The sequence below is a fragment of the Apium graveolens genome, chromosome 3 (assembly GCF_009905375.1).
Source record: "Apium graveolens cultivar Ventura chromosome 3, ASM990537v1, whole genome shotgun sequence".
Lineage (NCBI taxonomy): Eukaryota > Viridiplantae > Streptophyta > Magnoliopsida > Apiales > Apiaceae > Apium > Apium graveolens.
Genome location: NC_133649.1, coordinates 222,589,232 through 222,661,320, shown reverse-complemented (window position 1 = coordinate 222,661,320; position 72,089 = coordinate 222,589,232). Strand labels below are relative to the sequence as shown.

The window sequence follows — 72,089 nt, the reverse complement described above, 5'->3', positions numbered from 1 at the left end:
CTTTCCCCTTATGAATTTCATGTATGCAATCTTTATGATTCCTTTCACCATAAGAGCACATAGCTTCATCATCTCTTCATCGGGGTCCATCTCAGATAGACTTTCAGTTTCTGAATCCTCATCACTATCAGGACTTAATGACTCAGTATCAGACTTTGTGATGAGTGCCTTTCCTTTTCCTTTCTTTAAGACAACCACTTTAGGGGATTCCTCCTCAGCCTTAAGAGCAATTGTCCTTGACTTTCTCCCATGCCTCTTGCTTCTTTGATCCATCTCAAGTTCATGAGTCTTGAGCATACCATAAATTTCATCAAGAGTAGTTTCATCAAGAGCATAGTTGTCTCTTATAGTTGTGGCCTTCAAATTCCAACTTTCAGGAAGAGCTAAAAGGAATTTGAGATTAGTATCTTCAAGATCATATTCCCTATCCACCAATGACAGATCATTCAAGAGTTTGACAAATCTATCGTATAAACCAGTCAATGACTCATCAGGTTTTGAGTCAAAGTGCTCATACTCTTGAGTGAGTATAGTCATCCTGTTCTTCTTAATTGAATCAGTTCCCTGACATCTTGTCTCCAAGGCATCCCATATTTCTTTTGCAGTCTTGCAGTTAATTACCCTGTTTGACATGATATTATCAATGGCACTGTGCAACAAATGTCTTACCTTTGCATCCTTTGCAATAGATGAGATATCTTCAGCTGTATATTCATTTTTCTCCTTTGGTACAGTCTATGCTGGCTGATCTGCAACTATAACAGAGAGCTTGGTTGGCTTGTGTGGTCCTTCATTAATTCTGTCTAGGTATTTTGGATCTGTAGCTTCCAGAAACATGGACATCCTCACCTTCCATATGGGATACTCAGAAGGTTTCAGTATGGAACCCTAATTGTCTCATATCGATTATGGATTTGAGTCTTTGGAGTTTATTCAGTTTTGGTGGGCTTGGTTGGAGTTTGTACTTCTTTAGACATTATTGTTTTTGGATCTTTATTGTATGTGTGTTAACAGATTGCTCTAATACCACTTGGTAGGACACACACACTGTAGAAGGGGGTTGAATACAGTGTTTACTATAATCAAATCGAATATAAGAACTCAAGTAACAGAAAACAGATTTTATTTAACACAATAAACTCTGTTACAAAGAACTGTCCTCTCTCAGTGATGAACAAATTATCACGATAACTGCTAGGGTTACAATAATTAATTAACTCGATTATGATAACACATATAGTGTAAACCCTATGCTTGTGTTTATATACAACACAGTTACAAGATAATCTCCTAATTGATATCGAATACAATTCTGCTTCCTAATTTATATCAATCAGTTATCTTTTCTTCCAAGTATTCTATTCCTTATAGAATTCTTCTCCATGCATATTTCTTCTTATGTTTGTCTTGATCTTCTTTCCTTTCAATCAGCCGCCTTCCTTATCTAAACGTCTCCTTAAGTCATGATATTATCTCCTGATAAATATCTCCTGATTATTTAAGTTCTAACAACTTAAGTTCTGATATCTTAAGTCTTTACTTCAGTATAAGTACTGATTTCCAGTTAAGTACTGATTTATTCTGTTAAGTAAGATCTGAAAACTAAACACAAATCATATTAGACATGATATCATAAATATATCTAATAGGATTATATTAGGTCAAAGACTGCTAGTCCTCCTTATATAAGGTTGGAACCATTTTCCCTAGCCTAGAGACAAATTTGTTAAGGGTATTAAAGTGGAGAAAATGGTCAGTCAAAGATAAGAATTAGCCTGATAAGGTTGCAGCTGTTGTTATCTCTGATTATAATAATATCTCTAATCCATCTGGACCCAAACTAATAAGTTGGGTACCAAGAACTGTTAATCCATTTGTGAGTGCAGGACATAACAGGTCAATTGATTCTTATATATTCTTGATAATTCATACTCAAGGCATATGATCAAAGAAAGAGCCTCACAATCAAATGTGATTGACAAAAGCTATTCCGTCAATAATCTTTGGAGATGACAGCAAAGGTTTTCATCTCGGGATAAGCTATACAGAAAAAGGAATATCATCATGGACTCAACAATTGCTATCACTGATAACAACTAATCATTGGAGTCACTGATAACAGTTGAAGCATCTTTCTTGCCGGAGAATCAAGGCACAAATCCTCTTATTAGACAGTTCTGCATCAAAGGACAAAATGTCAATTTAAAAATAGATTAGTGTCTCATCTGAAGCAGGAAGGTTGAGAAGCTTGCTCTTCTTAGAGTAAGGAAAAGAAATGCTCGTGGCTAGAATGGAAACTCTGAAAAGGTGAAGTTAATGGTTTCTACTGTAAAGCTTCATCTGACAAAAGTTTAGCTATGGCATTAGAAGCTCTCACCCTTGAACATCAACTCAAGGAACCCTTTGGTGAAAAGGGGTTAGTGAGAGGACTGCCTCATCTGAAATTCAGAAGATGATAAATGTGAGGCATGTCAGAAAGAGGAGTCAAAGAGAACATCACATCAAAGCAAAGATATACCTTAGTGATGGTGGTTGACTACTCTTATTAAACAAAGTTGTTGTTCATGTATTTTCAAGACAAGACATCACAGATGGTGATTAATCGTATCAGAAGATCAAGCTGGAAGCAACTGTAAAAGAAATGATCTTGTGGACAGATAATGGGACTGAATTTAAGAAGCAGTCTTGATTAATATATGTAACATCAGCAATATTATGAGACATATTCAGCACTAGAAACTCCGTCTCAGAATGGAGTTGTTCAAAGGGAGAACTGGAACTTGATTAAAGCTACAAGGGAAATATCAAGCTAATCAAGACTTTCTAAATACCAAAGGGCTGGAGCAGTCAAAACAGTTTGCAACAAGTAAGATCAAGCCTGGATCAAGGTGTATACATGAAGACCACTAATAAGTCAATGGTTAACAGAAGCAAACACTAGATAACCTGAAAGTGTTTGGAGAGAATGTTCTACGGAAGAAAATGATGAAATGTTTTCAGTTATTTGAAGATCTTGGCATTTGCAGCTAAATATGTGAGGATATTCTTCATGGCTACTCAATGGAGTCTATAACCTACAGGGCATTTGTGGTTGATCAACAGAAGGTGATAGACAGTCTAAGTGCACAGTTCAACAACTCCATGCTCCAAGCTGTTAAAGGAGAAATTAATGGTATTGATGATTCATATCCAAGCAATGGAATGGCAGTGTATAACATAACTCATTATTTCAATGAAGTCAGTCAGCAAGGGTAAGGATTTTCAGGAAATCTCAGCAACAGCTTAGGGGGTAAAAGAAGGATCAACTAGTCGGACACAATACCACATTGAAAATCAGAGGACACTAAAGAACATATCTGCTGAGACAAAGGGTTTGATGTCAATATTATTCCCAGAGTCTAGTTCTTAAATGATCCAGATGGTGGAGTAATGATTAGCAGGGCTACTGAGTATGAATAATTAATTCTCTGGTTTTCCATCTGAAGAAGAAACTAAGAACATTACAGAAGCTCTGATAGATCCGGAATGGTTGGGTGATTGCAAAGCAAAATGAACTCAATCAGTCAGCAAGCAGATTACAGGGAAGCTGGTATCCAAACCAAATGACAATATTGTAATTGGTACAAGGATAACCAGAAGTCAAACTGGATGACAATGGAATTATTTCGAGGGACAAGGCCATACTAGATGCTAGGTTATTATCTAAAAGCAGTATCTGACAAAAAGCACCAGTGATGAGACTTGAGGCTATTACGACATATCTGGCACATGTTGTACATTCTACCTGGAATTGGACTCTGGTAAGTGTGAACAAGTGTACTCCTGGTTGGTGAGTCAAAGGAAGTAGTCAATGATGCACAACAGTTTATGGACTTTGTAGTTGCAGATCTATTGGACTCTGTATATCTCTTCTTCATAATCTCACTTCAGGTTGGTATGAACTAGTATATTACTCAAGAAATCGTCAAGGACATGGTATGGCACTCTAATTGAAGTTACAATTAAATGTTAATTAGTAGAGTAGTCATATTAATAACTCTCTTTATCACTAGGCACAAACATATTAAGTTATATGTGCTATGATATAATGATAATGTTTTATATTGGTCTACTAACAAAGACTTGTGCAATATTATTTACTAAGTAATTGCAGAGTAAGTATGGAGGAGAATGTTGGACAAGTTGTAATTCTTTTTGGAATCACTTCAAGCAAGCCATTAGAATATTTCTTTTAGAAGCTCAAGCAAGCCAAAAGAATATTTCTTTTGGGAGTACAAGTAAACCAAAAGATGATGGCAATACAAGTAAGTATAAGGATCTTTTGAAGATGTAAAATTTTGGATGATTCTGAACATGCCAAGACTACTTACCAACAGAAACCACTAAAGCTTGATCAATACAACTCAGGTATAATGATAATCTATAGAGGTATGACAAACTCAATCTTTTACTCAAATGCAAATATACAACATGTAATGTTCTCAAGATGCCAAAGTGCAAGGTTCCAAGTGGATCTTAGAGAATCCAATCTTATAGCTATTAACAAGATTATTAGATATCTTAAGGGACTATCAACTCTTTGAGTAAAGCACCCTAAAGATATTATACTTAACATGTTTGGCTATATAGATACAGACTATGCAGGTTGTAAGAAAGACAGGAGAAGCATCTCTGAAGCTGTCAACCTAAGTGATAGGAGAAGCATCTCAACTTCATGGAAGAGGATTGATTTCCTGTTATGATGAATAACAACTTCAAATCCAACAACTCTGTAGAATACTCTATGACAAGGCACCTTCACACCAGGTATCATTTATTTTGAGAGCATGTCTTTTAGTCAAAGAGTCACTTGCAAAAACACTTATTAAATGACTTGTTAAAATTAATCTTTCAAGCCTGATTAGTAAGTGTGGGATATCATTCATTGCATATTAGTTAGAAATCCCATATGTAAGGAATTCTTCATATAAGTTCACAAGTATTAAATTTTCAATATTTAAAGGACTTGTGAATTTATCAGTAATCCAGTACCTCGTACTTAGTGCTACTATCTTGATTATCATGATTACAATGTCATATACATTTGTGGTAGTTAAGTATTATATCATTAAGTTTGAATACTATTTTAATTGATTTAAATTATGACTGTAGACAATTTCATTCTATATCAGTCTCATAATTTTAATTATATTAAAATAATATGCAGCATAGTTATTTGTATCATGTACGAATAATTATGATACTTTTATTATTAGTGATATTATTTAGAATTTTTGTTCTAAGCAATCAATGCTTATTTCTAAAATCACTGATATTGAAAGTTAAAGTATTCTCTAAGTTATGTGTATAAAACTCTCAGTATTTTATATACTTAAAAAGTATTTCTAAAATTACTAATTATCCAGAGAGTGATTGCCATGTATTTAAGTCATATATCCTATTGGTGATTATTCAAGGATAATTATAAATATTTTAGTGCTAGTGTCTACCTCATAGATATTTAGTTTATATTTATTTAATATTTATTTTAGGTTATTTAGATTATGGAATTTGAAGCAATTCAATGATTTAATTTGCTCCATAATTCAAACTAACTTAAAATAAATAAGCAGCATGATTGATTATAACTAAATTTGTCATCAATTGATATCTAGTATATTGATTGTAACTTATGTGTTATAAGTTAATTGTGAGATTTTGGTTTTAGTGAATTTAACAATGTTTACATCTCAAGAATTCACTGAAATTAGAATATGATTGTAGCATGATTAGTTGTATGCTAATTTTTGACTTATGTCAGTTAAGAGCTCAACTATGAACTAATTGTGAAGTATTAGTATTTGTGACATTACTTAGAACTCCTCTAAGTAATAAATGCTTATCCTCAGTCACTTATACTAATATAAAAAGTGTAAAAAAATTCTTAAGTACAACTATGGTTAAAATTTTTGATTGCTTTATTAGAAGTAACCATATGTTGTCAAGTTAGAATAATTTTTATACTTATTTGCAAATTCCTAAGCACTTTAATAATAGATGCAATACTCAATGGATCAAAGTATATGGAACTTAGGATATTTTTCTAAGATTGCAAACAAGTCAATGTTGGTTAATGTTGCTTTATTTATCGAACCAATATTGTTTGAGATACTACAGTTGTTAGGACTTAACAATTGTATGATATATGAAATTGAATGATGATGTCTTTTTGATAGATAATTGGTATTTAATTCATTGATATCTTATTTTAATATTTAAAATAGGATACAACATAATTATTAGTATCTAAAGTACTTGACAAGTATCAGACAATGATATATTGTTAATATTTTGTTGTAGATAATTGTGAGATTTTAAGTTTTAGTGAATTTATATGAGTTGCTATATCTGAAAGATTCACTTTAATTTGAAATTAGCAGCATAGTCAATCTTATTAAGGATATTTATCAATAAACAATTTTGTTGATTATAATCTTATAAAGATAGATTATGGAGCTTTTGACGTGAATGAGAATTGCTTAGACTTTACCCTAAGTGATCAATGCTTTTATAAAAACTCATTCATATTGAAAGACAAAATCTTTCTTTCTCTTCTTAATACTGCTAGATCATGAGTCTGTGCCTTTTTCATATTAAAAGACATGATTATTTATCTTTATGCATAAAAACAGACTTGTGCTCTCGAATAGTTTTAATAGTTAAATCAAACTTCTTTCTACATTGGTGATTGCTTATTTCATTAAAATCTTTTGAAATCACTATTGTACATCATTTCTCTCAAAAGATTAAATGCATGACTTTCATTCATTATAGATCTTAAATGTATTTTATATCTACATTACAATATGTTCTGTGATACAGGTTCAGCCTCCAATGGCCTTCTTTCATTTGATAGTCATGAGGTTGAAAACCCACAACTTCTATCCTAGACTGTGAAGACAAACACAGAAACAGAACCAACCAATACTCTCTTACCACTAAAATGAAGTATGAATGAGCGTGAGGGAGAAAGTGCCTTAGTGCACCACATAAGAAAGGTTTTGAAGTCAACCCAGCAGCTCCGTCTCCTACAAAGTTGTGAAATATCAAAACTGAGACAACTGCTAGCCCCCACACATCTACTCAAAAAGATGTACTGGCTGAAAAGGTACAAAAACAGTTACTAAATTCATCTTCTCAACAGGGTGCGTCTATTAAAATTCACATGTCGGCCAGGTTATCCGATGTAGTGTCACCACCTCAAACATAAACAATTCCTGATGCATAAGGATAGGTTACACACACAAAGGAAGAGTTGACGGAAATAAGAGTTTTGACAATTTTAAGGCCAGATTCAATTGTTCAAGGTTCTCTAATGGACCAATTGCCTTTACAGGCATTAAGAGAGGATACAGATCCAATAGCCATATGTCAGTGGTCATTGTCTACCTCCCAAGGCTTAAATCCCCTGGATGCATCTGCGGATAGTGGATCTGACATAGGTGCAGATCGGCAACTTGTTGACAATGATTCAGATATTACCTGATGAGTCACAAGGAAATGTCTTCACAGATATTAGAAGGGAACTTTGATCTTTATGCTAAATTCTTTGGATCATTGTTTACCTTCCCAGAGTCCAAATCTGGAACCCTAAAAGGGAAACTAGCAACTTGTAGATTATGACTCAGATTCATTTGACGAGTCTAACAAGGATGAGGATTTGCGAACTCCCATTGCACCACCTGTGACCTCCTTAAGGATGGCTAAGGTGATTTTCCTTGTAGATACAGCTGGATTTTGGAGCTATGAGAGGAGTGATACATTTGTGAGAATGGGTGTAAAAACGAGTGGATAGAAGAGTGAAACACTTGTGAGGTACACGAAACAGAATCACACACTCACAGTGAGGATGAAAGAGAAACACCATATCCCCTTCCCTATCCCTAAACATGGTTCTTGATACTTCGGGTCTCGAATCTGTTTATGATTGGAACCTAACTCTTAGGGACCTAATATTTACAGATTGGATTAGAATACTTCGGGACCTAACAAGTTGGGAGCTACAATTGGTAACAATTGGTGATCTCACATTTGGGAGGTATAAGGAGTTGGGAAGATTGGTGAACATGATGATCAACAGGGAAGTCATTCTTGCAGCATTTAACGGGACATGGTTGATCAAACTCTGACTTGTTATTTCTTTTCCAACCAAGTAAAATATGAGAACTCCTTCAGACAATGGCATATATTCCTTCTCTAAGGGGGAGATAAAAGCTTATATAATAGTTTGGAGGATTCCTCAACTAAGGGGGAGAAGTAGCAGGGAGGAGGAAAAAGGTAAAGCACATGTACACTACACCACACCATTGTTGTTTGTAACTACGGATCTTATTGTACGGGAGAGGTGGTAAACACAAAGTGATTTCCTAGTGATCAGAAGAAGTGATTTGGTTCATCATTATTCTTCATAAGAGGAGAAGATGTTTTCCAAAAGGGGAGTACCATTAGTTCTTATCTACGGATCCTATTGTACGGGAGAGGTGGTAAACGAAGGTGATCTCCTTTAAGCAGTTTATTCTCATAGGGGGAGAAGCAAGAGAGATATGCGCTTCTCAACAGGAAATATGGTTGTATAAAAGAAGCTGCTGATGATTATATCAAGACTGAGAAGTATTATCTGGCAGAGATTTAAAGAACCAAGAAAATGAAAATAAAACTACTTGAAGATCAGTTCAGTGCTAGCGGGAACACACATCTTTTATTTCAGTTACTCAAGAAATCTTAAAATACAGTATTTGATCCAGAAAACTAGTAGCATTATTTACAAGTCCTGGTTCTTTACTTTTTCTAGGTGTTAGTTGAGTTATCCTCTCTGTTTAATTTGTTTGTTAGGTTTAACAATCAAATAGAGGGAGATTGTTGGTGAGACTGCGTAGCTATATGAACAGTTACGTGATAACTCAACACAATTACAACACTAGAATAAGACAAGTTAATAATACTACATCTACACAAGAAATTAGAAAGAATGAAGACAAGGCAAATACAAAGAATTACAAAATTGGAAGAAGGCCTGAAGTCTGTCTACAGGTCACTGAAAGAAGTTCATTAATATGATCATGCCTCAGTGAAGAACAAAGGTTAAAGACTTTCAGGGTTTCAGAAATATTGAAGATTCAGTATACAAGTCCTACCGGAAGATTTCAGTGTATTGGCATTGATTGAAGATAGACAGTGTATGAAGCATAGGAATCTGAAGAATTGAATACAGGGTATAGACAGAGGTTAAAGAAGACGTTGTCTAAATTACCATAAAGGATTTAAGTGAAAGTACAGTTGTTTATTGACAGTCAGTGTCTGAAGCGATAAAGTTGTGGCAAGCTTAACAATGTAATCATGGCTATAATACGAAGACCTGAATCGGGGTTAGTCGTCTGTGAACCAGACCAGTTGCACTAGGTGTCAACAGCTCGTGAAAGAAATCTGGGTATTATTTATAGAAGGATTGTTAAGTTGAGGAACGTACTTGGATTGAACGTTTATCAGTTAAAGTGCGAGAAGAGGTGTGTGGGGTATACAGCTAAACTGCACAAGGGACTGTCGAAGTTCAAAGTATAATTGTTATATTAAATAAATTTATTTAATGGACTTTAATATAATTTATTTAATAAACTTAAAATGATTTATTTTATAAACTATAAATAAGTTAATTTTATAAATCTAAGTTAGTTTATTTATTTAAGTTATATTTAAGTTTATTTTATAAATTAATTTAGTTACAATTTAAACTTAAAAAGAAAAGAAAAAGAAAAAGAAAGAAAAGAAAAAGAAAATACAAAAAGAAAATAAAAAGGAAAAAGGAAAAAAGGAAAAACAAAAAGAAAACAAAAACAAAAGAAAAACAAAAACAAAAGAAAGAAAAAGAAAATAAAAGGAAAAAGAAAATAAAAGGAAGTGGAATAAAGAAACGTACAAGTTAGTTTGGTTGTTTTGGTGTGTAGTTGTCTCCACACAAATGTAAATAAATAAACTGAAATATATGTCCTAGGCATCGCTACAGACTGTTTACTCTTGGTCGCAATAGAAAAAATCAAGACAAGTATACTGTACTTCACAGGAGTCGCCATAGAGTATGAAGAGAGCAAGTCAAATATTCTAAGTGTACAAGGATTACACCCTGGTCGCCACAAAAACCTCAGCCACATATTTTATTGTACGTTCAGTTTATTTGTGTGGTTAAAATTGAGCCACACATTTGATTTGAATATAAAGACTACACACAGCAACAGATCAGATTCAAGCTATACGAATTATTTTATGTTCATCTTCTCTCCCAAGTGTGGTGAAAAATAGCAGCAAAGATTTTCAGAGAAGTTAAAGCTTTTTGTATATTCATTTAACTTCTCACCGGAGTAACATTATAATGCCCGATTTAATTCTTGTATATTCTTAGGGGCATTATAATCGTTACCCGGTAATTAAATCCTTAGACAAACAAATGCTAAATTATTGTTTAGGATTTGATTTGTAAATCTTTGTAGAAGCTAGGAACTTTTTTGTTCTTAGATTGTAGCTGGTTAATTTATTTACCGGAGTGTAGCAATACCACTCGAGGATTTTTATATGAATATATACTTCCCCGAATATCTTGTATTCCTCGTTTAATATTCTCAAACATTATCCACCTCAAGAACATGGAACCACTAATCGAGCACCAAATCTATATCCGCTAAAGATTCGAAAGAATTTTTAATTTATTGATTATCGTATTCAACCCCTCTTCTACGATAATTTGGGACCTAACACTCACGGATGAATGCAGTGATGTGCTGCAACAGAAGTTGCCTCCGAAGCTTAAAGATCCTGGAAGCTTCACTATTCCTTGCACCATTGGAAAAGTGTCATTTGACAAATGCTTATGTGACTTGGGAGCTAGCATCAATATGATGCCTTTTTCAATCTTTAAGAAGTTGGACTTACCGGATCCAAAGCCTACTTATATGACTTTACAGTTGGCCGATCGTTCTATTACTTATCCATGAGGCATTATTGAGGATGTTTTGGTCAAGGTGGATAAACTCATCTTTCCTGCTGATTTTGTAATTCTTGATTTCGAGGGGGATAAGAAGATTCCCATAATCTTGGGAAGACCTTTCTTGGCGACTGGCCGAACGTTGATTGATGTGCAGAAGGGTGAGCTTACCATAAGAGTGATGGAACAAGATGTAACTTTTAATGTGTTCAATGCTATGAAGTTCCCTATGGAAAATGAGGAGTGCTTAAAGGTGAAGTTGGTCAATTTAGTGGTTACTTTAGAACTTGATCAATTGCTAAGGTCTGATGCCTTAGAAAAGGCCTTGTTGGGGAATTCTGATAGCAAAGATGTTGAAGGTGATGAGCAGTTACAATATCTGAATGCTTCTCCCTGGAAGAAGAAGATGGATATGCCTTTTGAATCTCCTAGAATGGAGGAGCTGAACAAATCTCCTAAGCGCCTCAAGCCATCTATTGAGGAAGCTCTTACACTTGAGCTTAAACCATTACCTGAACACTTAAGGTATGCTTTTTTAGGTGATGCATTTACTTTGCCTGTAATTATTACATCTGACCTTTCAGGTAGTGATGAGGAAAAACTGTTAAGAATTTTGAGAGAGTTCAAATCGACAATTGGATGGACGATAGCAGATATTAAGGGAATCAGCCCTTCTGATTGTATGCATAAAATTCTGCTAGAGGAAGGTAGCAAGCCTACTGTTGAGCAACAAAGAAGGTTCAATCCTATCATGAAGGAAGTTGTGAAGAAGGAAATTCTTAAGTGGCTGGATGCAGGGATCATCTATCCCATTTCTGACAGTTCTTAGGTGAGTCCAGTTCAGTGTGTACCAAAGAAAGGAGGTATCACAGTTGTTGCTAATAAGAAGAATGAGCTCATTCCTACTCGAACAGTCACGGGGTGGAGAGTTTGCATGGATTATAGGAAGCTGAACAAGGCCACGAGAAAAGATCACTTCCCTCTGCCGTTTATTGATCAGATGCTTGACAGATTGGCTGGGCATGAGTACTACTATCTTCTGGATGGTTATTCGGTCTATAATCAGATTTGCATTGCCCCAGAAGATCAGGAAAATTCTATTTTCACTTGTCCATTTGGAACTTTCACCTTTAGAAGGGTTTCTTCTGGTTTATGTGGGGCACCGGCCATATTTCAGAGATGTATGATGGCTATCTTCTCTGACATGATTGGTCAGAATGTGGAGGTGTTTATGAATGATTTCTCTATTTTTGGCGATTCATTTTATAAGTACTTGCAGAATCTTGGCGATGTTCTTAAAAGGTGTATTGAGACCAACTTGGTTCTCAACTGGGAGAAATGTCACTTTATGGTGCAACATGGCATTATTCTTGGGCACAAGGTCTCTAGTAAGGGTCTTGAGGTGGAAAAAGCCAAAGTGGGGGTCATCGAAAATCTTCTTCCACCAATTTCTGTTAAGGGAGTTCACAGTTTTCTTGGTCATGCGAGCTTCTACAGGCAGTTCATCAAGGACTTCTCAAAATTTCTAAACCTTTGTGCAATCTTCTGGAGAAGGATGTCCTGTTCAAGTTTGATGACGAGTGCATAGCTGCTTTTGAGTTCTTGAAGAAGAGTTTAATCACGGCACCTGTCATGACTGCACCTGATTGGAATGAACCTTTTGAGATGATGTGCGATGCAAGTGACTATGTAGTTGGAGCAGTTCTTGGGCAGAGAAAGAACAACATATATCATGTGGTCTACTATGCTAGTAAGACCCTAAATGATGCTCAACTGAATTATACTACTACTGAGAAATAACTTCTGGCTATTGTCTACAGTTTTGAGAAGTTTCGATCTTATCTACTTGGGATGAAGGTGACATTTTTCACTGATCACGCTGCAATTCGATATCTCATGTCGAAGAAGGACTCCAAGCCTAGATTGATTAGATGGGTTCTTTTGCTTCAAGAATTTGAGTTGGAGATCAAGGACGTAAAAGGTATTGAGAATCAAGTCATTGATCATCTCTCCCGTTTGGAAGATCCAAGTTCAACTTCACTGGATAAGACATTGATAAATCAGTCATTTCCCGATGAGCAGCTGTTTGGAGTGCAAGGGGAAGAACCATGGTTTTCAGACATTGTGAACTATATTATGAGTAATATCATGCCACCCGACTTATCGTACGCTCAAAGGAAAAAGTTTCTTCATAAAGTAAAGTGGTACATGTGGGATGAACCATATCTATTTAGGCAAGGAGCTGACCAAATTATCAGGAGATGTATTCCGTACAACGAAGTGGGGGGATCTTGCGAGACTGTCATTCAACTATTTATGGAGGCCACTACGGTGGAGAGAATACAACAGCTCGAGTCCTTCAAGAGGGATTCTTCTGGCCTACATTATTTAAGGATGCGCGTCAATTTTTTTTGAAGTGTAATCGATGCCAGCGTGTGGGTAATATGTCCAAGAGGGATGAGATGCCTCTTAATGTGCTTCTCGAGGTGGAAGTCTTCGATGTTTGGGGAATCGACTTCATGGGGCCGTTTGTCTCATCTTGCAATAATCAGTATATCTTGTTGGCGGTTGATTATGTGTCGAAATGGGTTGACATCAAGGCTTTGCCGACAAATGATGCGAAGGTGGTGCTTAATTTTCTTCATTAGCAGATATTCACAAGATTTGGGACTCCAAGAGTCATAATCAGTGATGAGGGATCGCATTTTTGCAATCGCAAATTCAGTGCCATGATGCAAAGCTATAATGTGAATCATCGCATTGCTATAGCCTACCATCCGTAGACTAATGGTCAAGAAGAGGTGTCTAACAGGGAGATCAAGCGTATTCTAGAGAAAGTTGTGTGTCCATCAAGGAAAGATTGGTCTTTGAAGTTTGATGAAGCTGTTTGGGCATATAGAACAACATAGAAGACTCCATTGGGAATGTCGCTGTTTCAGTTGGTGTATGGTAATGGGTGTCATTTGCTTGTAGAGCTCGATCATAAAGCGTATTGGGCTTTGAAGAAGTTGAACCTTGATTTAGATGCAGCTGGTAAGAAGAGAATGCTTCAATTGAATGAACTCGGCGAATTTCGGCTTCAAGCGTATAAAAAAAACAAAATGTACAAGGAGAAGGTCAAGAGGTGGCATGATAGGGGTCTAGTGCTCAAGTCATTTATGCCTGGACAACAAGTTTTATTGTTTAACTCTCGTCTCCGTCTTTTCCCTGGTAAATTGAAGTCGAGATGGTCAAGGCCCTTCATAATTAAAACTGTGTTTCCGCATGGAGCTATGGAGATTTTTGAGAATGATCCAGGCCAAGCATTTAAGGTAAATGGTCAGAGGTTGAAGCACTACTATGGGGATATGGCAAACCGTGAGGTGGTTAGTGTCGTTTTATTGTCTACTTGATCTCGAGATTATACGTCAAGCTAACGACGTAAACCAAGCTCTTCTTGGGAGGTAACCCAAGTATGTTGTACATTAGTAGATAGAGGAAGCAGAAAGAAAAGGGAAAACACAAAAAAATCAGAAAAACAAAAAATCCAGGGCCAACTTCAGTAGCACGGCGCGCCCGCGCTGATCTAGCGCATGGTCGCGCTGAAATTCCAGAAACTGGGTGCGCCCGCGCTGATCTAGCATGCGGCCGCGCTGAGTCCCTGATTCAGAAAAAATTCTAAGTCGATTTTTGAAGAAAAAATCGGGGTTTTTAATACAAAATCAATTCCACCCGATTTTTACTCTTCCACATCCCAAATTTTCCTCTCCAAATCAAACCCATTATTCCCATAGTCAATTCTCACTCCTTTTCCATATCTAATTCTCTCCCAGTCTCCTATATATACATACACTTATACACAAACTTCTCCATCACTTCTCAAAACTCTCAAACACACAATCTCTCTTACAAACTTCTATTCTCTAAATCTCTTTCGATCTCAATGGCACCAAAAAGATAACAAACTCAAGTAAGCAGCAGCACCACCGATTCTTCGAGTGCAGGTGGTGTGAGGCCTATACTTTTGACTCCCGGGGTTGAGGCGGAGTATGTGAGGCTGCTTTCGAAGCCTATAGCCAAGGAGCGTGATTTTCTGCCATCGGGGAAAGATGGTAAGTTGTTGGAGATGATCTTGGAGATGGGCTGGGTGGTTTTCTACGAGACACCCGCTACTGTGCCCATGAGTGTAGTGCGTGAGTTTTATGCTAATGCTAAGGTGGATAAGAACGGGTTCACTATGATAAGGGGGATGACGGTGGATTACAGTGCTGAGGCGATTCGAAGGGTAATTGAGCAACCAGAGAAGAAGGAGGAGCAGGAGAACTGGAACGAGAAGACTCCGGAGAAGTTTAGCTTGGATTTGATTGTTGCTACCCTATGCGTGCTTGAGATGCATTGGAAGTTCAGGAAGGGAACGAACAAGTATACCACTTTTCCTGCCTCGTGCATGAACAGGTTTGCACGTGCATGGAATTTTTTTATTTGTGCTAATATCATGCCATCTTCTCATATATATAAGATTACTGTGGAGCGTGCATGGTTGTTGTGGGGTATTCTGCAGGGGGATTATATGGATCTTGGGATGGTGATCCATCAGGGTATCCTGAGGTTCTTGCGAGGGAGTACTACGGGTTCGATACCCTATGTGTCCCTTGTGACGAAGTTGTGCGTGGTGGTTGGTGTTCGTTGACCCGCACATGAGCAGCTACAGCTCCCCAATACTCCGATTGATAGTTCGATGCTATTAAACATGAAAGAGTGGTAAGGTGGGAAACCCGATCCTAAGGGGCTTGGTTATTCTTATGACCATCTTCCAGGTAGAAGGCCAGCGGATCAGACTTATGCTGGTGAGACTTCATAGGCTCGTCGATCAGTATGGAGAGCTCCGTTAGGAGAGGAGGTTGGTCCTTCGGGATCACAACAGCAGCAGGAGGAAGCACAGGGTAGTTCTGGTTTGAGTATGACCCAGTACAGACGTCTAGCTAGAAGATGGATGTGATGCATAACATCCATAGCAGGTTTGCACATGACCTCACCCATGCATTGGGGACTGCTTTCAGAGCCACAGGCCAGTATTCAGTGAGGACTCGGTGTATCCACATCCAGACACTCCTGACACTCCACCCCTTGAGAGTGATGATCCTGGTTTTGATTAGGTATGCCTGATTCCTTGCTATTACCTTCATTGAGGACAGTAAATATTTTAAGTTTGGGGGTAGTAGTTAAGGAGAATGTGTTTTGTGTGAGTCGCATGTAGTTTGTATATTCATGCTAGTTTAGTTCATATAGTTGCATGTTTACCATGTAGTAGTTTTTTTATTTATTTTATTTTTTATAGTTTTTATGATAGTTTGTTCATATAGTTTCATGCATTTGCATAATAACATGATCCCGTAGATGATTTTACTAATTGATTGGTGATATTGATGCTAGTGTAGTGATGTCGTATTTAGTGATGTTAAGTCTTATCGAGTTAATTTGCATGACTAGAGATAATTGTATTTCACTAAGTCTTATAGGTTGCTTGAGTGCTAGATCATGGTCATGGTTTATTTGTTGTCGAGGTTTAATCGCTTGTTTATATTTAGAATTTAGGATATTCTCTTAATGATAAAATAACATGGATATTTAAAAATTGGAGAAAATTGGATTTCATTGCTAGTTGTTGTGGCTAAGTGTCATATGGCTAGTAGCCAGCTCATTTTATATGAGTAGTCTAGGGTTGAACGAGATGGAGCGAAACGCACTCGTTCATAAATTTGTGAAAAAAAAGAAGAATAAATATGTGTTTATGCATAATTGATCACGAGTGGGCTCTTTAATACTCGAGTTATTAAGTTCTTAGGGGACTTTGTGCCTAGTGACCTAAGGCTTTTTATAGTCTGGGATTCACTAACCTAACGCTCGCTACATGGGTATTATTTTATAAGTCTTTTGTGGACCTCACTCATTGCACGATCAAATAAGTATATTTGTGTTGTTTTTGTGTTGTGAATAAAAGCGTGAATCCATGTAAACCTCCGATATAAGAATTGTAGTGTTATAAGTTATTTTGAGTCTAGTTTTTATTCTATTTATAACCTTACGATTGCTTTGCTGAGTAGTGAGCCATGATTATTGATCTAGTTGCGATAGTATATCTGTAAGTATTTGCATACATGCACGTTTCTGGCTTGTAAGTTGGTTTGTGGGGTTTAATTTATCTTTGTACGAATAACTGCATTTGTTGAGATGTTGCTTGTTGATTGGCTTAGTTATTCTATGGGGATCGCTGCATTCATATAGTTTGAATTCATGCATTTTTATTTCTTGTTCTTTGAGTCTGTTTATGCTTGAGGACAAGCATTAATTCAAGTTTGGGGGTATGTTGAGTGGCATTTATGACACTTTATTACACTCCGTAAAGCTTTGGATTGATGTTTTGCATTCAAGTTGTTAATGTTTTTAACGTATTTTGTAGTGTTTTTGCATTTCAGGTAACCAGGTGAATTAGCATGGTTTTAGTGCTAATTTGGTGTTAGGCTGGTGTCTAGAATAAAAGCTCATGAAAAGACCAGCTCAAATCAGCAAGAAAAGAAACAGTCAGCATTTTTTCCAGAGAGACGGCGCGCCCGCGCTGTGATAGCGTGCCCGCGCTGTGATAGCGCGCGGCCGCGCCAGGAGTCCAGAGATGCAGCGCGCCCGCGCTGGTCAAGCGCGCGCCCGCGCCAGGTCGAATTCATAAAATCCCGTTTTTCCTCATGAAATTTTGATCCAGAAGACTTCTACTTTGCGTGGGCTGCTATATAAACATAACTTATGCTCATTTTTCATAAGAGACGTACCAGAGCTTAAGGAGAAGGCGTAAGAAGACCGTAGAGCACAAAATCAACCAAGGCGAAGAAGATCTAGTTTTATCTTGTGATTCTTTGTTCCAAGTTATAACTTTGGATGCTAGTTTTCTTATCCGTGAACCTTTACTTTTGTTTTGTACTTGGTTTTATTATTTGTTATAAAGACTACGTTTATTATACCATGCTTTCATTGGAACCCGCGTTGATGATGAGTCCGATCATGGGCTAATCGTTATCGTGGGTTTCTAACGAATTTATTTATGGATTTCTTTATTTAATTTATTTCGATACCTTAGTGTGTGGTGATTGTATGATAACCTCATTTTGGTTGTGCTTATTCGTCTTATGAGCGTCTCGAACTTATAAGATAGTGTGTTAATCTTTAATGAAGCGAAAGTGAATTTAAGGGTTTAGAACTTGCCATGCTAGCATAGGTTCATGTATTCGTTATGCATGATTCGTAGGTAATTTTAACCATCTTACTTGCCCTATGTAATCACGATAGATAACTTGCGCATTAAACCGTTATATTTTCAATCCTTATAGACATATAAGGACTAAGCATAATTGGTGTCTATTCAACTTCTATCTCTTTTTTGGATGCTTGGTAGTAGGGTATTCGTACAACGAAAGTTGGCATTTATCAGTTTCGTGTTATCTGATTAGTGTCATCACCATTACATGCTAAGGTTAAGAACAAAAAGCCTATTGAATGAAGTATGTAATGAAGTTAGAATCCCATGTTTGTGTCATATATTAATCAATTCTCTTTAATCTCTTAGTTTATGATCTTTAGTATAATCTCTTAGTTAATCTTAGTATAAACAACCATAAATTGTTACTCGTCTTAGCATTGGATAATAACCATACTAGTGTTGCATAAATACATTGATTGAAATTAACCTAAACCTATCCATGTGGGAACGAACTAGAATTTATTCTATATTACTTGCGATCATGTATACTTGCGTGAAAATTAGCGTGTTATAGCCCTAACAACTGCCTAAAGGTCTATGTAATTGATCAAAAGAAAATCATGGAGACCATAAATGTGACTTTTGATTATGACAAGTGTCCAGGCTTGGAATGCCTTGATGAAAATGAAGCTGAAGCCCTTGCATTTGAAAATCTCAACATTGGAAGTGATTCTGATGAAGACGCTAAAGTCATTGTACAACAAATGGTGAATGAAGATACTACTGAACAGGAAAATCATGGAAATAGAAGCTCATCTCAAACACCTGAATTTGATAGCACAAACTCAGAGGGAGAAAGAGAAGAAGGATCTACTAGTCATATCAATAATGAAGTAAATATTGAAGGCACCAGTCAACGAACTCACACCAGAAAATGGGATAGGAGTCATAATAAAAATGCAATAATTGGTGATCTCAATGCTGGTGTAAGGACTAGAAGTTCAACTGCTAATGAGTGCCTACATGCATGCTTTTTGTCTCAATTAAAGCCTAAGAAAACTGAAGAAGCTCTAATGGATCCTGATTGGATATCTGCCATGCAAGAAGAGCTTAATCAGTTTGAAAGGAATAAAGTTTGGGAGTTAGTTCCTGCACCAAAGAACAAAAGTGTAATTGGAACCAAATGGGTGTTAAGGAACAAGAAGGATGAAAATGGTATAGTTACCAGAAATAAAGCAAGGTTGGTTGTAAAAGGCTACTCACAGGAAGGAGGAATTGATTATGATAAACCTTTTGCTCCGATTGCAAGACTTGAAGCAATAAGGATTTTCTAGCATTTGATGCACATTCAAACTTCTAAGTGTATCAATTGGATGTCAAAAGTGCCTTCCCAAATGGTGAGTTAGAAGAAGAAGTTTATGTGCAACAACCACCTGGCTTTAAAGATCCAGAATTTCCAGATTTTGTGTACAACCTACTCAAGGCTCTATATGGACTAAAGCAGGAACCTAGAGCTTGGTATGACACACTGACATATTTTCTACTTAAACATGGTTTCACTAGAGGAACAATATACAAGACACTCTTCTACAAGCTGCATGGTGGTGATATGATCCTAGTTCAGATTTATGTGGATGATATCATCTTTGGTTCTACTAATGAGAAACTCTGTCAAAGATTCTCCAAGCTTATGCAAAGTGAATATAAAATGAGTATGATGGGGGAATTAAGTTACTTTCTTGGACTTCAAGTCATTCAAAGAAGTGATGGAATCTTCATCAGCCGAACTAAGTATGTTAAAGATTTATTGAAAAAAATTGGCATGGTTGATTGTTCACCTGCATCTACACATATGTCTACAGCAACAAAGTTGGATGAAGATAAAAAGGGCAAGAGTATAGATATTTCAAGCTATAGAGGGATGATTGGATCATTACTTTACTTGACTGCAAGTAGACCAGACTTCATGTTTGCAACATGTCTGTGTGCAAGATTTCAAGCCAATCCAAAAGAATCACATTTGATGGTTGTGAAGAGGATTTTCAGATACCTGAAAGGGACTCCAAACTTGAGATTATGGTATCCTAAGTGAACTGGTTTTGAAGCTGTTGGATACATAGATGCAGATTTTGCTGGATACTGGGTTGACAGAAAGAGTACTAGTGGAAGCTGTTAGTTTCTTGGACAAAGACTTGTATGCTGGTATAGCAAGAAACAACAATCTGTGTCAACTTCTATAGCTGAAGCTGAATACATAGCTGTTGGAAGTTATTGTGCTCAAGTGCTTTGGATTAGAAATCAGCTAATGGATTATGGCCTAGTGTTACACAAAATTTCAATCATGTGTGACAATATTAGTGCTATATATATTGTGGCTAATCTAGTTAATCACTCTAGGACAAAGCACATTGATGTAAGGTACCATTTTATTAGAGAACATGCTGCAAATGGTACCATTGAGCTCATTTTTGTTCCAACAGAAAAACAATTAGCTGACATTTTAACTAAACCTTTTGATGAAGCAACTTTCACTAGACTTGTAGGTGAAATTGGAATGCTTAATTTTTTATCCTAAGGCAAGAACTCAGCTAATGTGTTGCAGCTGATTAATTTCTAGTAAATAAAAAGTAATTTGATTTTATTAGAAATTAACTGAAATATGAATTATAAATATTTCAAAAATCTCTGCATATTTATTTTTCAAAATTCAAAATTCAGCTTGGAATTTTTCAAATTCTAAAAAAACTGTCTAATTGTTGATTTACATTTTCAATATGTAAAGTTAACACAGGGCATAATTAAAGTGATCAAAAGTATATAGAGAACCGAGTTCTCGATAAATCTAACTGACTTATCGACAAGTCATTTTAAGACTTCTTGAGTGAGTTCTTGATAAGAAAATTTACTGACTTCTCGAGTGACTTCTTGATAAGCTTTATTATGACTTATCAATAAGTCATTGTAGAGTTCTCTATAAGTGATTAACTCACAGAGTTCTCTACAAGTATCATTTTAGACTTATAAATAACTCAAAAACTGAAATAATTTAATTCAATAAATTATTTTGATTTATTCAAATAAAAATTGGAAACAATTTAGTCCATTTTGGACAAACTCGATATTTATTTGACATCTCGATAAGTTAATTTTTAGTTCTCTAAAAGAGTAAATTAAAATGACTTCTCGATATGTAATTCACCTTCAAAATGACTTCTCGATAAGTATACTCCAAACGTATATTTTTGACTTCTTGATAAGTCATCTGCTTTTACTATAAATACCTAGAAATCTCGATACACATATACTTACGCCTTCGAGAACTTTAAGTGACCTAGCTTTTTTCAATTCCAAACCGATTTCTCTCTCGTTTCAAACCTTTTCTCACTAATTTTTCTTACCCATTCAATCTTACTCAACAACAATGGCCCTGAACAATGTTAGAGCTGTAATCCCAGAGAATGGAACCAACTATATTGCTTTCACTGATGTTAACCAAGCCCCTGACAGTTTCAAGGGGTTTGTGAAATTTTTGTCTGAATCATATCTTGCAGGTGCTCTAACAGCTAACCCAGTCCTATACTTGGATGTTCTGTATGAATTTTGGACAACAGCAGTGGTGAGAACTGTTATGCTTGACAACTCTGTGTCCTTGGTGGTGACATGCTCAATTGGAGGCCAACAGATAGAGTTCAATGAGCAAAATGTTAATGAAGCTTTGGGTCTTCCAACTGCAAATCTAGTGGAGGTGCCAACCCAAAATGATCTAGCTGAGTTCATGGACTTTATCAACTATGGTGTGTTAGATATATGTGATAATGTCATGTGTAATATGATTTATATTTAGTTTTCAGATCTTACCTAACAGGACAAATCAGTACTTAACTAGAAATCAGTACTTATACTGAAGTCAGGACTTAAGATATCAGAACTCAAGTTATCAGAACTTAAGTTATCAAAAGAAATTTATCAGGAGATAATATCAGGACTTAAGATGACCTTCAGATAAGGCAGGTGGCTGATTGAAAGGAAAGAAGATCGAGACTAAGACAGAAAGAAATATGCATGAAGAAAGAATTCTATGAAGAATAGAATACTTGGAAGAAAAGATAACTAGTTGATATATTTTAGGAAGCAGAATTATATTTCATATAAATTAGAACATTATCTTGTAATAATGTAGTATATAAACACGGACATAGGATTTACACTATAAGTGTTATCATTATCGAAGTTATTATTCTTTGTAACCCTAGCAGCTCTCATGATAATTTGTTCATCACTGAGAGAGGACAGTTCCATATTGTAACAGAGTTTATTGTGTTGAATAAAATTTGTTTTCTGTTACTTGAGTTCTTATATTCGATTTGATTGTAGTAAACACTGTATTCAACCCCCTTCTACAGTGTGTGTGACCTAACAAGTGGTATCAGAGCAGATCTGTTAACATACATACAGTTTAAGATCCAAAAATAATCATGTATGAAGAAGAAACTCCAACCAAGCCCACCAAAACTGAAAAACCCCCCAAAAACCATAACCCATAGTCGATATGAGACTATAAGAGTTCCCATGTTGAAACCTTCTGAGTATTCCATATGGAAAGTGAAGATGGCTATGTTTCTGGAAGCTACAGATCCAGAATATCTCGACAGGATTAATGAAGGACCACATATGCCAACCAAACTCTCTGTGGAAGTTGCAGGTCAGCCAGCAAAGTCTGTACCAAAGGAGAAAAGTGATTACACTGCTGAAGATATCTCATCGATTGTGAAGGATGCAAAGGTAAGACACTTACTGCATAGTGCCATTGATAATGTCATGTCAAACAGGGTAATTCAATGCAAGACTGCAAAAGAGATATGGGATGCTTTGGAAACAAGGTGTCAGGGAACTTATTCAATCAAGAAGAACAGGAAGACTATACTCACTCAAGAGTATGAGCACTTTGACTCAAAGCCTGATGAGTCATTAACTGATTTGTATGACAGATTTGTCAAGCTCTTGAATGATTTGTCACTAGTTGACAAAGAGTATGATATTGAAGATTCAAATCTTAAATTCCTGTTAGCTCTTCCTGAAAGATGGGATTTGAAGGCCACAATAATAAGAGACAACTATAATCTTGATGAAACAACTCTTGATGAAATTTATGGGATGCTCAAGACTCATGAACTTGAGATGGAACAAAGAAGCAAGAGGAATGGAAGAAAGTCAAGGACAGTTGCTTTTGTGGCTGAGGAGGAAAGTCCCAAAGTTGCTGCCTCAAAGAAAGGCAAGGGAAAGGCTCTCATCACAAAGTCTGATACTGAGTCATCAAGTTCTGATAGTGATGATGACGGATGATGACTCAGAAACTGAAAGTATACCTGAGATGGACCCTGATGAGGAGATGATGAAGCTGTGTACTTTTATGGTGAAAGGAATCACAAAGATTGCATAAAGAAAATTCAGGAGAGGAAAGAAGTTTTCTAGGAAAGGTGCAAGTTCTGATAAGAAAGGTTTCATAAAATCTGAAGGCAAAGGAGGAAAGTCTGACAAGGAGATTACTCAAATGTTAAATGCTACAACTGTGGTGAGAAAGGCCATATATCTCCTAATTGCAGAAAAGGGAAAAGTGATAAAGGCAAGGCTCTTGTCACAAAGAAGAAAAGCTAGTCAAATGCTTCAGATTCTGAGGATGAGGAAAACTATGCCTTGATGGCAAATGCTGATAGCAGTTCTGATACTGCTAACTTAAAGGTACCTCAAACTACGTATGCCTTTCATACTGATGATATTACTGAGTTAAGAAGATATCTTAAGACCATGTTCATTAGTTATAAAGATCAAACTTTAACATGTGAAAGATTAACTTCTGAAAATCTTGCTTATAAAAAGAGAAATGATTATTTAGAAAAAGAGTTAGTCATGTTCCATTAAACTCAGAAAGATAGAGATGATGCCTTTTATGTTAGGGATGAAGTGCTAAAAATGAATGAATCTCTAAAAACTGAGTTAGAAAAGGAAAGAGAAATTATCAGGACTTGGACTAACTCTGGTAGAACAACTCAGGATATTCTTAGCAGTGGAAACTGGAGAGAGGGCTTAGGTTATGGAGATGATAAGAACAGTAAGGGAACTGTAGAAACTGAGCCTATAGTTGTTAAACAAAAACCAAAGATAAATCTTGTTAAGTTTGTAACTGCAAAGACTGATATTGAGAAATCAGAAGTTAAGGAGAAATTAACTTTGACAAACATAAATAGGATAAGCCAACTGAAGTTAACATAGGCTTAATGACGAAGAAGCAGCTTAAACATAAGCTGAAAGGTGTTAAGAATGTAAACAAGGTAAAGCCACCTAGGAAAAATAAGAATGGAAAGGAAGGTGTGAACAAAAGTAACAATTATAAGCTTGTTCCTAATGCTCCTAGAAAAACATGTCATAACTGTGGAAACTCTAACCATCTGGCTTCTTTTTGCAGGAATAATAAGAACATTGTTGAAGATCAGATGACCTGGAGAGATTTGTGGGCGGTTAAGAGATGATTTATACAGTCATTTATTATGGGAATAATGTCAGGGATCTGTTTTATTAATTCCAGATTTGGTGCTAATCTGATTTCTAGTTTGTTGGGATTCTTGTCTGTCCAGAATAATCCTATATATTCTGAGACTCCTCTTGTATATGATAAGCAAGGATAATACAATAAAATTGTTTAGCAAGCTTCTCTTCTGTGCCATTGTTTCTTTCATGGTAACAGAGCAAGGATATTGTTGAAAGAAAAATACACCATGGCAGGCTATAGACAGGCCCTTACCGGATCAAGCAAGGACGGAAAGGAGGAAGCTGTTGTGGAATCATCTCAAGTACCTAAACTTGCTATTAATCCCATTGATAACTCTACCCTTCCCCTTCAGATTACTCCCTTCAAACTAAATGGGAAAAATTATCTTCAATGGTCAAGATCTGTTCAAATGGTTATACGGGGAAGAGGAAAAATTGGGTTTCTTGATGGTTCGCTAAAGAAACCAAGTTCAACTGATCCTTCGTACAATATGTGGGACACTCAAAATGCTTTGGTGATGTCTTGGCTCATCAACTCCATGGAGGAACAAATCGGGTCACTATATTTGGTCCACTCCACAGCCAAGGTCATTTGGGATAAGGTGAAAGTTGCATACTCTGATTTGGATAATTCAGCACAGTTGTGTGAATTAAGAGATAAAGCCAGAGATCTCAAACAAGGAAGTATGGACGTCACAGAGTACTACACAACTCTTACCAAGTTATGGCAGGAGCTGGATATATTTGAGCCAAATGACTGGTGCAGTGATTGTGTAGGCAAATATGCAGAACTTGTAGGAAAGACCCGTACTTTTGACTTTCTAGCTGGATTGAACAAGGATCTAGATGAGGTCCGCGGGAGAATGATAGGAATGTGGCCACTGCCTCAAATTGAAGAAGTCTTCGCTGAAGTTCGAAGGGAGGAAAGTAGGCGGAAAATTATGCTTGGTGATCCTAAATCTACTATTCAATCAGAGGCTTCTGCACTTGTCTCTAAGAGTTATGATCCGATGCGAAAATCCGAATTCCCGAATGAACCAAGGCATCCTAAAAGAGGAAATCTTTGGTGTGACTACTGTAAAAAAACTAGTCACACTAAAGAAAATTGCTAGAAATTGAATGGAAAACCTCCAAATCAGAATTATCGTGAACATCAAAGGCAGCATGGGCACTTTCAGAAGGATACTCGTGCCTATCAAACCAATGTTGAACGAGCTGAACAAAAACCTGGTGAAAATTTAGGCGGCGCCTCAATAAGGAGCAACTTGAGCGCCTTTATAAGCTTGTCTCTCCTGATAATATAACCGGTACTTCTTTAGTAGCCCAACAAGGTAATTTTCTTTCTCCTGATACTTTCATTGCACATGAAGGACATTTGCATTCAGCTCTAAGTTGTGCACAAGATAAATTAAGATCTTGGATTATAGATTCTGGTGCCTCAGATCATATGACAGGTTGTGCTCAATTATTATCCTCATATATTCCGAATCATGGGAATACTAAAGTAAGAATTGTTGATGGGTCATTGTCTCCGATTGATGGAATTGGAACTGTTAAAATTAACTCAACCCTTGTTCTCAAGACTGTATTATATGTTCCAAATCTATCAAGTAATCTATTGTCTGTAAGCAAAATTTCAGAGGATTGTAATTGTAAAGTCATTTTCTTACAGAATTGTTGTGAATTTCAGGACTTGAGTTCGGGGAAGAGGATTGGCAATGCTAGTGAACATGAGGGGTTGTATTACTTTGACATGGGCAACGACGAGAATAAACAAGTTCATAATGTTAGTTGGGAACCTTTGTCAAGGCAAAATCAAGTAATGTTGTGGCACTTCAGATTAGGACATCCCAGTTTTACATATTTGAAGCATCTATTTCCTTCCTTGTTTAAGAATGATGATAATTTTCAATGTGAAATCTGTCAGTTATCCAAACATCAAAGATCCGTCTTTAAACCCAAACCTTATAAAGCTAGTAGACCTTTTGCCATGATTCATAGTGACATTTAGGGGCCTTCTCAGTCTCATAACATTTACTCAAAATGTTGGTTCATTACCTTTATCGATGATCATACTCGTGTATGTTGGTTGTACTTGCTCAAAGATAAATCCGATGCCAAACAAATTTTCATAAATTTTCACAAAATGGTTGAAACTCAATACTCTATTAATATTCAAGTCTTACACACAGATAATGGTAAAGAGTATTTTAACCATATTTTAGGAAAATATCTTATTGAAAATGGGATCATTCATCAAAGTTCTTGCACCTACACCCCCCAACAAAATGGCATCGCTGAAAGAAAAAACAAACATCTTTTGGAGGTTGCTAGGTCAATTATGTTTACATCCAACACTCCTAAACTTTTCTGGGGGGATGCTGTTCTCACTGCTTGATGCCTTATAAATAGGATGCCCTCAAAGGTTCTTCAGTTTCAAACTCCACTAAGCGTCTTATCTAAATCTTTTCCAGAAAATAGGACTATCAGTAGTCTTCCTCTAAAAGTGTTCGGGTGTACTGTATTTGCCCACAACCATGAACTCAATCGAAACAAACTTGACCCAAAATCCTTAAAATGTATTTTTCTTGGTTATGCTGCGAACCAGAAGGGGTATAAATGTTACTATCCTGAAAAGAAAAAATTAATTGTGACCATGGATCTTACCTTCTTTGAAAATACTCCTTTCTTTCCCAAAAATTTTCTTCAGGGGGAGGAGAAACAAAAACGTGGTGAAAGAATTAGCGAAGAAAATATTTGGCAAAACTCTACCTCCTGGCAATATTTTCCAGAAATCCTCGATTTCCCTCTTTATCCCTCTGAGTATTCATCTTTGCCAATGGAAGAGACTGGTGATGAGAATAAAAAAACAAGGGGAGAATCTTGATGCTGAAAATAATCAAAAGAAAAACAAGGTGTCTGATTTAGATGAACAGAAAAATACCCATCCTAATAAAGAGCTTCTTGTTTATTCTCGTCGAAAGAATTAACAGCCACCTCCAGCTCTCGAGACTTGCCATGAATCTGACCCGGAATCAGGTAACTTACCCGTTCATTCTCTTGCGGAAAATTCTAATAATTTACCTATTACTTTAAGGAAAGGTGTTCTCTCTTGTACTCAACATCCTATAGCACAATTTGTACAATATGATCATTTATCACCTTCCATGAAAGCACTGGTATCCAATCTTGAAGGAGAAGAAATTCCCAAAAATATTCAGGAAGCTTTACGACGACCTGAGTGGAAAAGGGCAGTTGAAGAGGAAATGAAAGCTCTAGAAAAGAACGGCACTTTGGAAGTGGTAAATAGACCCAAAGATGTTGTTCCAATAGGATGTAAATGGGTATTCACTGTGAAATATAAATCTGATGGGTCTATTGAAAGGCACAAAGCACGTTTGGTTGCCATAGGCTTCACTCAAACATACGGGATAGATTATCAAGAGAGTTTTGCTCATGTTGCCAAGCTAAATATAATTCGTGTACTTCTCTCTCTTGCAGCAAATCTAGACTGGCCGCTCCATCAACTTGACATCAAGAATGCATTTCTTAATGGAGACTTGAAAGAAGAAATTTATATGGAACTGCCTCCTGGTTTTAAGAGTGTTGGAAAAATAAGACAAGTTTGTAAGCTGAAAAAAACTATTTATGGACTGAAACAATCACCAAGAGGATGGTTTGAAAGGTTCACAAAGGTTGTCCGCCAACAAGGGTATAAACAAGCTCATGTTGATCATACCTTATTCTACAAACACGAAGGCGGCAAGTCAACTATACTAATAGTATACGTTGATGATATTATCTTAACAGGTGATAATATTCCTGAGATTAATAGATTAAAAAGAAAGTTGGCAGACGAATTTGAGATCAAAGATATGGGAATGCTAAGGTATTTTCTTGGTATGGAGATTGCTCGAAACAGATCAGGCATTCTTGTTTCCCAAAGAAAGTATGTCCTTGAACTTTTGAAGGAGACAGGCCTACTTGGATGCAAGCCTGTTGATACTCCGGCTGATCCAAACATAAAACTTGGAGATCAGTATACTAGTGCTCCTGTAGACGAAGGTAGATATCAACGACTTGTTGGGAAACTCATATATTTAGCCCACACAAGACCTGATATAGCTTTTGCCGTTAGCATGGTAAGTCAGTTTATGGACAAGCCATATAAAGAACACATGGACGCGGTTATTCGAATATTAAGGTATTTAAAGGGAAGTCCAGGAAAAGGATTGTTCTTCGAGAAAGGAGAGTCGCGAGAAATTAAAGCCTATACTGATGCAGATTGGGTTGGTTCAGTAGTAGATAGGAGATCTACCTCTGGGTATTGTACTTATGTTTGGGGAAACTTGGTCACGTGGAGGAGCAAGAAACAAAATGTAGTCGCCAGAAGTAGTGCTGAGGCTGAATTTAGGTCTTTGGCAAATGGAGTTAGTGAACTGATTTGGCTGAAGCTATTACTCAAAGAACTTCAAGTTGCAATAAAAAGCCCTATGAAATTGTACAGTGATAACAAGGCTGCCATCAACATAGCTCATAACCCTGTCCAAACATTTGCATTCCTTATGTACCTTCAGTAGAGCAAACAGCAGATATTTTAACTAAAGGATTGCCTAGACCCTTATTTGGAAGAATGATCAACAAGCTAGGATTGTTCGATGTGTACAATCTAGCTTGAGGGGGAGTGTTGAAGATCAGATGACCTGGAGAGATTTGTGGGCGGTTAAGAGATGATTTATACAGTCATTTATTATGGGAATAATGTCAGGGATTTGTTTTATTAATTCCAGATTTGGTGCTGATCTGATTTCTAGTTTGTTGGGATTCTTGTCTGTCCAGAATAATCCTATATATTCTGAGACTCCTCTTGTATATGATAAGCAAAAATAATACGATAAAATTGTTTATCAAGCTTCTCTTCTGTGCCATTGTTTCTTTCAAACATAAACTCCTTACCTTCAAAATCAGGAGTTAAGAGTCAGTCTGTTAGATATAAGCCACAAAATCCTTGTTTTCATTGTGGTAGTTTATGGCATTCCATTTATACTTGTAAGGAATATCATAGTTTGTACTATGATTATTATCAAATAAAACCTTCTGTAAAGAAAGTTAGCATTATTCCTTCTAGTGTAAGTTCTGACGCAAAGTCTGATATTGTAAATTCTGATAAGAAAAATGTTAACATAAACTCTGATGCTAAATCCGCTGCAAATGTTAACAAACTTAAAAAGGCCAAAGGATCCAAGCAAGTTTGGGTCCTTAAAACTAATCATTAGTGGTCTTTGTGATTGCAGGGCAACAGGAAGAATATCCTAGTTCTGGACAGTCGATGTTCAGGACATATGACTGGAAATAAAGTCCTGCTATCAGACTTTATGGAGAAAGCTGGCCCAGGTGTTTCTTATGGAGATGGCAACATTGGAAAAACTCTGAGATATGGCAATATCAATCTTGGGAATGTCATCATTGAAAAAGTAGCTCTGGTCTCAGGACTTAAACACAATCTGCTGAGTGTGAGTCAAATCTGTGATAGAGGTTATCATTTAGATTTCTTTGAAGAACACTGTGAGGTTGTAAGCAAAGCTACAGGCAAAGTTGTTCTGAAAGGATACAGGCATGGTAACATTTATGAAGCCAAGCTTTCAACAAGTACTGATGGTTCTGCAATCTATCTGTTAGGTAGAGCATTAATTGAAGAAAGCTGGGATTGGCACAAGAAACTCTCTCAATTAAATTTTAACAATATAAATGAATTAGTCAAGAAAGATCTTGTGAGAGGACTGCCAAAATCAGTATTTGCTCCTGATGGCCTTTGTGATTCATGTTAGAAGGCAAAATAAAGAAAATCTTCATTCAAGAGCAAGACTGAATCATCAATTCTTGAGCCTTATCACCTACTACATGTTGATCTATTTGGACCAGTGAATGTCATGTCTATTGCAAAGAAGAAATATGATATGGTCATAGTGGATGAGTTCACCAGATACACATGGGTGTATTTCTTGCACACAAAAAGTGAAACTTCATCTATCTTGATTGATCATGTCAAGCAACTGGATAAATTGGTCAAAGATTATGTGAAGATCATAAGAAGTGATAATGGCACTGAGTTCACGAATTTGATCATGGAAGAGTTCTGCAAAGATCATGGAATAAAGAAGGAATTTTCTGCTCCTAGAACTCCACAACAAAATGGAGTTGTTGAAAGAAAGAATAGAACTCTTATTGAAGCTACACAAACTATGCTTGATGAAGCAAAGTTGCCAACCTATTTTTGGGCTGAAGCTGTGCAGACTGCTTGTTTTACTCAGAATGCAACACTTATCAACATGCATGGAAAAATACCATATGAGATGGTGACGAAAAAGAAGCCAAATCTGAAGTATTTTCATGTATTTTGATGCAAGTGTTTTGTTCTTAAGACTCATCCAGAACAGCTATCCAAATTTGATCTAAAAGCTGATGAAGGAATTTTTGTTGGATATCCACTTTCCACAAAAGCTTTCAGAGTCTACAATTTAAGAACAAGGGTTGTCATGGAATCTATTAATGTCTCTTTTGATGATAAGAATATTACTGGACTTGAAGATTTCAATGATCATAATCAGCTGAGATTCGAAAATGAAGTTTTAAATTCTGATTCTGTAAATACTGACAGTCTAAATCCTGATATTGCAAACTCTGATGGATTAAACTCTGATGTCATTGAAACTGTGGTGACTATGCCTAAGGAAGATGCACCTGTGTAGGGGGAGCATACTGAAGATCCAACCACATCTCAAGAAGCATCAGAATATATAACAGGTTCTTCAAGTTCTGATTCGTCAAGTTCTAATGGGCCAAGTTCTGATAATTCTGGAAACTCATGTTCTGATATTTCTGGAAACTCAAATTCTGAAGGATCCAACTCAGATAGCATAATTTCAGGGGGAGCATCAGAAAATGTTGATGGAGATAGCATGGATCATGGGGGAGCATCCAGTTCTAGAGAAAACCTTCCATCTGCAAGGAAGTGGACTAAAGCACATACACCTGACTTAATTATTGGAAATCCTGATGCACGTGTCAAAACTAGAACAACTACATCAAATTAATGTCTCTATCATTCTTTTCTTTCTCAGACTGAACCTAAGAAAGTGGAAGAAGTTCTTCAAGATGCTGATAGGGTGCAAGCAATGCAAGAAGAGTTAAATGAATTTGAAAGAAATAAAGTCTGGACCCTAGTGCCAAGACCAAAGAACAAGTATGTTGTTGGTACAAAGTAGGTGTTCAGAAACAAAACTGACAGTGATGGCATAATTACAAGGAACAAGGCAAGGCTGGTTGCAAAATGATACTCTCAACATGAGGGAATTGATTATGATGAAACATTTGCACCTGTTGCTAGATTGGAAGCCATAAGGATATTTCTGGCTTATGCTGCTCACAAGAAGTTTAAAGTCTTTCAAATGGATGTGAAAAGTGCTTTTCTTAATGGAGAATTGGAAGAGGAAGTATATGTTGAACAACCTCCAGGATTTGTAGATCCCAAATTTCCCAATCATGTCTACAGGCTTGATAAAGCACTTTATGGCCTTAAGCAAGCTCCAAGAGCATGGTATGAGACTTTAGCTCAGTTTCTTCTGGAAAGTGGATTTAACAGAGGGACTATTGACAAAACATTGTTCTACCTCAACCATGAAAAAGACTTACTTTTGGTGCAAATATATGTTGATGATATCATTTTTGGTTCTACAAATGACAGACTTTGTAAGAAGTTTGCCAAGCTGATGCAGTCAAGATATCAAATGAGTATGATGGGAGAACTTAACTATTTTCTGGGCCTTCAAGTCAAGCAGAATGAAGAAGGAACTTTTATTTGTCAATTTAAGTACACTAGAAATTTGTTGAAGAAATTTAGAATGCAAGATTGTTCAAGTGCATCCACTCCTATGGCCACTGCAACAAAATTGGATAAGGATACTGGTAAATCAGTAGATATTACTGATTACAGAGGTATGATTGGTTCACTACTCTATCTAACTGCAAGTAGACCTGATATCATGTATGCTACCTGTCTTTGTGCAAGATTTCAAGAAGATCCAAGAGAACCTCACTTAATAGCTGTGAAAAGAATTGTCAAGTACCTTAAGGGTACAGCTGATCTGGGATTGTGGTATCCTAGAGAATCAGACTTTAAGCTAATAGGTTACTCAAATGCAGATTTTACTGGATGCAAAATTTACAGGAAAAGCACAAGCGGAAGCTGCCAATTTCTTGGGGGCAGATTGATTTCTTGGTTTAGCAAGAAACAGAAGTCAATTTCCACATCAACTGCAGAAGCAGAATACATTGCTGCAGGAAGCTGTTGTGCACAGATTCTTTGGATGAAGAATCAGTTACTGGATTATGGGTTAGAATTTTCTAAAATCCCTATTTACTGTGATAATCAAAGTGTTATTGCTATGACAGGTAATCCAGTTCAACACTCAATGACAAAGCACATCAGCATTAGGTACCATTTCATACAGGAACATGTGGATGAAGGTACAGTGGAATTGCATTTTGTTCCAACAGATCAACAACTAGCAGATATCTTCACAAAACCACTGTGTGAAGCTACTTTTACAAGATTGGTAAATGAACTTGGAATGGTTTCAGGTTCTTTCTCTAAATCTGCTTAGTTTATGTTCTGATACATCAGACTTTATGATCAGTATTTACAGATATTACTATCTTTGTATATTATGTGCTTAAATTGAAATTTGCTTAAGTGCTGATTATTGTCTGATGTGAATTTCTAAACTCTGATAGTGATATGAATGTTTCTGTGGCTATTCAATCTAATGAGGATAATTGTGCTAGATGCTGACCTAGTAGTCTTTAATATACTAAAGATCCCATGTTTGAAGTAATTGTTTATATGGAAATCTATTAACACAAGCAAATTCTGATATTGAGCTTAGTTAAATTTACTTTGTCTATCTTATTACTAAGTCAAAAACTAGAATAATGTTTCTTTTCTGTTAAGTTCTGATGTTATTAAATCTGATGGATGTACTAAGTGCTGATAAGCCTCACTTATCAAAAGAAAAAGAAAAGAAAAGAAATAAATATCAGGTACTCCTTTGAGATCTAGAGTAAAAATGTGGAAGGGAAGACCTAAGTGCATTGCTGGTATTAAGTAATATGCATTAAAAAAGCAAAATAAAATTTTCTTGGTGACTTTGCACACTCTATGATTACTGGAGAAATACTCTGATAACAGCATAAATTCTGATAAGCAGTCGTGACTCGCTTACACTGAGAAGCCACTGTAAAATGGAATTTCAAAAGATGCATAAAATGAGCACAAAACAGTTGAGGTGGACTCGTGCATGAACTCATTCTAAAGTAGACTTCAGAATAATGACAAATTTTGAGCAAAGTTTTTAGTTATGCCTTATTTCTAAGATGTATAGAAGTGAATCAGACTTTACTCTTTGTATGATATTTAGCTTAATGCACACACTTACACTCCATATGAATGATGAAAATTACTGTGGTGATAAATGTTGTTTTAGATGAACAGTCTATGTGTCAGATTGCATAAATTATGAGGACAAGTTCTGATGGAATTTTTGATGATTAAGTTCTGATATAACCATATCAGTATTTGTGTGAAGAATTACAGGAATACACATTCACTTTTCGAGTTAAGGAGCCATATTCTGATGACTTTTAAATCCCGATAATAATCAAGTTCTGATGCTGACGTGGCAGTATTTATTTACTTGGTTTATTTTTGGTCATTACCTGAACAATAAAATTTTTACAGAATATTGGTTAATATGAAATAAAATAGTCATAATCATTATAGGTTAGTGGTTAGCGTGTATGTCTTGAAAAACTGCATGCGCACGGTAATCATTATTATATCCCGTGCCCATCAACTCTGGCTTTAGATCTTTTACTTACTGTTATTATAACACATCAGTCTAAGGAGTCGAGGGGTCATTATTTTTACTTGTAATTTTTAACCAGTCCTCGCATCCCTTAGTATTCCATTGCCTATTTAAATGACTGATCATTCGTCAATAAAACCACATCTGTTCATTTCTCTCAAACAATGGCATATTTTAGTTGGTATTACTCTTATGGCACAGAAACTGTGACTATCTTTCGAAATGGAATTTCGACTTCATATTCTATCAACAACATTCCATTTGTCATCTGGATTCAACTTTTAGAGAACATTAAAAATGATCTGTTGTCTTTCCAAAGAGAAGCTCATCTTCGTATTCTTAAACAACAAGAGCAAATCATTCGTCTTACTGTTCTCTTTGTTGAAAGTAGGAAGAAGAATTAGTTATCATCCATCCGTTTCTCTTCACCGTCAGCTTTGTCAGTCTTCTTAGACTAGGACTAGGGCTGTTGATGTTAAGAATCGTAGAATAGGACTATCTTATAATTTTTGCATGTAATTGCTAAATTTCATCAAATGTAATCATCTGATATATCAATGAAATTTTCTTTAATTACAAGATTTGTTCTTTGTTTCTCAAATTATATGATTGTGCATGTTTAATTACAATTTATTAATCTTTACTTCATCGACTTTTAATTTTATTTTGTGATAAATGTTTTGATTAAATTCTGTTGATTTGAGGAAACAACTGAGGAACAGGTTCCCATATCAGAACTTGTTGTTCTAGAAGCTGGGAAGGTTTCTTCTCAAAAAGATACTGTAACTGGGAGTTCTAGGCCCCTCAAAAGGCTTAGAAAGTTAAATTCTGATGATAAAGCTCCTACAGCGTCTCCACCTTTGAAGACGTTAAAGAAACAGAGAGCTCACAGGAACATAGTTGAGTCAGATTCAGAGGATGTAGTGGAAGCAGCTAAGGAAGGGGATCAGGAATCTCTGATCTCAACAGAACCAATTGTTATTGAATCACTTCCTTTTGCACAACCAGAAACTGTTCAAGACATAATACCTACATCTCCTATGTCACCTATAGTTGATCCAGTACATACTAAGAACCAAGATCTACAAGTTCTGATGCTGCCAATGAAGAAACTACTGGTGAAGCTGCTGCTGATTTAGATGCTGAGCAGCAGGTCCATCAGGACATGTACCTCAACAAACAGTTCATAAAGCTAATCTAATCAAGAAGTTTGTTAAGGAAGCACCAGTACCTTGGAGTGAAACTCTTAGAGGAAAGGAGTGGACTAAGGAATGGAACACAGTTAGTTTTGTTCCTTCTGAAAAGATTCTTGCTGAGCATCTGGCAAAAGCTGATGAAATGTTGTTAAATGATGATTTCAAGGCATAGATGAGAGTTACTGCATTGAGTACTAGGAACCTTCAGGGTCAACACTCAACAACTCATGCCAAGGTGAATAAAATTCAAGAAACTTTGATCCAGCAAGATATGAATGTGAAACTTGAAAAGAACAGATTTTTCAAGCCAGCCTTTAACAGAATTGCCTACATTGAGAAAACTCAGGAGAAGCAACAAACTCAAATTGATGAAATTCTGAAGAATCAAGCTTCTCACCAAAATCAACTCAATGAGATCCAATCCTCAGTGGAATTGCTTGTCTCTCTTCTTTTACCTGCTGGTGCCAAAAAGGGGGAGAAAGTGATTAAGTCCAAATGCAAATATATTCAGACACTGAAGGGAAAGGATGATGGACATGATGACCAGGGAAACTCTAACAAGGGTAGAGGTCAAGGTCAAGGCAAAGGATTTTCATCAAGTAAAGCTAGAATTACAAGTCAAGGAACAAGTTCTGATACTGGGAGAAGAATAAGTTCTGATACCGGTAAAAGGATAAGTTCTGGTGAACATCTAGAACTTGATGAAGATATTTCAAAGCAGTTATTTCTTAAAGAAAATCCAGGAATGGACTTTGAGAGTCTAAAGGAAGAAGAAGCTAGACTCAAAGCAGAAGGTGTCAGGACAAAATCTAAAGCTTCTATTGTTAATTTTTTTTTCCAAAACCTAAGGGTATTGTGATAAAGGAAAGAACAAATTCTGAGGCAATCAAAGCCAAATCACAAATGGAAATTGATCCAAGGTCCAAGGGCAAGGAAAAAGTTGATGAACCTGTAAAGGTTTATATGCCAGTCATGGATGAAGAAATAACTGATGATAAAGAAGATGATAATCTTACTCTGATGCAAAAGAAGATTTTTCAAACAACCTCTGACATGGCTCATGTTGTTCAGAGTCAAGATGTAGTAAGTTCTGATATGACAATGAAGCAAGCAACCTCTGACATAGCTCAAGTTGGCTTGATATTAGAAGATAAGAAAAAGGAAATCTCTGACATTGCTCATGTTAAACCTTCAAAGATACTCCTACCAGGATTCACCAAAGCTAAACAAACTCAATCTTTGAAGACTGCAACAAGTGGTTTTGAAGCAAGAGTTATTACAGGAAAGGAAGCAAGAGATAAATCTGGATTGGGTAGTTCTGATGAAAGAAGAGTACACAACACTACCAATGATCCAACTTCCTTAAGTGAACCAGGTGTTGGAGCAACTCCTGAAAGATTGAATCGACTTGAATCTGTACAAATGGTTTACCATACCTTTTTGAAAGAACATATCTTGTTATATTTTATGACAGATGGAAGGGTATACCATATTAGGCAGAATGCTATACCACTGAAGTATTTTAAGGGACTGGAACATATTCTATTCCTACTTCAAGTGAAAGACAGATTAACAGATAGTGTTGCAGGTTATTTAAAATCTCAAATTCAAAGACAGAAGAAGCTTTATTCTATAAAGTCTGATAACACATACTGTCCCAAGTACAGAGATCACAAAGGTGATATTGTCGAAATGAAGCCTAACTCTGCTAAGATCATAACTACTTTTCTGGGTTTTAAGGCTGTGGAATTCAATCTAGAGTCTGACAAGGCATATCTGATCAGACTAGATCAGGAGATAAGAAAAGTTATGATAAATGATCGCAGAATAGCTATTTTTCAAACTGGTGAAGATACAGCTGAATTTGATAAATGCTAAAAGGAGGATGGTCAATGAACTTGAATATGCTGAGAGATGTTTGTTGAAGAACTATCCCTGAACAACTCTTGATATCAAAGAGATCAGAAATTGAAGCCAAGTCAAAGATGTACAACTGCTTAAATTCTGAAATGTATACAGACTGAAGTTGTTATCAGAAGTTAAAGATGGTAAAACTAAAAGGACTGTAAGTTGTAGTTATCTAGTCAAATTCTCATGCATTTGTACTTAATGTTTTTGACATCATCAAATATCTGTTGAACTTGTATATTATGTTAATTTACAAGTTGGGGGAGATTGTTAGATATATTTGATAATGTCATGTGTAATATGATTTGTGTTTAGTTTTCAGATCTTACCTAACAGGATAAATCAGTACTTAACTGGAAATCAGTACTTATACTGAAGTCAGGACTTAAGATATCATAACTTAAGTTATTAGAAGATATTTATCAGGAGATAATATCAGGACTTAAGATGACTTTCAGATAAGGCAGACGGCTGATTGAAAGGAAAGAAGATCGAGACTAAGATATAAAGAAATATGCATGAAGAAAGAATTCTATGAAGAATAGAATACTAGGAAGAAAAGATAACTAGTTGATATATTTTAGGAAGCAGAATTATATTCTATATCAATTAGAACATTATCTTGTAACTGTGTAGTATATAAACACAGGCATAGGGTTTACACTATAAGTGTTATCATTATCGAAGTTATTATTCTTTGTAACCCTAGCAGCTCTCGTGATAATTTGTACATCACTGAGAGAGGACAGTTCCATATTGTAACAGAGTTTATTGTGTTGAATAAAATATGTTTTATGTTACTTGAGTTCTTATATTCGATTTGATTGTAGTAAACACTGTATTCAACCCCCTTCTACAGTGTGTGTGACCTAACATGGTGGAAGAATCAACCTGGCAAGCTTGAACATAACAAACCTAAGGAAGGAATGGTCCTTTATGTTTGATTCTATTGTAAGGCCCTTCACATGCAGGAAGACAGGATATGACAGCATCTCAAGGGTGGTGCATAAGTTGGTATTCTCAATAGCCCACAACAGTCACTTGAATGTTGGTCTATTGATCCTGGAAGAACTTGCAACTAGGCTGACCATGCCCCAATCTGCTAGAGGTAAGGAAATTTTCTTTCCTAGATTTATTATGTCTACCTTAAATCATAAGGTATCAGACATACATTTGTTGAATGGCATAGACAACACTAAGATAGGCAATTGTAAGCAAGTGTCCAAAATTATATTTGGTTCACTTACTATAAAGAATAAGGTAAATGTGCGTCTGAAAATCACTTCATTCATTATGGAGAGGTTTAGGACTTACCATTACCCTATGCCTGACATGAGATCAAATGCTCAATCTAGTACAACTATGGTCCCTGAACCTGTAGAAGCTCAAATACAGGAAAACCAATAGGGGCCTTCCCAAGCTAAGACCACTTCTTCAAAACAAATAGCTGCTAGGAAACCAACCACTTCATCCTCTCAAAAGGGTGAAGTGAGTAAAAAGAAGAGAAGGGAGATAACCTTGACTATAATAAATGAGAGTGGTGAGGAACAAATACAACCTGAGTCACCTTTGGTCAGAAAAACAAAGAAGGCTAAGCAAACTGAGTTGACCAGTCAAGCCACCTCTGTATCCTCCCAAAAGGATGCAGTTGTACAAATGAGGACAAAACAGATTCTAGAGACATCCTCTTAACAAGATGTTTCTTTTTAAAAGAGCATTCTCCCCAATGCATCTTGTAAAGAGTCTGCACAGCCAACACTTGAACAAATCCAAGTGTATGGTAGGAGAAATAAGGATGGCACACACAAGGAGAGCACATCCCTTGAAGCTCCCTCATCCATTCAGGGGGCTGCGAACACTCAGTCCTAAGCTTCAAAATTTTATATCTAATATTTCTTCTTCCTATACTAAAATACTTGAAGCAAATTCTCAAGTGTTTCCCCTTTCAAGTGACTTGGTTCAAGAAACCTTGCTCACCATCCAGACACCAAATTCAGATGGTGAAAGGCTATTAGCTGGGGTAGACCTTGATGACACCATTACAAACACAGGGGTTTCATCAGTTTTCACTGAAGACCCTGTGACAAACACAAATGCACTTTCATGTGCAAATCAGTCTTCACAGACTGTTAGGTTTGAGGGTAGTACTCCTGAGGGGGAGCTATTTAAATCCTCTCCAATTCAATTGGAGGTTCCTGTTCCAGGATCAACTCCCCTCATAATCCTAGCATAAATTCTATTAGCTATTGATGTTAGGAGTACAATTGCTAATGATCCTGTCATAGAGGAGGCAAGTATAGCACATTTAAGTGACAGTGTGGTGCAAGACACGCAAGGTTTTGAGACTGGTGCACATGACAGTAACCCAGTCAAATCCCCTTCAATTCAATTGGAGGTTCCCACCACAGGTGGAGAATAACAACTTGTCATAAACACAGAGAAATCTGTGAGTCAAACTGTGACTACTGTCACAGGTGGTTCTGTCCCTTCAAACCAACCCTCAACCTCAACCATCTCATCTCATCTCCCAGTGGCTCCAAGAAACTAAAAATTAACCTTCAACCACTGAAGATCTTGTGGTTGACCAGATTGGAGGCCTTGCACAAATCTCACAACAGATGCTCACATCCAACATGTCAAATCAGGACTACCAAGCTATCATGCTCACCTACCAGGCAGATGTTGAAGAAAATTAAGCAAAAATTATTGATGAAGCTGGTCAGGATGCAAACTGTGATGCTTGGCTGGATAAGGAATTCTCTATTGAAATGGATGTTGTGCTATCTCAGTTCAGGGAGGAGTATATCATTATTCTGGGAAGCAATGCTAGATCCCTAACTCCTCAGGAAGTGTATGATGCCATCAATGATATATACAAAGCTCAAATCAAGGTCTTCCACAACTATGGAAAGGCACTTCAAATCACATTGAATGGACATCAAGACAAAATAATTAAGATGGTGAGGGAAAAGATGGATCAAATCATCCCTTCTCAGACTGAGATTAAAAGCAAATTCTCCAATTTTGCTGATCAGATGTCTAGGTATGATCTGAGTGGAGTTGAGACAAGTGTCAAAAATCTCAAAACTTCATTTGTGGCCCTGAATGCACAAGTTCAACAACATATCAGTAATTCTAATGATACAAGACTGAAGTTGGATCAAATGCACACTAGCAGATATACTCCTTCAGCCTTGCTCATGGATGAAATTAAGAAGGCTGTGCAGGACACCTTTGGGGTTTCCACATCTACTTCTACCGCAGGATCCTCTACTCAAGATATTCAAGATCTCAAGGCACATGTTGCTTCTCTAGAGACTTCAAATGCCCCCTCAATGCTCAATTTCAGGCTTTGACTTCTCTAGTAAAGAGTCAACAATCAGATATCAAAACCCTGGTGGACTCTGACAAGCATCTCCAAATGCAGAATTATGTTGCTTTGGGGGCCATCATGGGAAAGCTCAACATACCACTGCCCTCACTACCTGAAGAAATAAGGCTAGAATTACCAACTCCCCTACTCATGCCTGTCACCAAGACTATGGGGAAGATTGAGGCTATGATTCAACAATCCATGGATGCCAAATCTAAGTCTAAAAAGCTTATTCAGGTTGGTCAAAGCTCTTCACATGCTCAAGTCTCTCATGATGTTAGAAAATAAAGACTTCTAAAAGCTGCAGAAGGACCAAATCAAGACCAAAAATTCAGTGAACTTCTTGCAGTACTAAGAATATCTCTTCAAAACAACTACATGACCTACAAGAAAGCTTTGGCCAAAAACATCAACTTTATCAGGGCAGTAGTTGTAAAATTTGAAATTTCTTGGAGAAAAGAATTGTTGTGAATATCAATGACGGTGGTGTGGACAGATGTCTTCAGGTGTCTCTTCCAAATCTTAAAACCTTAAGAGCATCTGAACTGGATGTAATGATTGACAGAGTAAATCCAGTTATTCCAGAAGACACCCAACTTCTCCATGAGCTCAAAAATGCACAGATAGAGCTTTTCCTGAAGCCTATCTATATCCAAACAAAGGAGTAGTCTACATTTGTCCAACGACCAAGAAATGTAAACATCTCCATGTTCCTAAAAACTGTGTCAGATCAAACATGAGGCTGATCATGACTCTGCAGTCTGATCTAAAGTATAAAAGGAGCAAGAAGCATGAGGATGTGGAGATAATAAAGATCTTTACAAATACCTAATGAACTCTGACACCATGTTGCCACCCACTCAGTTTAATCTAAGAAATGACAAGGATGATGATGAGCAGAAGCGTGATGAATAAAAACCTTCTGGCTCGAATCCAAGTCAATCATCAAGAGCAACTGGTAGCAAGGATAAGAAGCAGGATGAGAAGAAGGATGGTGACAAGAAAAGAGGAGAAGAAAGGAGAAGCAAGAAAAAGCAAGATGGCTCAGAACCACAACAAACCCTAAAAATCCAAATAAATTAAGCTCAACCTTCAAAGCCAACCAACTCATACACTGAACCACCTCCTACCTCAAAGCCTAAATTTCTATATAGACAAACTGCTAATACCTTTCTAAAAATATCAATCACATCAAGCCAAACATTTCTCAAGAAAGTCACACACCTATCTTCAGTCAAGTCATCACTCAAGGTTCAGTACAAGTCTGTTGGGAGGAAATCTAAGAAAGCCAAGTATACTGAAAAAGTGTAAGTTACTGAGAGGGCCATCTGGAATTGTTACAAGCAAAGTGATTTTCTTCCTCTAAACTGGTGCAACTCAGATGAAGATTACTTTCAGCAACTAGCTGAGGAAATAGTCAGAGTTTGGGTTGTAACAATAAGGGAAGTGAGAATCTACTATGAAGATGGGTCCTTCACATTTCTTGGAAGTACCTTAATGGACACCTTTTCACCCACGGAAATCAAGAGAGTGATAAGTTTACTGAAGGATAAGGATGCTGCTACAAGAGCATGGAGATCTGTTTTAGCTGAATGGTTGATAGTAAAGGAGGAAAGAAGAGCAAGAAATAAGACTGAATATGAGGAGAGGATAAGGAAGTATGATGAGGAGATTGAAATGTACATTAAAAGATCATAAGAACTCAAGGCAAAAGGGATGAGCAGAATTTCCAAGGATGAAAGATTTCTAAATGTCAAACCTGGCACATTTTCAAAATTCAGGATTGATTTGTTGAGTGGTTATCCAAAGCCTGACAGACTCAAACTTGTGGAAGCTCTAAGAGGGACGCCAATAATAGAGTAACTTGAAATTCTTGTATATTTAAAGGACCTTATTAGAGAAGAAACAAAAGACGCAATCTTTGTATGATGTATGTAACTCAAGAAATCACCTAATGTATAAATGTTGTATTTATGTCATTTTTTTTGTAATTTTACATTGTAGTTTGGGGTTAGTCTTGTTAACAGGCATAAATTTGTGATAAGCAATCTTCTCATAAATTGGGGGAGATTGTTGTGCAAGACATGCTTGTACAATAACAAGACTAAGTCAAATTGACAACCTTAAGTAAGTTGTATTATAATCTAAGTTTGTATTTTGTATTGTACTACTTAAGTCTATAAAAATGTTCAAGGGCAGACTGGAGTCTTTTTCTATAAACGGTATCAAGTCTAAGAATTCTACCTGGAAGAAGATCAAGAAGATCATGCCTCAGAAGAATTATGAAGAAGTTTGGAGTTGAATAAATCTATCTTGAGAAAAAAATTCTAAGTCAAGATCTCTACAAGTCATAGATTAAGTGTTATAGAGAAGTCATTCGAGAACTCCATAATGACTTATCGAGAAGTAAGGAAAGCCTATTAGAGAACTCAGAGATATCGACAAGCAAAATTGAAGACATGAAGATTGGAGATATCGACAAGTCATTTCTTCACTAGAGAACTCTAAGATATCGATAAGTCTATTTGTCACTAGAGAACTCAGAGTTATCGATAAGTCAACTTGTCATTAGAGAACTCAAAGTTATCGATAAGTCAAAGTGAAGACATGAATATGAGAGATCTCGACAAGCCAAATTCTCTTATAGAGAACTCAGAGACTTTGATAAGTCAAAACAACTGTAGAGTGATTAGATATCTCGATAAGCCAATATACTTATCGAGATGTCAAGTTCTCTATATACCAAATTGGAGATCTCGAGGTAAAACTCAAAAGTACAAAGTGCAGAACAGTTCAATATCCAAGATTATGAATCAACAAACAATCTAATCAGTTGGATTGACAAGTCTACAAAAGCAGCTTGAAGAGTACAAGATCAAAGGCCAAGATTAACTGACAAAGTAAAGTCATAGGCGTGCAAGATTAGCAAAGATACACTAATCCAGAAATAGAAAGATTTGGTTATCCAAAAATAGGGTTTAGTACATGCTATTGCATGCTGTGTAATAACCAGTGTTTAATGTTCTATAAAGTAAACACTAGATGCTTTGTTAGTAGTAACAATTTAGATCAGAAAAATCTTGTATTCTCTGAAGGAAGAAGCTAAGCTCTTTATCAACAAAGAGCCTAGAAATTTTATAGCAAAACATTCTTAATTTTAATATAAAATTAAGTGAGTTTTGAAAGATTTGTGTTCACTGTTTTATCTGTCTAAATTCAGTACTGACATATTTAACTACAAGATTTTAATTTACTTTGTTCATCACCATAAACACTTCAAGAAAAGCAGAAAAACACAAAAATACATTCACTCCCCTCTGTGTGTGATTCATTATCTAACACTAGGATCCATCCCAACCTAGGAACAAGCAGGGCTGAGTAAAATCGAACCAAAACTGAAAAACAGAACCGAACTGTACTAACTCTGTTCGGTTCGGTCCTAATTTTTTCAAAAATTCGGTCTATTCAGTTTGGACCGAATAAACCGAGATAAAATTTGGTTCGGTTCGCTTCTTTTAAAAAGGTTTGGACCGAATAGACTAAATCATAAATACTATAATTTCATATTATATACATTTTACATATATATTAAAAATTATAATCATAATTTTGAATTTGTAATTGTATTAATACACTATTAGAACTCCACATATCACATTACTTTAATTATATTTTAGATTTGATAATTTGTGGTTTAATTTTTAATGCAATTTTTTTTGAAAAAAAATTGGTCTGTTTGGTCCAAAACGGACCGAACCGAATTATTTCGGTCCGGTTCGGTGCGGTCCAAAATATAACTTCGGTCCGGTTCGGTCAAATAAAAATGACTATTCAATTTTTTGAACTATTCGGTTCGGTCCGATTTTGGACCTCGGACCGAACCGACTAAATACTCAGCCCTAGGAACATGTCAATTTCTCAGTTAGTGCTCAACCCAGATCTAGGGTGAGTCAGGATCAGGGGAGGAACCCGGGTCCAGCCCACCTTAGGAACAAGTCAATCTTTCATCTAGTACCCAAACCAGATTCAGGGTGAGCCGGGCTCAGAAGAGGAGCCAGGGTCCAGTCCAATTCAGAAACAAGCCAACCATATATCCCATTATGGGAGGACCCGTGAGACACAAGTCTAGGCATGTGACAGCAACAACTATCAATAACCAACAATTGGGACAACAAAGGTACACGTTAATACGCCCTTGGCACATTTTAAGACGGTCCTTGCCTAGACACCTAAAAGAAATATATTCAAGTCAGGCATCCACCGTCCCAACAACGAACGACCCTGATCAAAAGGTACCCCCCACTAAAACGTATCCTTGGGCAATAAATACCCTAAGAAGAAAGGATTTAGAGGTTACTGTCATCTACACACACTCGTACAGACACAAACATCATCCAAAAGCGAGTTATTACTCTCACACCGGAGTCACCGCATGATTCAAACCCCCCTTCGGTGTTATTTTGCAGATACCCAACAGCAGCTACACCGTAAAAAAGATCCAGACACGGCGTCAGAAGGATTAGACCATGGATCGAAATTATTACCTAGTAACGTAAATGAGTTAGGTAACTTTTAATATGCACACCGTAACTCTATGACTTTCTTGTAATTCAAGTTACATACCGTGGGAGTTGCATAGCAAAATTTCCTAAATTGCTCTTTTTTCATTTTTTTATATTCATGATGATAAATTTTTTTATTTATATTGAAAAATTCTTTTTTCTTCTTTTAATGTTAATTATTTGAACTTTTTAATTTTCTTGTGTAGTAAAATACTTTTATATATTTTTCTTTTGTATTTTTAATTATATTATATAATTGTTTTTCCTATAATTTTGATTATTACAATAAGATTATTTATTTTATATAGCAGTTTCGTAATAATTTATAACTACTTGGTAATTGGTAAAATTAATCATTTTTTTATTTATTTTTAGCAGAGTTTGTAGTAGATATATATGTATTTAATAAGGCATATTTAAATATCAAAATTTTATTTATTTAGCAATTTTATAATAGGTTATATTCAATTTAGTACATATCTTTATATAGTATGTATATTAAACATAAAATTTTTAATATATAATTTGAAGAAAAGTAACTGTGTAACTCAAAAATAAATAAAGATCAACTAGAGATCCCAGAGTTTCACAATTCATACAACCAAAACAAGGCGTTATGATGATGTAATATTTGTGGTAATTTAGTGTAAAATCCGGCCAAAATAAAATTGCATCAAATTATTGAATTCATTAATGAGATGTAGCATTATTTTCTTATTATAATTAAAAAAATGTCCATGTAAACTTTATCCTGAAAGTTACAAATTTATATTTTTCTTATCTTTTAAAATTGTACATTTCATTATTAATTGAGAAAATATTCAAAATATTTTATTTTCGGATACAATTGCTCAAAAAAAATTATTTGAGTAAATTTTATGCACAATATTCACTTATTACGGATGATGGTTGATGGTTGATGGTTGATGGATGATACACATGTATATTATATTTATTTTTTTAAAAAAAAAAAAATCAAAGCAAGCACATGAATGACATGTGTGGTGCTCATATTACAAAATCTGAAAACATATTACCAATGTGTGTTGACCTTGTATTCATATTTGTGGAATGCATATTACTCAATGAAATTAAAGAAAATAATGAATCCATATACAAAATGTGTATTTTTTAAATATATATTTAAACAGTTTTCATTGGTATTTTGGATTTTGTGGAAGGAAAAATGGGTATTTTGGTATTTAACAAAATAAGAATTAAATATATTAAACTTTTTTCTTAATACATTTAATTGAGGAAAAAGGGTTCCATTTTTTGCAAGTGTTACTTGTTTTCTTTTTAACAAAACTGTGAGTTTAACTTGTGTTTAAACAAGTTGTGTGTAGGGTGCATACCGCACAGCAGTATGCCAAGATGAGTCATGACTTTAGTCAGACATGTCTTTTCATGATAAAATATTATTTTTTATAAATTATTTTATTTTTTAAAATATAATTTTAAAATATTTACATATATTTTAATATCTAAAAAGTTATTAATTTAAATAAATATTATGATGATATTTGATTATTACTGTCAATTAACTTTAATTTTTTATTCAAGTTCACTTTGTATTAGTATAATAATTATTTATTAAATTTTATTATATTTAATTAATAAATGACATGTTATTTGGAAAAAAGTATTTGTGTATGTATGTATGTATACATTACCGACACAACTCTTTTGATACGATGAAATGTGGAAGTATATTGTTCATCGCAACTCTAACATAACCACCTCCATCTCCACCATTTTCAACTTTTCTTCAAAACCCATCATCCACAATCTTCATTCCTTAATTCCCACTCAATATTTTAATTTCAATTTTAGTTCCAGTTTTTGCACGAAAACCAATGCATTTCCCTGTAAAGAAAAAGAGAATTATCCAAGCGGGGAATTTGAATTCAAGAAGAGAAATGGGTGGGATACGTTTTTGTTGAAGATGAAACTGTTGGTTGCTTTACCTTGGTTACGTGTTCGAAACGGCACCGTTTTGACCATCAAACTGCGTGGCAAGGTTCCACTTTCATTACCTTAGTTTCATGTTTTTTTTTGAAGTTACATGTTTTGCTGTTGCTTGAAATGTTATTGGTCTTCCTGAAATGTTATTGGTCCTACTGTCAAAAGAAATGTTGTTGGTCCTGCTACATATATTACACGCTTGGCTTTACGAGTAAAAATTATTATTTTTGGTTAATTTTTCTTTTGTGTGATAAATTTTGACTCACAAATGAAAATTAAAATATATATATATATGGACTCCAGGGACTCCAATGAAATACTCCAAGAAAATAGAGGACTCCATAGAACCTAACCCGTATATATATATATATATATATATATATATATATATATATTATTTTAGTTATACGGTCAAAGCACAAGTAAAGATGTGTGTCAAAAGTCAAAGCTTTAAATAAGAAGAAACCGAGGAAGTAAGTATTAACTTTAAAGTAACTATTTTTTGAATTCAATTAGTTGGTCAAAAATCCTATTGTCATCTCGAAAAAATAGTCATGTTTGTATTTTTTGTGGTCAAATTGATCAAAATTTGTCAAAATATTGAAAAATTGTTAATTTAAAAAACTTAAAATTTATTTAAATTGGATTATACTTCCTAATAACAAATATTTTAGAATTTTCTTGATTATGTAATAAGTGTAACTTTTGGTCAAAGTTTAGTCAATTTGACTAACAAAAGGCAAAACAAGATTATTATTTGAGATCGAGGTAGCAAGGTTTTTGAAAAATGACGTAAATTGTGCGCCTAGAGTTTGACCAGATCACACAATGTGCGAATCAGACACTGCCTTTATGAATTAAGATTGTTAATAAATGGGTTAAGTCGGACTCAAAATTGGCCGGCATAAAAAAGACGGGCGATTAACCCCGACTAAGACATATATCATGTTTAAGTTTTTTTTCAAAAACAATGCTTACTAATCTATGCAGTAGTATCTTGGGTTTAATCAAGTTTGAAGTACCAAAGGTTTAAAGTTCGATCCTTTTTAACAATATATTAAAATTTTAGTATTATACTATTTGCTAGTTTTAAAGGATGAACACTAGCGTGATGAGAAAACATAGTGACCTAGGGCTTGTTCTCTATCGTCCCAGGTTCCGGGTTCGATTGTTGCTCAGCCCGAGATTTATATAAGAACGAATACTACTTATAAGTTTATAAGCTTGAATCTTAGATAATAAAATATATATTAAAATATTAGCTCTATTTATACTACTTAAATTAAAAGGTTCAATCAATAACCTATTAAAATTAATTGGTCAAAAATTCTAATTTTCACAAATATTCTCAAAAGTCCCTAGTAACGGTGTATCACCTCCCTGGGTGTACCATAGTATTAGTAAATAGGTCAACATTGTTAATCCATGATGAAGTTTCATTACAGTCATCTGAGAACAACGTAGCATATCCAGAAATTTGAACAAGTAATGAGTTAGGATTAATTGTATTCGAGTTTGACTGGGTATTCAATTCTTATTTCTTCACAAATGAACCTCATCTTATTAACTCGTTTGAACAATTCAAATCCTTATCTAACATCCTAATCTAACAGACTGATTTAACAAGACTTATCCTTATTATTTTCAAACAAACTTGTTTAACAAATTATATCCATTTAAGTTTGAAAATAATCAGTTGTTAGTCATGTGTATAAATACACATTCTTGTTTTTCAGATCATGACTAATGCTCTCATAACTTTCTATCCTTTATATCTTAAAATCATTCTTATTCTACTCAACTCCTGAATATCTAGTCGAATAAGAAATATAGTTTGAATTGTAATTCACATTATGTTTGTTACTCTATTGCCGAGGTGTGACAAGTAGATTAGATTACAAATTCCTAAGGCCAAGGTAGTCAGTGGACTAGTGTAAGTGACATTAGCGTCAAGGACATTGTTCTTTTAAGTGGCCATTGTATTTGTAATCGCAAACGCTTGTAAGTTATTTATTATTGAATTATAATGGATTCTTTATGCTAGTTGGCATGGGAACTTGGATATAGTCCATAGATTATGTTTAGGGGCCAAACCAAGTAAAAAGTCTCTATTTCTTTATATTGCTTTACTTGATTCCGCAATATATAAGTTCTAAGACTGTTTCATTTGCATAAGAGTCGGTCTCTTTCGTTAATTGAGATAGACTCATTTAGTCTGATTAGCGCACATCGAATTTCAAACATTGCACAATTTATCTAAGAAATGATTGATGATGATTAACTTTATAGATAAACCTGATATTATATAACTTTTAAAAAACAACGGCGTTAATTTTTATACCTTAATTTAGATATTAATATTAATAGTTATAATAATAATAGTAGTAATATAATTCATATGAATGAGGGTTAGGTACTTTTGTATTTAAATTTTGCATTTCAGTATTACTTTTACCATAAAGATTCATAATAATTATGGGTTGGTGCGTAGCACGGGTAAAGTGCTTTACAACAAATATTTATGAAGTATGCTATATTTTTTTATATTGGTTGCTTCTCCATATTTTTTTAACTAGTCTTTTAATATGTAGATGGGATAATTCTTATCTCTTCCTTTTATTTGTTCTTATTAAAATTTGTTGTAACTGTGTCTATATTTTATTTATTATTCTAAATATTTTTGTTGGGTGAAGGCCCTAAATAACCATATTTTAATAATCATTGCCCAAAATACCCATCAGAATTTTAAGTTGCCAAAAATACCTACTAGATACTTCATTTTCAGTGGAGTAACAGCCTGATACTTCAGTAGAATAAGAGTATTAGGATGATACTCCTTTGCCAGCGGAGTATCATGCATGATACTCCTTTGTCAGTGGAGTGTCAGTCAGGTATTCCTTTGTCAGTGGAGTAACATGTAAGATATTCCTTTGTCAGTGAAGTTCATCTAAAATTTTAAAATTTTAAAATTATTAAATTAAGGTCCGCATTTTAATTAGGGTTTAGGCTCTAGGGATTAGGGGACCCTAAACTTTAAATCCTAAATTGATTTTTTATGCATTTTTTAAAAATATTTCTAAATCCTAGATGGGGAATTGTTGAACCCTAAAATATTTAAAATTTAAAAATATTGTAAATGTTTAAATAATAAAATTATTAAAAAATAATACATTATACTCCACTGACGTTGACAGAGGAGTATCATCCGTGATACTCCCTTGACAAAGAAGTATCACCATAATACTCCAGTGGAGGTGGCGTATCATCCTGATACTCCACTGATAGTGTACTATCTAGTGGGTATTTAGGACACTTTATTTTAGAATGGGTATTTTGGGCAAAAGGACTTCTAAAAAGAGGTATAGTGGTCATTTTTTTTTTATTTTTGTTAAGGTTTTTATATTAAGAAGGTATATTGGTATAGTAGCTCGAATGATATTAGATGTTGATCACTTAATTTTCGATACATTTCAAGTATAATAGATATTTATCATTGATTATTAATGCCCTGCACTTCTTACTTTTGGATGCTACTGTGTAGTCGTTGATTTGTAAAGTATTTGTCACGTGTTTTAATATAAATTTAAATTAAATTTTATTAAGAATATTAATTGGATTGGATATCTGATTCGATTACCCGTTATCATACTGGGGTCTTTAAAAAATCCTTCACTTGATCCGAAAATTAAATGGATTATGGATTTAAGGTGTTCCGATCCAAAACCAGTTTGGTTGACTGATCTATGACATCCTAATATGTTTATTGAGTTTTCCTAATCGCACCAGGATAATAAATTACTATACATTTTTGTGATTTTATCACATCACTGTTTTTTTAATTGTATTTTTCTCATATTTATAACTGTACTTTTAGTTTTTTGCGCCATTTCATATTTCAGATGTTATAATTGGGGATGTTTCTGGCCATACTAGGCAAGCCAAGCCCCGTCCCATGTAGGCTTATAATAGAAAATCTAGCAATGTTCCACTGTATGCACTTAGCATCATGTCAGGCCTCCTGTATTCCTGCAAGGCCACCACCCAAAATGGGGTAAATCCCGCTCTCAACAATATAAGTATTAGAGATGGAATGAAACCTTAACCTTTTACTTTGTGAAACACAAGGTAAGGTAATATCAATGGGAATAGAAGCCTAAAACACATCAGTTCCAGTCCGTTTTCAATTGATGACATATTTAGCCTTGCATGATTTTGTTGGATTTTATTATTCTATTTATATGTTATCATATTTATAATCATGACAGAGATCTTTGATTATGAAATAGAAGACAATAAGGAGTAAAGTATGAGAAAAGTACGAGTGGCACACATTAGATAAATACTAGTTTCCTTAGTATGAGTCGCACAATAGATAAATACTAGTTTTCCTAGGAACAATTCATTTAATTCTTATTCTTGGATTTGTTTATTGTAATTCAACCAAACTATTGGTGAATGTTTGTTCTGAAGTGTTGTTCAATTTTTTTTGTTTTATTTCTTGTTACTTACGTCTTAAAGTGCCTTTTACTATATTCTTGCTTACCTATTCTTAGAATGGTTCTGCTGTGATCGTTTCTTGTCAACAGAAATACAAGCATCTTAACTTGTTATTGAGAAAAAAAAATCCATCTTGATTGTGATCCAGGGACTTTGTTGTTTAGGTGAAGATCATACAATGTAGGCCCTATTATTCATTTATCTCTTAGTTCATTGTGAAGTGTTTAGGTGATAGAATTCATTTTTAAAACACTTTCTTGTACCAGAATTTAGCGAGTCTTTTTTTAATGAAACTCTTTGAAAGACAAATCTTGTAAGCGTACTGTTTTACAATTCATACAGTGAATTTACTATCACTGAATGTGTGAGTTTGCACAGTGTCACTCATTTCTTTTGGTCTGATATAATTAAGTTGGTTTAATTTAAAGAACTATATTTTCTTCTTTAGATATCTGATCAGCTGATGAGCCCAATTTCCTCAGAATTATCTCTACCACAAATATGTGATAACTTGATTAAAGCAGCACATGATCCTCGTATATCTGGTGTATATTTGCATATTGAGACCTTAAATTGTGGATGGGGTAAGATTGAAGAAATCCGACGTCATATCTTGGATTTTAAGAAATCAGGTATGAGTTAATTTCTAATCTTTTTGTAGTTTTCTTTGAGTTAGTAAATGGGAGGAAAAATCCTGGAAAGGTTCACTTTCTGTTACTTTTGAGGTTTTTCTTCCAGTAAAAAATTAAATCAATCCCTGCAATTTGCATGGGTATCAGTTTAGTTGTGGTTGCTGTAATAAATTCCTTCTGTGAATCGAAGTCTGCTTCTGTGGTCGTCCTGGTCTATCTATAGTTTACCTGTATCTTAAGATTACATGTTCTCTAATATGGTCTTTAGTGGTCAATATTGATCACCAGTGGTCTCTGTTGGCTTCTTGGCTCTTGCACTGCATTTTTGTTTCTTTATTTCTTGGGCTGGGGTGTTATTGCAAGTCCCGTTGTACTTGAATGATGGATGCGTAAAGCTAATAATGTGGAATTCTTAAAAACATCAAGTCCCTTAACTTTTCTTACTAATATACACTATTCTTATTTATTAGAAGGGCACCGGCCTATTTTTTATTAAATATATATTCTTAAAAAAAAACAATTGGCAAATCTATCATTAAATTTAAAAATTATTGATAAGTAGGTATATACTATTTAGATACCTTTTCTAGTAACCCATTTTTTTATATTACCTAATTACATATTTAATTGTTTCAATATACTATCTAAGATTTATCCTTTAGAAAGCTATCTTTTTGTAATCTATGCTCCTATGTCCAAAGGACAGATGGATTACCAAAGACATTGATGTTCGACTTTAAATAGTGTAGTTTCTAACATTTAAAATAGACTATCTTTACGCAGACCAATACCTAATCTTCTTTTTTACCATCGAGGATCAGAATTCAGAAACACAATTTATTTTATCCCTGTTTATATGTTTGACCTAATTTTTTTGAGATATCTAGTTACCTTAACCCGTCCCAGACTGAAGGACTAACGGACTACCGAAGATGCTAATGTTCATGTTAAGTGAAGAGTGTAGATTATGACATTCACTAGTTGGGTCAGTATTATTCAATTATGCATGCTATATATCTGGGCTGTTCTTGCTCCAAACTTGTCCTTACAACTAAATGTATTCTTTACATACGAATTAGAATATTTATGTGTCACCATGTTTAGGATTACCTCCACACAAACAAGAGTAGTAGACATCTCAGAGAAGAAAACAGGACTACCTATTGTTGACACAATTTGCGATTAACACATATAATATAAGTGGGTGCATGCGATAACAGATGTGTAATAAACTGCAAATAACAGAAACCAACAAAAGGATATGAAGGAGAAGTTCTCGAGTCTAGTCTTATAACTATTTCCTTAAAGCTATTACGGCCCTCACTGTATGTGCGAACGAGAAGATGTTGATGTTATGCGAATAGCACCTTCGGCGAACGCGAACTAGAACGGAGCAGGACTACCTATTGTTGACACAATCTGCGATTAATACAGAGAATATAAGTGGGTGCATGCGATAACAGATGTGTTATAAACTGCAAATAACAGAAACCAACAAAAGGATATGAAGGATTCTCGAGTCCAATCTTATAACTATCTCCTTAAAACTATTACGGTCCTCACCGTATGTGCGATCTCGAGTCCAGTCTTATAACTATCTCCTTAAAGCTATTAAGGAGATGTTAATTAGAACGGAGCAAGAAAGTATCACACGTAGGTGTTGGAGGAATACATAAGTAACACATTCGAACATTACATAAGTGTTTTGCTATATAAAGCTATGTATGCTCCTTTGCAAAATCAACGTGGGACTTTCATTTCTTCAACAAATTTTCACTACTAAGAGAATAACTTTGAATGATCATATCTCATCCATCTCTTAGTCATTTTGAGTGATTCAAAGTGCCTCGGAAAGCTCTCTCGGAGGAGAACGCAGTCCAAGTGTCACTCGCTGCGCGCACGCAACATTCGTCCACTCATATTATGGCTCATATTGAGTTGACAATGTGGGACTACTACCCACATTTTCCGATACCTATGTTCATGTACAAGCATAATTTAACTCCCCACTATGATAAACATTTTCATGCAGGATTTGAAAAAGCAAAGAATTTACTTATAACCCTTTAGTAACAAAACAGTTTTTTATTTTTTGTTCACTTGTCCACAAACAGGAAGTACATAACACAAAATATTGAGATGACAAGCACCACCTTAAATCATTGCAATTCCTCCACCTTCGTTAACTGCATCTGAGCCACTTACCTATTAGCTACGAAGCCCAAAAAATAGCTTGAACTTCTAGTTTTTAACTGCTACCTAGCTGGATTTTCAGCAGAAAAATGTAAGACACCATCCTCAGTTTTCTCTATTGAAATCATGGTGCATGTATATATGCCCTGTCCTTTAAGTATAAATCTAAATTAAATTATTCGGATTTTATTCTAAAAAATGAAAGTAAATAATTTATTTAAGTAATTCTTTTCCTAATGTTATGTGCATTGTGCCCAGAATATGATTTCTGAATTCTAAATGCACCACCTGTTGATTGTTGACGCAGGACAATTACTTGAAAATTACATACTTCTGGATATTGAGACACATAGCAATCTCTAGCCCAAGCTTAAACCCATGATTGAATTAAAATACAATAATCAATATTCAGAGAGACCGTGTTTGTATATAATTAAGCTTTAAGATAATGTACATATATAACTGGAAATCAAACCTAACGGGATAATGAACGGGAGCCCAAAACAACCGGTCTGAAATATTACACGGGTAGTTCATATCTTGTTTTCCCATAATAGTCGTCTGATCCCTTGAAATGATGGATTTGGTTTCTGATGATATCTTATGTTCTTGCACATGCTAATAAAAACATATTTATCTTCGGAAATTTCATTTCTTAACCTTGAAAGGATGGACTGTCAGGTATAAAGTTCTTAGAAAGTTTGGTTTACAAGTCAAAGTATGTCTTTTATAAATGAGGATGTGTCATGGATATCCCTATTGATCTTATCATAAATAGATACTGGCTTATCTGTTCACCTTTATCATGATCTAAGGATATCCTGCCAAATATCTTGAATGATCTAATGCCCGTGGATTTGAAACTTGTAGGGAAATTCATTGTGTGTTATACACCTGCATGTAGAGAGAAAGAGTATTACCTTGGGTGTGCTTGCCAGGAGCTATATGCCCCTCCAAGTGCCTATTTTTCGTTGTATGGTTTGAGTGTTCAAACATCATTTCTTGGGGGTAAGTTGATTTTCTTAATCCTGTTAAAGACATTCATTGTAAATTGCATGTACAATGATATGCGGATAGCTTTCACTAATATGCATATGCAGTTGTGTCCGGAACTAAGAAAAAAAATCATCTGGCTCTATACAGGATGTATGGATAATGTGACATGTTCTACATTGAGTTATCCACTCATATTGTTCACCTTGAATGTGGTAGGGATTTATGGTTCTTAAGTATTTATGTTATGTATTGCTATTAATTTAATAGATCAGTTACTCTATGCCAAGGATACTATGTATATTAATAAAGTATGCAGTTTTAAGTGGTCATATGCCGATATCATAACTGCCTGTTTACATAAATGTTTTACTATATCCAATGGTCTAAATGGGGACCTTTGTTAAGGGGCTGACTTGGCAGTTGGATCAAATTATTTGTATCTGTATGCTTACAAAGAGCGGAATATAAATATAAAATCTCGAACTGCTGAACACTGAACCATCGGGGTGAAAATCATTTTCCAGATAACTTGCAAGTCTGTAAGAAGGATATTTCATATTAGATGTATTTCGTATGAAGGTAAGAAAGCCCTGTTGAAGACACTAAGAGGAATACCTATTTCTCTCTCATTTAAATTTACCAGAACTTAATTAGCAAAAAAACATTAGCAGAACTTTTTCTTAAATCGTACTTACAGATTTGCATATAGGAATAAAAAACAGATAGATAGACATATGTAGGTGACAAGAAGAAGGATTATTAATTTTGTATGTTCTCAACGAGTATCTACTAATAGATTTTAATATAGAATAGAGTAAAGAACAGGTACAAGGACATCTGTAGGTGGCAAGAAGAACTGTTTAAATGGGATTTTTGACAAATGTTGAAGTATACACGTATCCAATATTCTCATATAGTATCAGTAAAAATTATTTGGTTATCCATCTGTACTGCTCTTAAATTAAATATAAATTAAATTTACCGGCATACTTTCTTATTTCAAGGGCAACGGCTACAAAACGTGAAACATTATTAAATGTAACAATGGATATATCACTATGTTATTTTATCTTTGCATTTTCTAGACTTACCATTTAGAAACAGCACATAGTCCGCCCACTACCTGGGATATTGCGTGCAATTCTTTCGTGATTCTAATAGGAGAGGAAACCTTTCCCCTTGTGCATTTGTGCGTTTGTACACAAATCCACACTTATCAATGCAAGCATCGTGTTATGTTTCTGTAAATTAGCTTTTCTTCCCTCTAACTACAGCAGAGTGCCATCAAACATTGCCTTGTAGGTGTTCTCGAGAAAGTTGGGATTGAGCCACAAATACAGAGGATTGGTAAATATAAAAGTGCTGGTGATCAATTTACCCGAAAAGATATGTCTGAAGAAAATCGTGAGATGCTAACTGCATTACTTGATAATATTTATGAGCAATGGATGGAAAATATATCTCGTATGAAAGGTGATGTTTGTTTACATTTGTTTGGTTCGATTTAGTGAAAACTCACTACGCTAAATTCCGATTTTGTTACATAGGTAAGACGCGGGAAGATATCGAGAATTTTGTTAATGAGGGCGTTTATGAAATTGACAGGCTAAAAGAAGATGGCTGGATAACTGACATAAAATACGATGATGAGGTGAACTGACATCTCTCAATCTTTACAAGGAGATTATGCAGATTCAGGCTGCTTATATGCACTAACTTTCATGGATATTTTGAAGTTAATGTGATATGATTAGTAAACGTATAAGTAATTAATGTCAGTTATGTGGAATATTTTCTTAATTCCATGATAGAATTCAAGATGTTAACAGCAGCTGAAGCATAAAATCATTGTCCTTTCCTTTGAATAACATAGAGTCTAATATTCGTAGCTAGTTATGTATATGTTTTTGTGACTTTGTATGCAGATGAATATTATATGCTCTTGATGAATGGTCTTCCATGTAAGGTCTTGTATCTTATTGCGTGCTAGTTCTTATTTCCCTTTTAGGATTAAATATTTTGATATCCAGAAGGATTGCTTTTTTTCTCATGCAAACTATCGTGATGGCACTGTATATACTTTGTTTTTAAGGCCACGTAGATAGAATATTTTAGGCAGGTTACTACACTTGATTTCAGACTAAAGGCTGACAAAGTTATGAATATGTTGAGCAAGTTACTGTAGGAAGAAAAGATAAAACGAACAGGTTGAAATTTGTTCAATATAATAGGGTTCATAAGACCTTATCCCAAGGGTATTCATGATCTACATAATGCAACAGCCAAAAAGGATAGCAACTGCAATGCCTCTCCGACATGCATTGCTATATTGATTGTTGCCAATGTGGTAGCTCATGCAGCTACATTTCTAGGAAGTACCAAAATATGGGTGTTGGGATATTCAATCTGAAGTGAATTTATACAAACTTGGTCAACTGCTGCCTGGATTACCGATACGCGTGTCTGATTGGATTTTGTTATCTTAAAACAGATATAACTTTAACTCTTCAGTCCGTGAAGTCTATCTTCCCTAGTAGCAACATAAATGGTGCATGGTTTTAAAAGCTCTCTCATATGTTTATTCCATTACATCATTTGAACTTGGTATGATTTCGGAACAGTTCCATGCCATGATTTTAAGTCAGCCTTTAAGGAATTGCTTGTGTTTATTGACACCTCACTATAAGTTGTAAACTAAAATAATATATAAATTATTAGCTATTTGAAGTGTGTTAATGTAGCGCTTGATATGGATTATTGGTGTAGAAGTCCTAGTAATTTGTAATAGTTTCAGGTCACATCTATGCTAAAAGAGAGGTTGGGAGTTGCAAATGATGAAAATCTTCCAACTGTTGATTACAGGTTGTGCTATTTTTTGTTTTTTCTTATTCTTTCTGTTGCAATTGGTAGGTTTGAGATAAGTCATACTTTAGATGATTAAATATAAGATTCTACTTGAGTTTAAAATTGAACTCATTCACAAAGTCATATTTGAAGCCAGTATATTTAAGTTTAACTGGGTAATTTGGGTAATTTACCTTCTGAATGACCTTTGGCTAGGTGAGCTTTATACCATTAAAAACATTTTCAAGAGCGTATTGTTTCTCCCTTAAAAAATGTTCTCCTTGTTCATGTAATGTGTGGGAATGCAAACTTGTGAATTTGAATTTCCAATTTACTGGGTATTAAATTAAAAATAATGATTGAATTGCTTCTTGCACCAGTAGTTAGCAACAATTTTGGCTATATGATCTTCCTGATGCGTCTTTGTATTTTCCTAGACTAAGGTTAACTTCATTTTATAATAACTAATAAGTGAGTACAGACTCTGAACTATTATTTCTGCACTGACAAGTGAAATAGTATTTTATTTTTAAAATTCGTTTTAGTCCTTGACATTGTGTCTTTCATTCATAATGTTACTGTTTGTTTAAAGAAGTTTATTGTATCCGAACCCCAGGAGGTATTCACGAGTAGGGAAAAGGACTCTTGGTTTATCTGGTAGCAAAGACCAAATTGCTGTAATTCGAGCATCTGGAAACATCAGTCATGTACGGGGTCGATTTAGTACCCCTGGTTCTGGTATTATTGCTGAGCAATTCATCGAGAAGATCCGGAGAGTACGAGGTATGTTTAATTTTATTTTATATGTACATTTTGAGCATCAAATGCATATTTCCTGACAAGAACCATAGGCTTAAGAGTTATGTTTTTTTTTCATATTGAGCACCAAATGCACCATGTTCAGCAAATAAGCTTGTAATTTCCCATATCGTTGTCTCCTGTTTATATTAAAATGTTTTCAAAGACATGTAAGTTTTGGGGGCTACTCTCCTAATGGCAAGACATCTGTTTAAACTAATTGGAAAAATTCATATGATCTGTCACGGTATGGTATATAAATTATACTGGCATATTCCTTTGATTAGAGTTGAAAACATGGAATAGGCAATGCAAGTTGCACTTGCAAGGTCCAGTTTTTTCTTGTGATATTTTCTGGGTTAAATTTTTTGTGATTATTTCTGGGTTAATTGTTGAGAGTTCGTATAAGACAAATGATTCTGGTGTAACTATTCAATCACCCATATCCTCCTTAAGTTTTAATGTTACTACAATTGTTTTCAATCTGGACAAGTTGAAACTACACAGCCCCATACTATTATCACTATTACCAGAAAACATGCCCATCACCTGGCACAATGTGTTCATCTCATCTTCCCTACTGACCTGGAAAAGACATCCCTATCTGAAAGATGTGATGTCTTTTATAATATAAATTTGCCAAGTCATATCAATATGCTCAAGTGTGTGTGTATGTATGTGTGTGTTTTTGGAGGCGGGATCATTATTTTGTTAATTATGTGTTGTATGATTATGAACTAAATAATTAACTAGAAACACAAAATTACAACAATATTCTGTTGAATGCATATTTGTGTAAATGTTTCATCTACTCTTTTTTTGATTGATTTGGGATCTCGTTTTAGAATCCAAAAAGTACAAGGCTGTTATAATCCGGATTGATAGTCCTGGCGGTGATGCTCTGGCTTCTGATTTGTAAGTTCCTTTGTTACTGCTTTTTGTCGCTATTATTCTTTTGTGATTGTTTATGTTACAAAGAAGGGATAGTTATGTAAATTTTATTTCGGGTAGAGTCAATTGAATTGTAATAGATAATGGATGTAGAAAACAAGGCAGGGCAGTACTCAGCAACAAATACAAGTGCCCCATCTAAACCAAATAGTACCTCAACACAAAGAATGAAAACCAAAAAAAATTATGAGCAGAAATAACAGTTCCATATGGTACATTGTTAGTCTTTCATTATTTAGTTTTAAAATTTTTTCAACATATATTTTCAAACCTTGCTATGTTATTTGGAAAGGGGCTGGGACTTATGGGCAGAGGCTTGGGCCCGGTAAACTTTGTAACTTTTCTAAAATTACCAGTATTGTGTAGACTGAAGCCAACTTCAGCCTGGATCTGAGATATTGAATAGCCCAGTTCATATCGGGGACGAGACTTTGGGTCAAGTAAACTGATAGGTAAATTTTGTAAATTGATAGTAATATTAAATACACACCTATATACATTGCACATTCATGTATTGTATAATACGGTTTGTTTTGGCACTTAAATGCTTCCTTTAAATTTTGATAAATTATATAAATAAAACCTTAACTTTTATCAAGTCAAGCACAGCTGCTCGCGTGCTCACGAACAGCTCAGTTGATATAAAATCCTATTACACCAAGATGTTTTCACTTCTCTGCCAGCTGTCTAGAGTTTTGACTGACTTTGACCTTCTATATTTACTGTTGTATTAGATAATATAGAATGTGAGACAATTGATGGGTGCTTGTGAGGTTAATTACTAAACTTAAAAGTTTGCTCGAGTACCTCGGTGTTATCTTTTAATAAGCATTTGGAAGTATATTGTGGATTACAATACATTTTCCAACATAAAATAAGTTAATTTAAATCCCAAGCATTGTATTTTTCGAAGTAACCCTGATAATATATTTTGCGGATCTAATGTTTTTCTATGTATTCCAAAAAAAAATTATACAGGGAAGGTACCACAGAACACTGCAGTGTTATGATGAATTGATGATGTTTTATGTTGTGGAATGCAGAATGTGGAGGGAAATTAGACTTTTAGCTTCCTCAAAGCCTGTCATTGCATCAATGGCTGATGTTGCAGCTAGTGGGGGATACTATATGGCAATGGCTGCAGATATTATAGTTTCTGAGAATCTTACACTGACTGGTTCTATTGGAGTCGTCACAGGTGAACTGAAGTTTCCCTGTGATTTCCTTTTTTTCTGTCAAGCGTCATTGATTATTTACATGCAGTGGTGCAAGTGATGATTTATCATGGAACGATGTAACCCCTAATGTAATAGTTTAAACTTTAAAGCATTATCATATTGGTAGGTTCGAAATAAATAGTGTAAAAAACAGATCATTAATCAAATAATAAAATGACTACGTGATTACTGTAATTATCACAACATACTATAGGAAGCATCTCTGGCTTTTCTCGACTTAAACAACAGTTACGTATTCGGCCAAGTGCAACTAAAATATTGTGTAAACAAACCACTGTAGTGTCTGGAATGAAGTTTGTCTATTATATTCTACATCGAATTTACAACTCGTGAACATTTCTTGCTGCTGATTTTCTTCATTCCACAATCTTGCTCTTCTATTCTGTTTAACATCTGTAACTTTTTGGTGGTAAGCTTAAAAGTGATGAGGTCTAATACTTCTTTTGAGAGGATCTAAGAAACTAATTCGATTTATTGATCACTTGTTATGGAATTCTTTCATGTAGGGAAGTTAAATTTGGGGAAGCTGTATGAGAAGATTGGCTTTAATAAGGAGATTATATCGAGGGGAAGATTTGCGGAACTTACAGCTGAGCAGCGACCATTCAGGTGAGATGCTGTCATTTATTGATTGGTCCGTCACGCAATTATCTTCGGAAGAAAAAAAAAATTATAGTACCAAGTTTAGATTTCTATCTAGTATTCCTGTCTCTTTCATGGTGTCTTCAAGCACATCCTGGGAATTTCACTCGATTGGGTTGTGATCTGTAATAGTAAACTGTAGAGTAGGACAACTGTGCACGTCTCTTTCAATAATTTTTTTTCCCGGGAATTAAATTAAGAGTTTAATTAAGTTGACTGGAAATGTTAACAGCAGACTGTTTCTGTCAGTAACTTGACAAAAATCATCATTTAGCTCACCAAAAAGATGTCAAGCTTCCTCAAGCGGGTTCTTGAAGTTCTCTTTCCGCTTGATTGTATTGGAAATGACAAAAAGTAATTTGGCTTGCAGGCCAGATGAAGCAGAGTTCTTTGCAAGGACTGCACAGAATGCATATAAGCGGTTTCGTGACAAGGCAGCTCATTCGAGATCAATGACAGTATGAAGTGAACTTTGTATATATATTAATCTCAACACTTCTGATTTTACTTTGAGTTTGTTGTTGATCTTTGGGCAGGTGGATAAAATGGAGGAAGTTGCTCAAGGCAGAGTTTGGACCGGTAATGATGCTGCTTCGCGAGGATTAGTTGATGCTATTGGTGGACTCTCTCGTGCTGTTGCTATAGCAAAACAAAAGGCAAAGATACCCCAGGACAGACAGGTCTGTTGGATTAAAATATAATTTTAAATGTATCAGGCAATACATATTGGGAATTAATCAATTCTGTGTTCGAGTATGTATTGTTAACTTATCATCTAGAAGTTTAATTCATGGTGATCATCATATCTTCCGCATATTGACTTCTCTTTGTAGTAATATTCACGGACCTAACAGCAGAATGGAAGAATAGAATCATTTTGCTATTAGGATCATGTGGTGTAAGCTTAGTTGGAAAACCTATTGTAGATTGTATTTGGTATTCCTTATGTACAGATTTTCATGCTTCTTACATTTATCAGAGCAGGTGATGGAAGTAGCCCTTTATGGTGCTCTCTGAACTTGGAAGTCAAGCTGACCTGTCAGATGCAGCAGTCGAAACTTTAACTGTTTTAAATTGTTTCCTATATCCATTGCACTAGTTTTTGGAACTAGGATATCATTTTTCTGGAAGCCTTATATGTACAGCAATATTTTTTTCAATAGATATTTAGGTTACTCTTATTCATCCGTAATCCATATACTTACTGTGACATACAGAAATAATTTCAAGTCTAATCTTAAGCTAATGCAACCTAACTGGTTCAGCAATCACACACATAATTCTTAAGTTTTGGAACAAAATAGCTATCTGGAAAAGGTTTTTTTTTTCTGACGTGTTACTAATGCATTTACTGTAGGTTACTTTGGTAGAACTTTCAAGACCATCGTTGAGCCTGCCAGATATATTAAGTGGCATAGGGAGTTCCGTAATTGGGGTTGATGAAACTTTAAGAGAACTGCAACAAGATTTAACAGTGTGTGATGGAGTTGAAGCTAGGATGGATGGAATCATGTTTGAGAGACTGGGGGAAGCCTCAAATGGGAACCGTATCGTGACTATGTTAAAAGATTACTTAAGTTCCACATAATACTATTCATCGATGACATCCTAAATTCACTGTTGTTGTACTTGTACTCAGCAAAAATGATTATATAGATGTTAGATTTTATTTTATTGGAATTGATTGATGGTATATTTATCTACACAAAGAGAAGAGTGTTAATAAATTATATGTTAATCAATTGTACGACTGAACCATAGCAGTACCAATGCCAAAATATATTTAAATTAAACACATGGGTCGAGAACATGGCTCACCTAAAATTATCTCCTACAGCAATGTTCCGTCTAATAAAAATGTTTACTAAGATATCATGTTCATGAATTATGCTTATTAGTTTTAAAATATTTTTCAAGAAAGAAATTGTTTTTGAGAGGAGTGATGAATTTTTGAAAAATAAATATTCCTTTCCAAAATGAAAAATACTTTAAGTTTCATCTCAGTGGAGTAATTTAACTAACAGCACTCTAATAATATTAAGTATTTCTTCAGAAGAGAGCATGAAAGAAGAAAGAGATTAAGCCAATATCAATACAAACTCAAAATATGTAATGCATAAAGAGATTTACAACTACTATAGAACTGACAAGGTCATTAACATCATAATTTCTTCAAGTTCCCATGCCCTACTTCCTAACCCATAGATCACTTGCTTCTACAACTGAAGAACGGTCTTTCTGGAAATAAAACATGTGTAGTTCTGAAACCAGGGCCATGCTTAATCTTACCTATAACTAGGCCTACGGAACTACTGGCAAAAGTCAATCTTCACAAAAGTTCGGTGGAATATGAATTAAGCAGCTTACTCGCTATCAGTTAATGTTCATACCCCAATAACACCCAACCCCATTTCCACAAAAGGAAAACACACACACACACATACACATAGCAACATAGCATAGATTATCATATGTTAGAGACATTTAATATGTGGTTTAAGTGGCAAATGCCTTGTGTGTTCACCCAGTTAACACAAAATTTCTAATATCTTTATTGTGGCTTTACAAACGACATTTTACATAGACTTACAGGTAATATAAATCTTCAGAAAGCTTCTTCGAGGTGATGCTTTATAATCTTTTTAAGCCTATCAGGCAGCTAGGCTGGTCTCCTCCTTATCCGGGACAACAATGTCGATCCTCATCATTGGCTTGTACTTGGTAGGAATTCGAGCACCTGCCTGAAAGCATAATTCAACAACAGCAGGAGCCTTGCCATAAAACCTCTTAAGGGAAGTCCTCAATGGAGGTCCTTTAGGATCTTCAACATGCCACACATAATTTGGCGGGAGCACTTCGTCAATGATTGCATCCTGCCAACCATGCTTTCCATCCCTCCACTGGTGCTTAAATTCCCCGCAAAGTTTGGCATTATGACCCCAGGGCCCCACATGAACCTCTGAACAATAACCACAAGCCTTCACCGTGTATTTCTTCATCAGCTTCTTCAAACCTATTTTCACTCTCTCATATGCTTCAATGGTTTTCTGTGCTGTCCCAGGCACTTCCGACTCTAATGGAGAAGAGAATCGCTCATGAGTACGATATGTATCAAATTCTAGAATTGAAGCTGCTGCATGTGGAGAGCAAGACTGTTCAGGTGGCTCGACAGGTCCCCCTCGATCAATTACCTTCTTTCCAAGCATTCTAATAGGTACAGTCCTCCTCCTCGAAGGATATCCTGGTATATCTACACCAGCTTGGATGCATAGCTCCACAAGAGCTGGAATTCTGTCATAGTCAAAGCGAGTTTCATGAGTAACTCGCGGGCCAAATGGATCAAAAAGATGGTATGACTCTATAGGAAGAAGAACATCATTGATGGAACCCTTCACCCAAGAGTGGAAGTTCCGGCGCGCTGCGCTGGTTGCTCCCTGACAATCTTGGATGTAGTGAGAAGCTTGGCCTACAAATACTTCAGTGCACTCGCTGTTAAAAAATAACCACATGTTATTTTCCATTACAACGTGTTGCATGTATCAGCATAAAATTAAACAAAATAACAAGCATAGAGTGAAGCACACCTGCAAGCATGGACAGGAATAACATGCAGTAGCTGCGAAACTCCTTTTATTACAATTTTCCAAGCATCTAATACATCATAAGCAACTGGAACTAATTTAGGGACAATTAGTCCATTTTTCGGCGGTATAAGCGGTTTCTCGACTCCCATTTGTGCAAGCTTTTTATCAGCCCTTGCAGCCTCTGTGATCTTTTTCAGAGGGATTGGAAAAGGTTTCTTCTTTTTCTTGGACTGGATTGGGGGAAGATCTACATTTTGACGATGCACCCGGCGTTTACCAGTCGGCGGATTTTGAGCCTGCCTTTGATCAGTGCATAGGAAGGTTCCAGACTTGCTCTGCCCAGCCAACACTCTTTCAAGGCCAAACTGTAATTTTGAAACAGGAAATGGATATGGAAATACAAGAAAAAAAAACTCCACATAAAACAACAAAGTAATTGGAATTTTTTTAACATGAAGTGACATTTAAACTTAACATAAAGCAATTGCATTGACGGCCATTCAAGGAGTTAACATTTACTCTCTTTTTACTGGATGCATGGGAAATTAAGGTTCCAAGGTTTCGTAATACATGATAATGGCTGACAGAGCAAATATTGATGAAATAATCTACGCTAGAATCTCTATAAACACTCTCGTCCTTATCCCCGAGATACTATATAAGAGTACCTATGTATCTAAGTACTTGCTTTCTAAATTAGATACAAGTAATCTGATAAGTACGACTTTAATAGTGCAAGTAACATACAGATGTGCAAAATTCTTCAACCACAATAAATTTGGGACAGGGAGCATGAACTTCATGTTTTATGTTATGTTTTCATTCTCTGCAACCACAAAAGATTTTCATTAGACAGTAAACAGGGAACAATTCCCTCCTGCACTAGTATTTGACCAAAAGAGAGAAGTTGGATTATATACCACGAAATAATACTCTACTTAGTGCTTACATGATTGACAATTTTAGCAAAGATGTAGGACAGGACTAAGTAAATACAAATTACAAAAGAAATTTAAGAAAGCACAAGACCCCAAGAGATTTCTCAACCAAGAAAAGAAGCGGTGTTCACTGCAATTTGTCCACACAAAAACAACAGACAAGTCTCAATCACAATACTTAGGGAATCCAGAATATGAGGTTCTGCAGTAGAACAAAAAGAAACTCAAATTCCTAACTCCTGGAAATGAGAGAGCGTGAAAAACATATTTTCCGATATATGTCATCAGAAAGATGTTGACAAAAATCTGTCGGTATATACAGGCCTCTAATATTTTACAGATCTTCAATGACGAAGATTATATATACGTGCACACACACACACATATATATATATATAGAGAGAGAGAGAGAGAGTCTTACTCCAATACAAACTAAATTAAAATACAAACTACAAACCTTTGTAAATCACTAGTTTACATACTGAAAATCACTAAATATAAAAAAAATATATATAGTAACAATCTAGTAACGATCACTTAATTACACAAAAATGATCACTAAATTACTGAGAATCACTAAATTACATAATACCTAGGAAGAACGGGTGCGGGTGCCGGGATTCGTGGTGCGGGGATATTAAAATTCGGCAAATTTAAATATCTGGGGATTCGGGTGCGGGGGGATACGACTATATTAAATATCTGTTGTTTCAAACTACTTGTTTTTTGGTTGTGTCCTTCCTTGATTAACACACGAAAAGAAGTATACAAGAATACTTCGTACGCTGGACAACAGGTGTAGGAGATATTATGGAATAAAAAGTATCAAAACTCCTTGAACAATGATCATCATTTGTTAATCAGATAAATCTGGCCACTAAAAGATAAACCGTAAGCAATTATCTATGATTATGTAAAGTTACAGTTATATTAGATGTAAGAGTAGGAGTATGAAGAAAAAAAGATTTAAGGGACAAGTTTTATTATATAAACCTGCTCAAAACTTGATAATCTTCAAAATTCCAGATAAACAATTTCTTATCTCTTGGTTGAGCAGCAGCTATTACTAGTTTGAAGTCAAATAACTTGCAAAATGTAAAACAATGATACTTGCAACGAGATCCAGATAACAGAGACGGAGAGACGAGAACCTTTAAACCATGGGAATATGAGCCTAATGTTGAGGAAGTGGACCTGCGGAACTCTACTGTGCAGTCACAAGCATCTGCAAATCATAAATACATCAGTTATTTAGATATCTGGATATATACTACTTTACAAACATATTTTTTCTTTTCTTAGCATTTGTATTAAATATGTAAAGCATATCTAGCAGAATATTGGTGTTTCACTCCACTTCATTAGTACAGCTCCATATCTAGTAAAATCACAAAAAGTCAAAAGTATTACATTGTCTTTTAACAATTTTGCTTTTCGAAATTGATTCCTTGAACTAATTCTAATACATGATCGACTTAAATGACACCAAACAATTGATCTCTTCCATTTGAGGAAATTGATATTAGACAATTGTTGTGCGGCAAGCACTTTTCTGAACTGGAATCTATCAGTTCACTGTAATTTTGCATTACATGTTTGGGTAATTGTAATTATATAGAAGCAGAGAATTAAGAATGCTTGAGCAGTGGCAAGGTTGTCCTATGGAGAGGCATCCTCTCCAACAACAACAATAATAACAACAATCTTTTCATTACTATCAATGATTACTAGCTTATATGCCGTGAGATGCACAGAGTTCTCTTAATATTTCATAGTTTGTGTTTTAGTAGTATTTTCATTTTTCCATCACCAATTTTAGTTTTATTTTAAAAAGAGTAGAAATATTCTTACATCATTAAATACATTAATTGGTTACTCATATTTTTGTTTTAAAATTCTTGCATACATATAAAAAAAGAGCTTTATGCTCCTAAGTACTCAATAAACTTAAGTGAAATAAAAAGAATTTTTAATGTGGATACTAAGGGGTACTTTTGCAATTACATAACTTGACCAAATAATTACACACATACCATTAACATGTATCATGTACTTGGGTAAGTCTCCTAAGTACGTACTTAGGGTAATTTTCTTAAAAATAATTATATTACTAATATTTAATATCTTCTGTTCACTTTTTTTTTAACTATCATATTTTATTCTTTTAGTTTTGTGGGATTCGCTAACAACCAAGCTATGTCATGAAATACCATGACACAACTACTTTCTTCCGTCAATTTTATACAGGATATACGCTATTGCAATAATTGCTGAGAGTTGCTCATCTTAGGGTATAGAATAATAGATTGCAACATTCCTGCGAAAACTGAAAATTGACCAAAACGAAAGCATATGTACATTGACATCAAGGTAAGTAATAGGTTTGAATCCCTATTTTAGCATATCGACTTAGCTCAATTAATCGAAAAAAACAATAAACAATAGGGTGGGAGACCTAATTTAAAAAGGTCAAAAGTTCAGTGTAATGCTTGGTTTACCATATTGGAGGATTATGAGAGTTCCATGTAAGTATATGAGCTAAAGCCTCCATAGTTCCTTTTCCCTTGTCAACTAACTTTTGGGGTTAATTTGATTTAAAATGCATAGAATACAGAAGTGGCGCTGCCACCCCTGGCAGTCAAAAAAGGGTCATTATGGCTTTCCCCGAAGTTCAGAACCACCACAATATATTGCAGACTCGTGATGGCAAACATTCCTAGTTCCCTTCCCTGTGAAGTAATGGCGGAACCAGGATTCTAAAACAACTAGGGCCAAAAATATATATCACTAACATTCAAATGTCGGCTGGGAAATTATTTCTAGTAATTTTTTAAGGTGGTTCAAGACTTTAAGAATTACATTTTACTGATATTTGAAGACCATCCGGAACGGGAGCTTTTAGGGTGGGCTCTTCTCGTATCCACACCATTGAAGGACTAGTTTTATTTCAAATTCCATGACCCTATAATATTCTGAAATAATTGTAACATAAAATGTACACTTAAAAGAGGAGGTAGGATAGACTTACCCCAATTAAAAGGCCTCCAAGAAACAAAATGTAGAGCTGGTGAATGAAGGATCATTTATCCCAACTAATAATCCTGCAAGTTTATGAAACTCTGTATCAATATCAAGCAAATACGGTAATTACTGCGGTGAATAAAACTTAAGGGAATGAGCCCCAGAAACTGACGAGGCTAAGGAAAATTACTACTTAAAAGAGCTAAAAAATAACACAACATCGACTTCCAACCAACAATAGAAGTGCAGTATATATATGTATGAGCAATAATTTAAAGCAAACAAACTGAATAGTAATTGGAAAAAATAAAGAATATAAGTAGCATAATTAATTCAAATTAAGCAAAGAAATTCAAGTGTAAATTACTACAAACATAAGGGAGGTGGTATGGTACCTAGAAAGCAAACAGTTGATATAATTGCAAACGTAACAATCTGGTCATCGCCGTGAATTACAAAGGATACACACTCAATATATAAGTAATTAAGTCTCAACTTCAGATAAGATACCCAAATGAGTGTGCTTTAATTCCTGAGCTAATAATCCTAATCAGTGATAACCTGTAACTACTAAAATCACAGTATAGAAAAGTGGCTATCAGTGACATTTGGGATACCGAAATTCCCTATGCGCATTCTCTCTTCCTAGCATTCTCTCTTCCTACTCCTACTCTCCTGTTTTGATGTAATCATTTTCGATTACAGTGGGTTATACGGGCTACTTCGGTATTATCACTTATATATGTATATACAATGAAAAATGCCTCATCACTCATTGTAATCCAATTTCACAATTACATCATCACTACTACTATCACAGCTCTCAATTCTCGATATTATCGCATACACTTAAGCCGGAACCACACAAATACACACAACACCAAATCACCTACCTAAACACATTTCAAAACCACAAAACACAATTTCGATGACACGCAATATAAATCAACACAGGTTAATGAATTCTACGCTATATACATCATTAGTTAAGCTATTTTTCGACAAAAATATAAATTTTACACAAGATTTATGTGTGTGTGTTGTGTGTGTGAGAGAGAATGTGAAATTACCAGAAGAAGAGGAGGAGAGCTCCAAAGTGTTGGTTGAGGTTACAAATTCGTACCCTAAGTGTAGATAGATTGGTGATTATACTTTCTCTCAGAGAGAGCGCCTAGAGAGAGGGGGGGAGAGAGAGTGTGTGTAGAGAGCGAGAGAGAAGAGAAAGAGTGTAGAGAGCGAGAGAGAAGAGAGTCGATAGACAGAACAGAAGGGTAGTAAGACAAATTTAACCGATTTTCCGGAGAAAAATTGACAAATATAACCTATTTTTTATTAAATAAAACAAAAATAGCCGATTAAGTAAAATGGACCAATTTTGGCCCTTCAATCTGCCAGTTGCAGATTGCGTAATCGGAAGAACCGGTCCATTATTCACAATTCAATATACTAGCCCATTGTTTACAATTCACCACTTTACTTTCGGGGTATTCAGTGTCTTCATCTTTATGCACATATGAGCAGATTCATTTGTAAGTTTTTCCTCTCTCATGATATCCCGATTAAGTTTGCGTATTCCTCCACAATACACCATCCTGAAATGCGTAATCAGTTTTCAAAATAATAAAAATATTGAGTATTACACCCCCGAATATGCGTATCAAGATACTATAATTCTGGATACTCATTATTACACTACACTATGTGTAACCACATCCTTTTAATTGCTATACTCCCTTCAAGTTTGCGTATCCATTTTTAGTTTTTTTTAAAATTATAAACTGATTACATGGTTACAGAATGCGTATGCTGGTTACCCTGTTCGTAAATGCGTAATTCACGGGCCAAAATTGGCCACCTCCTCCCGGTCGGGCTATTTTTGTTATTTTGGTTTGAAAAAAGTTTAATCTTGTCCATCGCCCTTTTCCGGACGAAATCGACAATAATAACTGATATGAAAGATAGGGCTAACTTTAGCTGAAGGATTACGCATGTATTAACAGAATAATGAGTAATGCGCATTACGAGCCGGAGTAACATTTTGAA

General features: G+C 35.2%; 3 protein-coding genes across 7 annotated transcripts; 2 read left to right on the top strand and 1 right to left on the bottom strand.

Moving 5' to 3' along the window:
• The first annotated feature begins 25,012 nt into the window (after positions 1 to 25,012).
• LOC141714838 (uncharacterized) lies at positions 25,013 to 29,365 on the top strand. Its single transcript, XM_074518334.1, has 4 exons — positions 25,013 to 25,851; positions 26,028 to 26,370; positions 26,476 to 26,571; positions 27,779 to 29,365. Exons 1-4 carry the CDS (start codon positions 25,013 to 25,015, stop codon positions 29,363 to 29,365), a joined length of 2,865 nt encoding a protein of 954 aa, XP_074374435.1.
• An 18,043-nt stretch (positions 29,366 to 47,408) lies between these two features.
• Positions 47,409 to 64,258, top strand: LOC141713122 (serine protease SPPA, chloroplastic-like). 5 transcript variants are annotated; one of them, XM_074516388.1, is made up of 13 exons: positions 47,409 to 47,767; positions 52,658 to 52,841; positions 55,905 to 56,042; positions 57,333 to 57,503; positions 57,578 to 57,681; positions 58,825 to 58,892; positions 59,491 to 59,657; positions 60,518 to 60,587; positions 61,667 to 61,821; positions 62,368 to 62,470; positions 62,874 to 62,961; positions 63,040 to 63,183; positions 63,861 to 64,258. In XM_074516388.1, exons 1-13 carry the CDS (start codon positions 47,447 to 47,449, stop codon positions 64,089 to 64,091), a joined length of 1,944 nt encoding a protein of 647 aa, XP_074372489.1. In that variant the 5' UTR covers positions 47,409 to 47,446; the 3' UTR covers positions 64,092 to 64,258. The 5 variants fall into 5 exon arrangements, with proteins under 5 accessions (XP_074372489.1, XP_074372490.1, XP_074372492.1 ...); XM_074516389.1 differs by lacking the exon at positions 55,905 to 56,042; XM_074516391.1 differs by lacking the exon at positions 52,658 to 52,841 and having other exon boundaries at positions 47,634 to 47,767.
• A 717-nt stretch (positions 64,259 to 64,975) lies between these two features.
• Positions 64,976 to 71,350, bottom strand: LOC141713120 (APO protein 1, chloroplastic-like). The gene is made up of 5 exons (XM_074516387.1): positions 71,117 to 71,350; positions 70,054 to 70,126; positions 68,177 to 68,250; positions 66,088 to 66,452; positions 64,976 to 65,992 (listed from the first exon to the last, which is right to left on the bottom strand). The coding sequence occupies exons 2-5, from the start codon at positions 70,106 to 70,108 to the stop codon at positions 65,155 to 65,157; spliced, it is 1,332 nt and encodes a 443-aa protein (XP_074372488.1). The 5' UTR covers positions 70,109 to 70,126; positions 71,117 to 71,350; the 3' UTR covers positions 64,976 to 65,154.
• Positions 71,351 to 72,089: the final 739 nt, after the last annotated feature.

What these genes read in the sequence shown, in the direction of transcription:
- LOC141714838 (XM_074518334.1), top strand. Translation starts at nt 25,013, where the DNA reads ATGGCAGGCTATAGACAGGCCCTTACCGGATCAAGCAAGGACGGAAAG. An exon ending in CCTAAAAGAGGAAATCTTTG is followed by an intron (nt 25,852 to 26,027) that starts GTGTGACTACTG and finishes GTGAAAATTTAG; the next exon opens with GCGGCGCCTCAATAAGGAGC. An exon ending in CAACCCTTGTTCTCAAGACT is followed by an intron (nt 26,371 to 26,475) that starts GTATTATATGTT and finishes TGTGAATTTCAG; the next exon opens with GACTTGAGTTCGGGGAAGAG.
- LOC141713122 (XM_074516388.1), top strand. Translation starts at nt 47,447, where the DNA reads ATGTGGAAGTATATTGTTCATCGCAACTCTAACATAACCACCTCCATC. An exon ending in GAAGATCCGGAGAGTACGAG is followed by an intron (nt 59,658 to 60,517) that starts GTATGTTTAATT and finishes ATCTCGTTTTAG; the next exon opens with AATCCAAAAAGTACAAGGCT. An exon ending in TTCTATTGGAGTCGTCACAG is followed by an intron (nt 61,822 to 62,367) that starts GTGAACTGAAGT and finishes TCTTTCATGTAG; the next exon opens with GGAAGTTAAATTTGGGGAAG.
- LOC141713120 (XM_074516387.1), bottom strand. Translation starts at nt 70,108, where the DNA reads ATGATCCTTCATTCACCAGCTCTACATTTTGTTTCTTGGAGGCCTTTT. An exon ending in TTGGAGGCCTTTTAATTGGG is followed by an intron (nt 68,251 to 70,053) that starts GTAAGTCTATCC and finishes TATGATTTGCAG; the next exon opens with ATGCTTGTGACTGCACAGTA. An exon ending in CATATTCCCATGGTTTAAAG is followed by an intron (nt 66,453 to 68,176) that starts GTTCTCGTCTCT and finishes TCAAAATTACAG; the next exon opens with TTTGGCCTTGAAAGAGTGTT.